The 72089-nt window shown below is 46.1% G+C and overlaps 3 protein-coding genes across 3 annotated transcripts in view; all 3 read left to right on the plus strand.

Annotated features, from left to right (window-relative positions):
- LOC133362866 (protein cordon-bleu-like) overlaps nt 1-898 on the plus strand; it is a 10908-nt gene extending 10010 nt beyond the window's left edge. The window contains exon 3 of the mRNA XM_061581809.1: nt 515-898. Within this exon, the coding sequence (XP_061437793.1) occupies nt 515-583 (69 nt within the window). The 3' untranslated portion in view covers nt 584-898. The remainder of the gene's footprint in view (nt 1-514) is intronic.
- A 13640-nt stretch (nt 899-14538) lies between these two features.
- On the plus strand, nt 14539-15328 carry LOC133362848 (uncharacterized; the record flags this gene model as incomplete). Its single annotated transcript, XM_061581790.1, has 2 exons — nt 14539-14649; nt 15284-15328. Coding segments are annotated over 2 exons (156 nt in total), but the record flags the coding sequence as incomplete, so codon positions are not given.
- Nucleotides 15329-21639: 6311 nt separating this feature from the next.
- LOC133362817 (heterogeneous nuclear ribonucleoprotein L-like) lies at nt 21640-45981 on the plus strand. Its single transcript, XM_061581768.1, has 7 exons — nt 21640-22064; nt 27704-27822; nt 37514-37751; nt 39210-39295; nt 41948-42044; nt 43466-43535; nt 45623-45981. Exons 1-7 carry the CDS (start codon nt 21978-21980, stop codon nt 45832-45834), a joined length of 909 nt encoding a protein of 302 aa, XP_061437752.1. The 5' UTR covers nt 21640-21977; the 3' UTR covers nt 45835-45981.
- Nucleotides 45982-72089: the final 26108 nt, after the last annotated feature.

The raw sequence follows: 72089 nt of genomic DNA on the forward strand, positions 1-72089 counted from the left end.
ACGCCTTCATCTTGGTTCTTTCGGTGAAGTCATCACGTAGAAGGGAAGTAATAAAATAATAAAAATAAAACATAATAGAATTATTCTCACGACGTTTCGGCCACAACGCAAGCAGCCGTCCTCAGGTGGAGAACATGTCTGTCGATAAGACAGAGTCTAAATGACACGTCTTAGGCTTGGAGTGTCTATTTAAGCTTAGAGTCGCGGCATCTCTTCAGAAAGGTGAGAGACTCGATTAGCGGAGCCTTCTTATCCCGGAGCTTGTTGAAGGATCTCAAAGTTACGTGGAAACCCTCCCCGTAGAGGCGGTTACATTTCGATTTAAAGCTTTCGTGACCGCAGGGATTCAGATGAATCAGATGAATCCCTGCGGTCACGAAAGCTTTAAATCGAAATTGCGGCGCCTTCTCTAGGAATGTAACCAGCTGTACGTCCGAGGACTGCCTGTACAATTTAATTGCGAGAAACCCCCCCTCCCACCCACCCCCCCTCCCCCCCTGCTTGATTTCTACAGGTACCAAAGTCTGTGAAGACCATCCGAGTTGATGGAAAGTCAGGGACCATCACGAGTTTATCGTCTTAGGATGGCGGTGACGCATCCGACCCTCCCGTTGAGCGCCTTTGCTGGTAGACATTAGGGGCCGTTTGCCTTTCGACTGCGGCACAAAGACGACACGAACGCCGACTGGAGACCGTATTGTTCGTGAGCACGTGTGCCGATGGTTGGTGCTTGACACGTGTACCGTTTGAATGCGTGCAAGATAATGTGTACACTTTTATTTTGTATTGACACATTTTTATTGCGTGTTATACATTTGTAAAAACAGTTTTTTTTCTCCCTGGCAGCAGCTTGTGTTTTTTGCTGGGGGGGGGGAACTCTGAAAATGCCTCTTGATGCACATAATACATGTTTTGTTCTAGAATTTACATGACATTTCTCATGTCAATTTCGATTTAAAGCTTCTTTCGTGACTGCAGCAGGGATTCATATTCTTGGTTCTTTCGGTAAAGTCGTCACGTAGAAGGGAAGTAATAAAACAATAAAAATTAAACATAATAAAATAATTCTCACGACGTTTCGGCCACAACGCAAGCAGCCGTCCTCAGGTGAAGAACAGGTCTGTCGAGTAGACAGCGTCTGAATGAAACAGCACACGAGCTTGGAGCGTGTATATAAGCTGGGCGCCTTGACAAAGGAATTTGCATATCAAGAGGAATTTAGCATATTTATGGGAAATGCAGGAATGTGATTAGTACTACTCATGCCCGTGCATTATGCAGGATTAGCAGCATCACAGGGAGGGGATATGGGAAATGCAGGTGTGTGATTAGTACTACTCATGCCCGTGCATTATGCAGGATTAGCAGCATCACAGGGAGGGGATATGGGAAATGCAGGTGTGTGATTAGTACTACTCATGCCCGTGCATTATGCAGGATTAGCAGCATCAAAGGGAGGGGATATGGGAAATGCAGGTATGTGATTAGTACTACTCATGCCCGTGCATTATGCAGGATTAGCAGCATCACAGGGAGGGGATATGGGAAATGCAGGTATGTGATTAGTACTACTCATGCCCGTGCATTATGCAGGACTAGCAGCATCACAGGGAGGGGATATGGGAAATGCAGGTGTGTGATTAGTACTACTTATGCCCGTGCATTATGCAGGATTAGCAGCATCACAGGGAGGGGATATGGGAAATGCAGGTATGTGATTAGTACTACATATGCCCGTGCATTATGCAGGATTAACATTCAGACGCTGTCTTATCGACAGACATGTTCTTCACCTGAGGACGGCTGCTTGCGTTGTGGCCGAAGCGTCGTGAGAATAATTTGATTATGTTTTATTTTTATTATTTTATTACTTCCCTTCTACGTGATGACTTTACCGAAAGAACCAAGAAGATTAATCCCTGCAGTCACGAAAGCTTTAAATCGAAATATAATGTATACACTTACATTTTGTATTGACACATTTTTGATACATATTATACCTTTGTAAAAAAAAAATTTCCCCTGCCAGCTTGTATTTTTTGCTGGGGGAACTCTGAAAATGCCTCTTGATGCACATAAAACATGTTTTGTTCTAGAATTTACATGACATTATTTCTCATATTCTTACGTGCAAGTTTGTACTGTGTCTATCAACAGTGTATAGCTGGAAAATGCAGTAATTTTGCTTGGAGCATTGTTGCAGCTAAATTGTGTTGTTGTTCTTATTATTAAAGCGTTATATACAGCACTGTACTTGCGCATGACCGTATTTTGCAGTGGCAGCAAATCGTAGATACAAAAACGTATTTGCTTCATATATTATGGGAACCTCATTTGCCAGTAAAAATATGATAATTGGTGTTTTACCCGTCTATCTGGCAACAAAACTGACACCTTTTTACAAGGAGTCATGTTTGCATAGACCGCAATACCTGCAGTCATAATACAAACAAAAGACACAACTCTGATAATGTATGCACTGTCCTTGAAGTTGATAGGCTCTAAGGAAAGCTGTCTCGGGTGTGGACCAATCAACTTCAAGGACAGTGCATACATTATCAGAGTTATGTTTTGTGTTTGCGTTACGACTGCAGGTATTGCGGTCTATGCAAACATGACTCCTCGTAAAAAGGTGTCAGTTTTGTTGCCAGATAGAAGGGTACAAAACCAATTATCATATTTTTACTGGCAAATGAGGTCCCCATAGTACGGCTCGACCGCTCGACACGTCCCTCTACAGCGCTCACTCGCCTCGGAGGAAACCGAACGCAGTTCGCACATTGCCGGCTCACCAGACGCGATGCTTAAGCATACCCAACGATTTTGATTGAAAGCTTCTTTCGTGACTGCTGCAGGGATTCATCTTCTTGGTTCTTTCGGTAAAGTCGTCACGTAGAAGGGAAGTAATAAAATAATAGAAATAAAACATAATAAAATAATTCTCACGACGTTTCGGCCACAACGCAAGCAGCCGTCCTCAGGTGAAGAATGAGACACTGCCAAGCTTGGGGCTTATATATAAGCTGGGTTCATTGCTTCTACATACTAGTAACATTCCCTCCCTTTGTTAATGCTACTCCCTGCACCCTCCCTTGGTGCTGCTGATCCTGCATAATGCACGGGCATAATATGACTTTGAAACCCCCCCGCCCACCTCCTACGCATTTCCAATGAATATGCTAAACTCCTCTTGATATGCACAGTACAGTATTGTACAGTAGTACAGTACAGTACTGTATGTGCTAAAAAGCACACCAAAAAGCAAAAAGTCACTGCAAGTGTCTTCACAGTAGTCACAGTACTTCTTTCTGCGTCTCTTCTTCTCTCCACGATCTTCCTACAGGAAGTCACGACCACGTGACAGCCTGGAAATAGCATTAAAATGGCCGCGGCTCCTGTTCGTGAACGGAGCATATTGTTATGAACTTTTCTGTTCGTGAACCGAGTTGTTCGTGAACAGAAGCGGAGTTCGTGAACGGAGCAAATTTTTATGAACTTTTCTGTTCGTGAACCGAGTTGTTCGCGAACAGAAGCGGAGTTCGTGAACGGAGCATATTTTTATGAACTTTTCTGTTCGTGAACCGAGTTGTTCGTGAACAGAAGCGGAGTTCGTGAACGGAGCAAATTTTTATGAACTTTTCTGTTCGTGAACCGAGTTGTTCGCGAACAGAAGCGGAGTTCGTGAACGGAGCATATTTTTATGAACTTTTCTGTTCGTGAACCGAGTTGTTCGTGAACAGAAGCGGAGTTCGTGAACGGAGCATATTTTATGAACTTTTCTGTTCGTGAACCGAGTTGTTCGCGAACAGAAGCGGAGTTCGTGAACGGAGCATATTTTTATGAACTTTTCTGTTCGTGAACCGAGTTGTTCGTGAACAGAAGCGGAGTTCGTGAACGGAGCAAATTTTTATGAACTTTTCTGTCCGTGAACCGAGTTGTTCGCGAACAGAAGCGGAGTTCGTGAACGGAGCATATTTTTATGAACTTTTCTGTTCGTGAACCGAGTTGTTCGTGAACAGAAGCGGAGTTCGTGAACGGAGCAAATTTTTATGAACTTTTCTGTTCGTGAACCGAGTTGTTCGCGAACAGAAGCGGAGTTCGTGAACGGAGCATATTTTTATGAACTTTTCTGTTCGTGAACCGAGTTGTTCGTGAACAGAAGCGGAGTTCGTGAACGGGAGCATATTTTTATGAACTTTTCTGTTCGTGAACCGAGTTGTTCGTGAACAGAAGCGGAGTTCGTGAACGGAGCATATTTTTATGAACTTTTCTGTTCGTGAACCGAGTTGTTCGTGAACAGAAGCGGAGTTCCTGAACGGAGCATATTTTTATGAACTTTTCTGTTCGTGAACCGAGTTGTTCGTGAACAGAAGCGGAGTTCCTGAACGGAGCATATTTTTATGAACGTTTCTGTTCGTGAACCGAGTTGTTCGTGAACAGAAGCAGAGTTCCTGAACGGAGGATATTTTTATGAACTTTTCTGTTCGTGAACCGAGTTGTTCGTGAACAGAAGCGGAGTTCGTGAACGGAGCAGATTTTTATGAACTTTTCTGTCCGTGAACCGAGTTGTTCGCGAACAGAAGCGGAGTTCGTGAACGGAGCAGATTTTTATGAACTTTTCTGTTCGTGAACCGAGTTGTTCGTGAACAGAAGTGGAGTTCGTGAACGGAGGATATTTTTATGAACTTTTCTGTTCGTGAACCGAGTTGTTCGCGAACAGAAGCGGAGTTCCTGAACGGAGCATATTTTTATGAACTTTTCTGTTCGTGAACCGAGTTGTTCGTGAACAGAAGCGGAGTTCGTGAACGGAGCATATTTTTATGAACTTTTCTGTTCGTGAACCGAGTTGTTCGCGAACAGAAGCAGAGTTCGTGAACGGAGCAAATTTTTATGAACTTTTCTGTCCGTGAACCGAGTTGTTCGTGAACAGAAGCGGAGTTCGTGAACGGAGCATATTTTTATGAACTTTTCTGTTCGTGAACCGAGTTGTTCGTGAACAGAAGCGGAGTTCCTGAACGGAGCATATTTTTATGAACGTTTCTGTTCGTGAACCGAGTTGTTCGTGAACAGAAGCAGAGTTCCTGAACGGAGGATATTTTTATGAACTTTTCTGTTCGTGAACCGAGTTGTTCGTGAACAGAAGCGGAGTTCGTGAACGGAGCAGATTTTTATGAACTTTTCTGTCCGTGAACCGAGTTGTTCGCGAACAGAAGCGGAGTTCGTGAACGGAGCAGATTTTTATGAACTTTTCTGTTCGTGAACCGAGTTGTTCGTGAACAGAAGTGGAGTTCGTGAACGGAGGATATTTTTATGAACTTTTCTGTTCGTGAACCGAGTTGTTCGCGAACAGAAGCGGAGTTCCTGAACGGAGCATATTTTTATGAACTTTTCTGTTCGTGAACCGAGTTGTTCGTGAACAGAAGCGGAGTTCGTGAACGGAGCATATTTTTATGAACTTTTCTGTTCGTGAACCGAGTTGTTCGTGAACAGAAGCGGAGTTCGTGAACGGAGCAAATTTTTATGAACTTTTCTGTTCGTGAACCGAGTTGTTCGCGAACAGAAGCGGAGTTCGTGAACGGAGCATATTTTTATGGACTTTTCTGTTCGTGAACCGAGTTGTTCGTGAACAGAAGCGCAGTTCGTGAACGGAGCATATTTTTATGAACTTTTCTGTTCGTGAACCGAGTTGTTCGTGAACAGAAGCGGAGTTCGTGAACGGAGCATATTTTTATGAACTTTTCTGTTCGTGAACCGAGTTGTTCGTGAACAGAAGCGGAGTTGGTGAACCGGAGCATATTTTTATGAACTTTTCTGTTCGTGAACCGAGTTGTTCGCGAACAGAAGCGGAGTTCGTGAACGGAGCATATTTTTATGAACTTTTCTGTTCGTGAACCGAGTTGTTCGCGAACAGAAGCGGAGTTCGTGAACGGAGCATATTTTTATGGACTTTTCTGTTCGTGAACCGAGTTGTTCGTGAACAGAAGCGCAGTTCGTGAACGGAGCATATTTTTATGAACTTTTCTGTCCGTGAACCGAGTTGTTCGTGAACAGAAGCGGAGTTCCTGAACGGAGCATATTTTTATGAACTTTTCTGTCCGTGAACCGAGTTGTTCGTGAACAGAAGCGGAGTTCGTGAACGGAGCATATTTTTATGAACTTTTCTGTTCGTGAACCGAGTTGTTCGCGAACAGAAGCAGAGTTCCTGAACGGAGGATATTTTTATGAACTTTTCTGTTCGTGAACCGAGTTGTTCGTGAACAGAAGCGGAGTTCCTGAACCGAGGTATCACTGTATTAATTTCTGGCCAATGGGGGGGGGGGGGGGGGGACATCACCTGTTGCGATTCGCGCGGGGAAACCTCTACCCACGGGTGAGCCGAGAGCCATGGGACCTGTGGCACGTGACAGCTCGTCGTGGGAGAATGTGGAAGACGAGGAAGCCTTGTGTGGGAGATTGTGTGCGGTGGGTGGACTGCATAATGTGTGTGTGTGTGTGTACGTGGGTACACACGTGTGTCTGTGTGTGTCTGCGTGCGTGTACAGAGTGGGGAGCGGTGGGTGTAGCGGTTAGCGCGCTGTGCTATGAACCCGGCGACACGGGTTCGATTCCCGCTCACGGCACAACACCAGTGACGATTATCTGAACCGGTCCTGGGCCTCCCCTAGGTCGACTCAGCCTCAAATGAGTACCTGGTGCGGTGTGTAAACATCGCCACTGGGGGAGACAAAGGCGGTCGGGCGTGGTGCTGGCCACCCACCCCCTCGTGTGCCGTGCCGGCCTTCATAGGTGCTACTCGCGACAGCACTTGCCCCAACAGTATGCTAAGACTATAAGGGGGGGGGGGGGGGCTTTGTTTTTGTGTTGAGAAGTTCCCACGGACGCGCTCGGAGACGGAGGAAGGGCTTCCGCCAGGGTTTGTTGAAGCTGTTGCAATATTACACAGCAGGGTGCACAACTCCCAGGGTTTGTTGAAGCTGTTGCAATATTACACAGCAGGGTGCACAACTCCCAGGGTTTGTTAAAGCTGTTGCAATATTACACAGCAGGGTGCACAACTCCCAGGGTTTGTTAAAGCTGTTGCAATATTACACAGCAGGGTGCACAACTCCCAGGGTTTGTTGAAGCTGTTGCAATATTACACAGCAGGGTGCACAACTCCCAGGGTTTGTTGAAGCTGTTGCAATATTACACAGCAGGGTGCACAACTCCCAGGGTTTGTTGAAGCTGTTGCAATATTACACAGCAGGGTGCACAACTCCCAGGGTTTGTAGCTGTTGCAATAGTACACAGCAGGGGTGCACACTCCCAGGGTTTGTTGAAGCTGTTGCAATATTACACAGCAGGGTGCACAACTCCCAGGGTTTGTTAAAGCTGTTGCAATATTACACAGCAGGGTGCACAACTCCCAGGGTTTGTTAAAGCTGTTGCAATATTACACAGCAGGGTGCACAACTCCCAGGGTTTTGTTAAAGCTGTTGCAATATTACACAGCAGGGTGCACAACTCCCAGGGTTTGTTAAAGCTGTTGCAATATTACACAGCAGGGTGCACAACTCCCAGGGTTTGTTGAAGCTGTTGCAATATTACACAGCAGGGTGCACAACTCCCAGGGTTTGTTGAAGCTGTTGCAATATTACACAGCAGGGTGCACAACTCCCAGGCTTTGTTAAAGCTGTTGCAATATTACACAGCAGGGTGCACAACTCCCAGGGTTTGTTAAAGCTGTTGCAATATTACACAGCAGGGTGCACAACTCCCAGGGTTTGTTAAAGCTGTTGCAATATTACACAGCAGGGTGCACAACTCCCAGGGTTTGTTGAAGCTGTTGCAATATTACACAGCAGGGTGCACAACTCCCAGGCTTTGTTAAAGCTGTTGCAATATTACACAGCAGGGTGCACAACTCCCAGGGTTTGTTAAAGCTGTTGCAATATTACACAGCAGGGTGCACAACTCCCAGGGTTTGTTAAAGCTGTTGCAATATTACACAGCAGGGTGCACAATTCCCAGGGTTTGTTGAAGCTGTTGCAATATTACACAGCAGGGTGCACAACTCCCAGGGTTTGTTAAAGCTGTTGCAATATTACACAGCAGGGTGCACAACTCCCAGGCTTTGTTAAAGCTGTTGCAATATTACACAGCAGGGTACACAACTCCCAGGAAGCTAGGCTTTTCCTACTCTGGAGTCCTGGTCACCTGACCAGCTGCGCTCCGGTCTCTCTCCTCTCCGCAGTGTCGGATCGGGGACTTGCCGACTCCACCGGCCGACACAAGCACACCACCCAGGACACTACCCAGACACACAGACCAGACCACACACACACAGACACACACACAGACCAAACCACACACACCAGACAGACACCCACACACACAGAGCACACACACAGAGACACCAGACACACACACGACACACAGACACACACAGAGACACACAACAGACACACACCCAGACACACACACAGACCCAACACCAGACACACACACAGACACACACCCAGACACACAGCACAGACACACACCCCAGACACACACACAGGCCACACACACAGACCACACACACAGACACAGGACAGACACACACAGACCACACCAGCACAACAGACACACACACAGACACACACAGCAACACAGACACACACACACAGCAACACAGACACACAGACACAGACACACACACAGACACACACACAGACACACAGCACACGACACACACACACAGCAACACAGACACACACACACAGCAACACAGACACACACACAGACACACACACACAGCAACACACACAGACACACACCAGACACACAGCAACACAGACACACACACAGACACACACAGCAACACAGACACACACACAGACACACACAGCAACACAGACACACACACAGACACACACACAGACACACACAGCAACACAGACACACACCCAGACACACACACCCAGACACACACACAGACACACACCCAGACACACACACAGACACGCACCTCTACGGCTGCTACCACCGGCTTCTCCCCAGACTCACCACTCGATCCCTCTCTCTACCCCCTGATTCCCTCTTCACACTTCATACCCTTCCCGTTCCCACAGTGACCCCGCTTTCCTCACGGGGTCTCCCTTAAGTATCCTGGGAGACGTGACGTGGACACTGACAAACTTGAATTATAGTTTTAAAAGTACCCAAAGCAGCATTGGCAGCCACATTCTGGGAATTACGCTGAGAAGTAGAACTAGGCAAACGTAAATCGGGGAACATGCACATCATAGTTGGGCTTGAGCGAGCAGGACACAATGCGATGGAGGCGATGGCCTTTGGATGCGACTGGTGACAGTGGCAGCAGCAAGAGAGAGAACTACTGCAGATGTAACGGGTTCCGGAGACACTTGTCGAGGTAGCTTCTTTATTACAACACAACACTCCAACAGTCCTGATACTCTGTTACAGCCTAGGTACACAGCCTAGATACACTACACTATACACTACTACACTACACACTACTACACTATACACTACTACACTATAGACTACACTATACACTACACTATACACTACACTATACACTATAGACTACACTATACACTACACTATACTATACACTACTACACTATACACTACACTATACACTACTACACTATAGACTACACTATACACTACACTATACACTACACTATACACTATAGACTACACTATACACTACACTATACTATACACTACTACACTATACACTACACTATACACTACTACACTATACACTACACTATACACTACTACACTATAGACTACACTATACACTACTACACTATACACTACTACACTATACACTACACTATACACTACACTACTGTAATGGGTTCCGGAGACACTTGTAGAGGTAGCTTCTTTATTGCAACACAACACTCCAACAGCCCTGATACTCTGTCACAGCCTAGGTACACAGCCTAGATACACTACTCTGGCTACGCTCTGGAACTCGCCCTCACAAGGTCGTAGAGTCGGGAGTTCCAGAGTCCCAGCGCTGGCTCTCTCAGCATCCCAGGGTCTTCAGATGGCTGGTCGTGGGTCTTGGGTCTTGAGTTACAACTGGGCCCCGATCGTCCAGGGAGCTCTCCTTTATGCCTGGTCCGACGAGGGGTGGGGCCGTGTGCGCCACCAGACATCCCACAGAGCACACACAGCCCCCCCCCCCCCCCCCCCGTTGGCGGCGCCAAAAGGCTTAAGCGCCTGGGAACCCAGCGCCTGGCACCCAGAGGCTTAAGCGTCTGGACCCCCTGGGAACTCAACGCCTGGCGCCCAGAGGCTTAAGCGTCTGGACCCCCTGGGAACCCAGCGCCTGGCGCCCAGAGGCTTAAGCGTCTGGACCCCCTGGGAACCCAGCGCCTGGCGCCCAGAGGCTTAAGCGTCTGGACCCCCTGGGAACTCAACGCCTGGCGCCCAGAGGCTTAAGCGTCTGGACCCCCTGGGAACCCAGCGCCTGGCGCCCAGAGGCTTAAGCGTCTGGACCCCCTGGGAACCCAACGCCTGGCGCCCAGAGGCTTAAGCGTCTGGACTCGCCTGGGAACCCAGCGCCTGGCGCCCAGAGGCTTAAGCGTCTGGACCCCCTGGGAACCCAGCGCCTGGCGCCCAGAGGCTTAAGCGTCTGGACTCGCCTGGGAACCCAGAGCCCCCAGCAGCCCCTCCCTTCTTATGTCACTACACAGACACAGAGCGGCGATGAGGTCCGCTCAACGCGGAGGAGTGAACTGAAGTTCTACGTCGCTACAATTGCAACAAGGAGACAAGACTCGGATACGAGCAGCATGATGATTGTGTAGAGGAGTAGAGGTGGCGTCTTGAGCGCTGTCCGGTGCGGTGGCATCACGGGACGTGGGGTCGCACGCGCTGGGCAGTGCACGTGACGTCACCCCTCCTAGGGTATTTAAGGGAGACCCCGTGACGCAAGCGGGGTCACTGGAGGAACGGGGATAGTGGAAGGGGTAAGAGGGAACCTGGGATAGTGATACGTGTTAATAAACCCTGGCGGAAGCCCCTAACTCCGTCTCCGAGTACGTCCGTCGGAACTACTCGACAATTGTATAAAAATGTCACGAAATTGCGATTATCCTTGCCCGTTTTATTTTTCATGACTTTTTTATATTCCTGAGTTATTAGGTCGTACTCAATAAATGAGCACTTGGCAAACCGTTACCAGAGTAATTGATGATGGCATGACTACTACGAAAATATCATTTTCTGAGTCCATCTAATTATTTAACGGTTTCTTGTATAAGTGATAGCTGGTGCATTATGGGAAACCGATATCGCGATGCTCTTCCTATCAAGCGCAATCACGGTGGCAACCCCAGCCAGTGCCGGAACATGGGATATTTAAAGTATGGGGGAAACCTTCACCCAGCAGCGGATAGAAAATGGTTGATAATGATGATGAAATTTTTAAATCAGAAGACTGCATAGACAGAGATGACGGTTGGGCTCAGTGTAACCAGCGGTCGGGGAGAGATCCCCTCGGTCCAGCCAGAGGACGCTGGTATGGCAGGGAGATTAGACAGCCTGCAAGGTCCGGGGGCTTGTACCTCCTTAGGGTAACGGGTGAGGGGACCATATACCCCTTTGTGTGATAGAGACTGTGTAATTACAGCGGCCGGGAACCTATAGCTTGCAAGCCATCAATGGCTCTTCCAGTGACAATTTTGAGTTGGAAAAAAATAAAAATAAAAAAAATCAGTTTGGAACTGATTTTAAAATACTTGTGATATTTGCTTAATAATATTTGTGTCATTTTAAAGTAAACAGAAATTAGTTTTGAAGATACATTCACTCACTCACTCACCCACTCACTCACCCACTCACTCACCCACTCACTCACCCACTCACTCACTCACCCACCCACTCCACTCACTCACTCACCCACCCACTCACTCAATCACCCACCCACTCACTCACCCACCAACCCACCCACCTACCCACTCACTCACCCACTCATTCACACACTCACTCACCCACTCACTCACCCACTCACCCACATTTCACGGGTCACGGGGCCTCAACGCCTGCACGAAGCTCAACCTCACCACGTCGTACGAACCAGACTACAAGGCCATCAGCAAAACCACGCAGCGCCAGAAGTCGCATTAAAAGTAAGACGTATTTAATTTATTACACGTTAAAAATTACTATATGGCTCTCAATGAAATATAGTTAGAAATATTTGGCTTTTATGGCTCTCCCAGTCAAAAAGTTTCCCGGCCCCTGGTGTATTAAGACAATGAACAGTGTGTGCCAGAAATAAGTTTATAAGTCCGTCCTTTACAACACTACACTTACAAAACGCTACAAACACAAACGACTCTTCAACTTTAACAGAGCTACTTACTGAATAGTTTCGTCGCTGAAATAGACCGGTCCCTTCGACTGATATCTTCGCGTGAAAAACACTTCCCCGGACCCATTCCAGAATAGTTTTAATTGTAAATAGTTTTAAGCAACCGCCAAATCATCTTCTTGGTTTTTAAGGTAAAGTCACGTAGAAGGGAAGTAATAAAATAATAGAAATAAAACATAATAAAATAATTCTCACGACGTTTCGGCCAAAACGCAAGCAGCCGTCTTCAGGTGAAGAATGAGACACTGCCAAGCTTGGGGCTTATATACAAGCTGGGTTCATTGCTTCTACATACTAGTAACATTCCCTCCCTTTGTTAATGCTACTCCCTGCACCCTCCCTTTGTGCTGCTGATCCTGCGTAATGCACGGGCATAATATGACTTTGAAACCTCCCCCCCACCCACCTCCTACGCATTTCCCATGAATATGCTAAACTCCTCTTGATATGCACGTTCTATTGTTAAGGCGCTCTTCTTCCACCTCCAACCCAGCTTATATATAAGCTCCAAGCTTGGCAGTGTCTCATTCTTCACCTGAGGACGGCTGCTTGCGTTGTGGCCGAAACGTCGTGAGAATTATTTTATTTTGTTTTATTTTTAAATCCTTTATATTAAGTTCACTTGCTTGCTTGCGCGCTTATGACCATGCAAATCTTTCGGTCGTTTTTTAACCCACTTCCCGTGATCCAATCGAGCTGACATTTTGCACACAGACTCGTTGTGCGTGACAATTTATTTTCGTGAAATTTTTCCCCAAAATTTTCAATATTTTTAGGAAATTTGTTTTCATATTTAATTACCAATTGCTTAATGGTGGCAGACAATCATCTGACCCATAGGTGGCAGCCATCTCAAGCCAGAGGACGAGAGGACTCTAGCCGACACGCATATAAAGGATTTATAGTGAAAAACTTTGTTTTTACGGGTTAATTTTTTATTATTTTTATTATTTTATTACTTCCCTTCTACGTGACTTTACCGAAAGAACCAAGAAGATGAATCCCTGCAGTCACGAAAACTTTAAATCGAAATTTAACCACCAAATCGTTCCCCTCTGATCCTCAACCTGAAAATCAAGTTGAGTTGCTGGAGTTTTGTCGCCTGGGTATCACGTACAACTCCAGATCGGCAATTTCGTTGTATCACTCCACACATTTTGAACCGCCGCTTCTAACGAACGCACGCACAGTGGCAATTGTTGCATTCCGTAACTTTAAGCCTAATGTCACGATAGTTAACGTCAACAAACAAACGATAAACATCGAACGAGGAAGGGCACCGGTTCAATCCCTGCTGGGGGTCGACTCAGCTCCTCATCGTGTCAACAACGCCTCCACGCCAGAGGCCCCAACACAACAAGGTGGAAACCTCTCTCTCCCCTCCACTCCCTCCACCCTCCACTCCCTCCACTCCCTCCCCTCCCCTCCCTCCCTTTCTCCTCCCTCCCTCCCTCCCTCCCTCCCTCCCTCCCTCCCTCCCTCCCTCCCTCCACTCCCTCCCCTCCCTCCCCTCCCTCCCTTTCTCCTCCCTCCCTCCCCTCCCTCCCCTCCCTCCCCTCCCTCCCCTCCCTCCACTCCCTCCCTCCCTCCACTCCCTCCCTCCTCCTCCCTCCCTCCACTCCCTCCTCCCTCCACTCCCTCCCTCCCTCCACTCCCTCCCTCCACTCCCTCCCTCCCTCCACTCCCTCCCTCCCTCCCTCCCTCCTCCCTCCCTCCACTCCCTCCCTCCCTCCACTCCCTCCCTCCTCCTCCCCTCCCTCCCTCCACTCCCTCCCTCCCTCCCCCCTCCCTCCCCATCCCTCCCTCCCTCCCTCCCTCCCTCCCTCCCTCCCTTCCATCCCCTCCCCTCCCCTCCCCTCCCTCCCTCCCTCCCCTCCCTCCCCTCCCTCCCTCCCTCCCTCCCTCCCCTCCCTCCCCCTCCCTCCCTCCCTCCCTCCTCCCCCTCTCCCCCTCCCTCCCCTCCCCTCCCTCCCTCACCTCCCTCCCTCCCCTCCTCCCCTCCCTCCCTCCCTTCCCTCCCCCTCCCTCCACTCCCTCCCTCCCTCCCTCCCTCCCTCGCCTTCCTCCCTCCCTCCCTCCCTCCCTCCTCCTCCCTCCCTCCATCCCTCCCTCCCTCCCTCCCTCCCTCCCTCACTCCCTCCCTCCCTCCCTCCCGTCCCTCCCCTCCCTCCCTCCTCCCCTCCCTCCCTCCCTCCCTCCCCTCCCTCCCCTCCCTCCCTCCCTCCCTCCCCCCTCCCTCCCTCCCTCCCTCCCTCCCTCCCTCCCTCCCTCCCTCCCTCCCCTCCCTCCCTCCCTCCCCCTCCCTCCCTCCCTCCCTCCCTCCCTCCCTCCCATCTCCTCCCTCCCCTCCCCTCCCTCCCTCCCTTCCCTCCCCTTCCCTCCCTCCCTCCCTCCCTCCTCCCTCCCTCCCTCCTACAGCCCTCCCTGCCCCCTCCCTCCACTCCCTCCTCCCTACTCCCTCCCTCCCCCTCCCCCTCCCTCCCTCCCTCCCCCTCCCTCCTACCTCCCTCCCTCCCCCTCCCTCCCGCCCTTCCTCCTCCCTCCCTCCTCCCACTCCTCCCTCCCCTCCCTCTCCCTCCCCCTCCTCCTCCCCTCCCCCTCCCTCGCCCTCCCTCCCTCCCTCCGCGTCCCCTCCCTCCCATCCCGCCTCCCTCCCTCACCCCCTTCCTGTCTCCTCCTCTCCCTCCCTCCCTCCCCCTCCCCTCCCTCCCTCGCCTCCCCTCCCTGCCCTCCCTCCCTCCCTCCCACTGCCCTCCCTTCTCCTCCCTCACCTCCCCTCCCTCCCCCCTCCCTCCCTCCCTCCTTCCCTCCCTCCCTTCCCCTCCTCCTCCCATCCCTCCCTCCCTCCCTCCACTCCCGCCCCCTCCCTCCCTCCCTCCACTCCCTCCCTCCCTCCCTTTCTCCTCCTCCCTCCCTCCCTCCCTCCCTCCCTCCCTCCCTCCCTCCCTCCCTCCCCCCTCCCCTCCCTCCACTCCCCCCTCCCTCCCTCCCTCCCTCCCTCCCTCCCTCCCTCCCTCCCTCCCTCTCCTCCCCCCCCTCTCCCTCCACTCCCTCCCTCCCTCCTCCCCTCCCTCCCCCCTCCCTCCCCCTCCACTCCCTCTCCCCCTCCCTTCCTCCCTCCCTCCCTCCCCCCCCCTCCCTCCACTCCCTCCCTCCCCTCCCTCCCTCCCCTCCCTCCTCCCTCCCTCCCTCCCCTCCCTCCACTCCTCCACTCCCCTCCCCTCTCCCCTCCCTCCACTCCCCCTCCCTCCCTCCACTCCCTCTCCTCCTCCCTCCCACCCCCCCTCTCTCCCTCCCTCACCCACGCCCGTCCCTCCTGTCCCCCCACTCCCGAACCGATGATACGGGTTCCATCTCAGCGTCATTGCCCGCACTCGCTCCATCCACTCTCGCCCCCACCGACCCCTCTCCCCCCCCCCCTCCTCCCCCCCCTCCCTCCCCCCTCGCCCCCACCCCCCCTCCCTCCGCCCCCTCTATAGCCCCCCCTCCCCAAGCTACGCTCCCCCCGCCTCTCCCCCCGCGCCCCGCCGGGCCCCCCACGTCTCTCCGCGTCTCCTCCGCCGGGTCGAAGTGGTTCGCGTTCAGCCTCCGGTCGAGCGCCCGTCGCATCTCGACGGAACTCCGGTGCAGCGCAAACTGCTCCCTCAGGAACAACTCGCGCCCCCAGGCCTCCCTCGCCTGCCTCGCCTGCTCCACCCTCGCCGGCTCCACCCTCGCCGGCTCCACCCTCGCCGGCTCCACCCTCGCCGGCTCCGCCCTCGCCTGCTCCGCCCTCGCCTGCTCCGCCCTCGCCTGCTCCACCCTCGCCGGCTCCACCCTCGCCTGCTCCACCCTCGCCTGCTCCACCCTCGCCGGCTCCACCCTCGCTCCACGTGAGTCGCTCTCCCTCTGCCTCGACTGCCTGTCGCCCCAGCCCACCCTGGGCGGCCGTGGCGGCTGCCGTTGCCGCTGCTGCCGTTGCCTGTCGGCGTCAATCAGCTGCCTCAGCCGGTTGGAGATGTCGGAGATCCTCCTGCGGTCGACTTCTCCGGCTCGACCTTGGCCCCTCTCCATGGCGGGCGGATGTCACCCGTCGGATTCGTTGCTCGGCCCTAGCTGTGACGTCACAGCAAACAAGCGTCACAGCCCGTCATCGCCTCCGACACCGTCGCCTCCGTGTGGGTCTCTGTGAGTCTCTGTGGGTCTCTGTGAGTGTGCTGGTTTCTGTGGGTCTCTGTGGGTCTCTGTGAGTGTGCTGGTTTCTGTGTGGGTCTCTGTGGTTCTCTGTGGGTCTCTATGAGTGTGCTGGTCTCTGTGAGTGTGCTGGTTTCTGTGGGTCTTTGTGGGTTTCTGTGGGTCTTTGTGGGTCTCTGTGAGTGTGCTGGTTTCTGTGGGTCTCTGTGGGTCTCTGTGGGTCTCTGTGAGTGTGCTGGTTTCTGTGGGTCTCTGTGGGTCTCTGTGAGTGTGCTGGTTTCTGTGGGTCTCTGTGGGTCTCTGTGAGTGTGCTGGTTTTTGTGGGTCTCTGTGGGTCTCTGTGAGTGTGGGTTTCTGTGGGTCTCTGTGGGTCTCTGTGGGTCTCTGTGAGTGTGGGTCTCTGTGGGTCTCTGTGAGTGTGCTGGTTTCTGTGGGTCTCTGTGAGTGTGCTGGTTTCTGTGGGTCTCTGTGGGTCTCTGTGAGTGTGCTGGTTTCTGTGGGTCTCTGTGGGTCTCTGTGGGTCTCTGTGAGTGTGCTGGTTTCTGTGGGTCTCTGTGAGTGTGCTGGTTTCTGTGGGTCTCTGTGGGTCTCTGTGAGTGTGCTGGTTTCTGTGGGTCTCTGTGAGTGTGGGTCTCTGTGAGTGTGCTGGTTTCTGTGGGTCTCTGTGGGTCTTTGTGGGTCTCTGTGAGTGTGCTGGTTTCTGTGGGTCTCTGTAGGTCTCTGTGAGTGTGCTGGTTTCTGTGGGTCTCTGTGGGTCTCTGTGAGTGTGCTGGTTTCTGTGGGTCTCTGTGAGTGTGGGTCTCTGTGAGTGTGCTGGTTTCTGTGGGTCTCTGTGGGTCTTTGTGGGTCTCTGTGAGTGTGCTGGTTTCTGTGGGTCTCTGTAGGTCTCTGTGAGTGTGCTGGTTTCTGTGGGTCTCTGTAGGTCTCTGTGAGTGTGCTGGTTTCTGTGGGTCTCTGTAGGTGTCTGTGAGTGTGGGTCTCTGTGAGTGTGCTGGTTTCTGTGGGTCTCTGTGGGTCTCTGTGAGTGTGCTGGTCTCTGTGGGTCTCTGTAGGTCTCTGTGGGTCTCTGTGAGTGTGCTGGTTTCTGTGGATCTCTGTAGGTGTCTGTGAGTGTGGGTCTCTGTGAGTGTGCTGGTTTCTGTGGGTCTCTGTGGGTCTCTGTAGGTGTCTGTGAGTGTGGGTCTCTGTGAGTGTGCTGGTTTCTGTGGGTCTCTGTGGGTCTCTGTGAGTGTGCTGGTCTCTGTGGGTCTCTGTAGGTCTCTGTGAGTGTGCTGGTTTCTGTGGGTCTCTGTGGGTCTCTGTGAGTGTGCTGGTTTCTGTGGGTCTCTGTAGGTCTCTGTGAGTGTGCTGGTTTCTGTGGGTCTCTGTAGGTGTCTGTGAGTGTGGGTCTCTGTGGGTCTCTGTGAGTGTGCTGGTTTCTGTGGGTCTCTGTAGGTGTCTGTGAGTGTGGGTCTCTGTGGGTCTCTGTGAGTGTGCTGGTTTCTGTGGGTCTCTGTGAGTGTGGGTTTCTGTGAGAATGGGTCTCTGTGGGTCTCTGTGAGTGTGGGTTTCTGTGAGAATGGGTCTCTGTGGGTCTCTGTGAGTGTGGGTCTCTGTGAGTGTGGGTCTTTGCAAGTATGGGTCTCTATGAGTGTGGGTCTCTGTGAGTGTGGGTCTCTGTGAGTGTGGGTCTCTATGAGTGTGGGTCTCTGTGTGTATGGGTCTCTGTGAGTGTGGGTCTCTGTGAGTGAGGGTCTCTATGAGTGTGGGTCTCTGTGAGTGTGGGTCTCTGTGAGTGTGGGTCTCTGTGAGTGTGGGTCTCTGTGAGTGTGGGTCTCTCTGAGTGTGGGTCTCTATGAGTGTGGGTCTCTGTGTGTATGGGTCTCTGTGAGTGTGGGTCTCTGTGAGTGAGGGTCTCTATGAGTGTGGGTCTCTGTGAGTGTGGGTCTCTGTGAGTATGGGTCTCTGTGAGTGTGGGTCTCTGTGAGTGTGGGTCTCTGTGAGTGTGGGTCTCTGTGAGTGTGGGTCTCTGTGAGTGTGGGTCTCTGTGAGTGTGGGTCTCTCTGAGTGTGGGTCTCTGTGTGTATGGGTCTCTGTGAGTGTGGGTCTCTGTGAGTGAGGGTCTCTGTGGGTGTGGGTCTCTGTGAGTGTGGGTCACGTGTGTGTATACACTGTACATCACGTGTGTGTATACACTGTACGTCACGTGTGTGTATACACTGTACGTCACGTGTGTAATACACTGTACGTCACGTGTGTAATACACTGTACATCACGTGTGTGTATACACTGTACATCACGTGTGTGTATACACTGTACATCACGTGTGTGTATACTGTACATCACGTGTGTGTATACACTGTACATCACGTGTGTGTATACACTGTACATCACGTGTGTGTATACACTGTACATCACGTGTATAAACTGGAATGAATGCAAAATAAAAAAGATCAAAGCACAGTGTTTAACCTTTGGGTCTGTGATACATTTAATGTAAAGTTATGAAATCGGCTGAAATCTAAGACTACATCAGTAGTTGCAATTCCTTTAAGTTGTAAACTACGATGCACTGCAAGCACATCAAGTGAAGAAGGCTGTAGTTCTAATCCCCGAAGATTTTGGTTAAAGTTTTATTTTGAACAGTACAAATTATAATTAATAAAAATTAAATAAAAAAATAAAAACCACTGCCCTTTGGTTCTTTCGCTAAAGACACGTAGGTAAAACATGAAAATAAAAATTAATATAAAATAAAATAACATGAAATAAAAATCACTGCCCTTTGGTTCTTTCGCTAAAGACACGTAGGTAAAAAATAAAATAAAAATTAATAAAAAATAAAATAACATAAAATAAAAATCACTGCCCTTTGGTTCTTTCGCTAAAGACACGTAGGTAAAACATGAAAATAAAAATTAATAAAAAATAAAATAACAAAATAAAAATCACTGCCCTTTGGTTCTTTCGCTAAAGTCACGTAGGAAAAAAATTAAAAATTAAAATTAATACAAAATAAAATAATATAAAATTAAAATAACTGCCCTTTGGTTCTTTCGGTAAAGTCACGTAGGTAAAACATGAAAATAAAAATTAATAAAAAATAAAAAAACAAAATAAAAATCACTGCCCTTTGGTTCTTTCGGTAAAGTCACGTAGGCAAACAATAAAAATAAAAACTAATTAAAAATAAAATAACATAAAATAAAAATCACTGCCCTTTGCTTCTTTCGCTAAAGTCACGTAGGTAAAACATGAAAATTAAAATTAATAAAAATTAAAAAATAAAATTTATAAAAATAAAAAAACACAAAATAAAAATCACTGCAACTCGAACTCACCAGGAAGAGGGAAACCGGGTCACGTGGCAACTCCACGTGTAGCCCCGCCCCCCAGCCAATCAGCGGCCGGCACGTGGGCGGGGCTTAGTGACGCACCAGCGAGTGGGCGGGGCTTGGTGACACGAGTGGGCGGGGCTTGGTGACTCACCAGCGAGTGGGCGGGGCTTGGTGACACGAGTGGTCGGGGTTTGGTGACGCGCCAGCGAGTGGGCGGGGCTTGGTGGCGCGCGTGGGCGGGGCTTGGTGACTCACCAGCGAGTGGGCGGGGCTTGGTGACGCGCGTGGGCGGGGCTTGGTGACTCACCAGCGAGTGGGCGGGGCTTGGTGGCGCGCGTGGGCGGGGCTTGGTGACTCACCAGCGAGTGGGGGGGCTTGGTGACGTGAGTGGGCGGGGCTTGGTGACGCGAGTGGGCGGGGCTTGGTGCCGCGAGTGGGCGGGGCTTAGTGACTCATCAGCGAGTGGGCGGGGCTTAGTGACGTGAGTGGGCGGGGCTTGGTGGCTCACCAGCGAGTGGGCGGGGCTTAGTGACGCGCGTGGGCGGGGCTTGGTGACTCACCAGCGAGTGGGCGGGGCTTGGTGACACGAGTGGGCGGGGCTTGGTGACTCACCAGCGAGTGGGCGGGGCTTGGTGACGCGCGTGGGCGGGACTTGGTGATTCACCAGCGAGTGGGCGGGGCTTGGTGACGCGCGTGGGCGGGGCTTGGTGCCGCGAGTGGGCGGGGCTTAGTGACTCATCAGCGAGTGGGCGGGGCTTAGTGACGTGAGTGGGCGGGGCTTGGTGGCTCACCAGCGAGTGGGCGGGGCTTGGTGCCGCGTGTGGGCGGGGCTTGGTGACTCACCAGCGAGTGGGCGGGGCTTAGTGACTCACCAAAAATAAGTAACTTTATTTTTTTAACTAAATTTAGCCATTTCTATTTTTTCTCTTTTTTTTCGTGACTGCCAAGGATCCATCATACTCTTTGGTTCTTTCGGTAAAGTCACGGAGGTGAAAAAGATTAAAAATAATAATAATTATTAAAATATAAATAACAACATTTTATTAAAAAATAAGTAAAAACATTTTGTAACTAAATTAAGTTAATTCTATTTTTTCTCTTTTTTTCCCACCTACCTACGTGACTTTCCCGAAAGAACCAAAGAGTTTGACGGATCCTTGGCAGCACTCACGAAAACTTCAAATCGAGATCAAGAAATCATCATGAGATGTGAAAAAAATAATTAAAATATAAATAACAACATTTTATTAAAAAATAAGTAAAACATTTTTTTTGTAACTAAATTAAGTTATTTCTATTTTTCTCTTTTTTTCCCACCTACCTACGTGACTTTTCCCGAAAGAACCAAAGAGTTTGACGGATCCTTGGCAGTCGTCACGAAAACTTCAAATCGAGAACAAGAAATCATCATGAGATGTGAAAAAAATAATTAAAATATAAATAACAACATTTTATTAAAAAATAAGTAAAAACATTTTTTTTGTAACTAAATTAAGTTATTTCTATTTTTTCTCTTTTTTTCCCACCTACCTACGTGACTTTACCGAAAGAACCAAAGAGTTTGACGGATCCTTGGCAGTCGTCACGAAAACTTCAAATCGAGAACAAGAAATCATCATGAGATGTGAAAAAAATAATTAAAATATAAATAACAACATTTTATTAAAAAATAAGTAAAACATTTTTATTGTAACTAAATTAAGTTATTTCTATTTTTTCTCTTTTTTTCCCACCTACCTACGTGACTTTTACCGAAAGAACCAAAGAGTTTGACGGATCCTTGGCAGCACTCACGAAAACTTCAAATCGAGATCAAGAAATCATCATCGGATGCGTCAAAATCACATCTCCCCCATGAAGATCCATCATCGGGTGACGTCACACCCCCTCATCGATCCAAGAATCGACGTCACGTTATAATCGCCTCTCCCCCCGCCCGCCCGCTAACACTCGTCGATCCAAGAATCGACATCACGTTGGAATCTCCCCGCCCGCTAACACTCGTCGATCCACCCACCGTCGATTAGCGAGAATCGATTCCTCATTAACCCTGCATTTTTTCGACGTTTCGTGTCCTGCGCCCTTTCGCGAGCGCCAATACGAAGATGTCGACAGCCGTTCACGAGGGGAACGCGTCGTCGGAGCGACTGGGAGCCGATGGCGAAGCCCACGACGTCCCGGCGGGCGAGACGGTGAGTGGCGACTTGACTGGAGGATGTTAGAACGGGAAGCCGAGGGTGGTGAGGCCTGTGGCGAGAGGCTTCACTCAGGCGAGGCGCACGTGTCACACCCAGCCAGCCAGCCACGTGTCCCCCACCCACCCACCCAGCCACGTGTCCCACCCACCCAGCCAGCCACGTGTCCCACACCCACCCAGCCACGTGTTGATTGGTGATTGATTAACGCGATTAGATTTCGATTTAAAGGTGACTGCAGGGATTCATCTTGTTGGTTCTTTCGGTGAAGTCACGTAGAAGGGAAATAATAAAATGATAAAAATAAAAATATTATAAAATAATAAAATATCAAAATAATGTTATTCTATATTTAAATAATATTATACTATAATATAATAATATAATATTTCGATTTAAAGCTTTCGTGGCTGCAGGGATTCATCTTGTTGGTTCTTTCGGTAAAGTCACGTAGAAGGGAAATAATAAAATAATAAAAATAAAACATAAAATAAAATTCTCACGACTCTTAGGTTTTTTCGGCGATAATAATAGAAATAAAAGAATATTATTTTAAAATAATATTAGTATTTTATTTTAAAATAATATTAGTATTTTAAAATTAAAATAATAGAAATAAAATAATATAATTTTAAAATAATTTTATTTTAAATAATAATATTCTTTTATTTCTATCATTATTTATATCATATTATTTATTTCCCTACGTGACTTTACCGAAAAGAACCTAAGAGTATGAATCCTTGCAGTCACGAAAGCTTCAAATCTAGAATTCTCACGACGTTTCGGCCACAACGCAAGCAGCCGTCCTCAGGTGAAGAACAGGTCTGTGGGGAAGACAGCGTCTGAATGAAACAGCACCAGGCTTGGCAGCGTATATTTAAGCTGCTGGGTTAGAGGGGGAAGGGGCGCCTTGACAAAGGAATTTACATATCAACAGGAACTTAGCACATTTATGGGAAATGCAGATATGGGATTAGTCACTACTTGTGGAATGTGTAGGTGGTTTGGGGGGGGGGTCTCAAAGTCATATTATGCTCGTGTATTATGTAGGATTAGCAGTCATAATGGGCGGTAGTAGGATTCGCATTAATAAAGGGAGGGACATTTTAATAGGAGCTGCAGCAGCCAAACCACCACGTAGAAAACTAAAATAAAAACTGCATCAATATCATCAGTATACTAAATATACTCTCCAATAAGCTGAGCTACTGACAGTAAGTCATACATTACAATTCTATGTCGCAAAAAATATAATATGCCTCCAGCCAAACTTTTCTCTTACATCACACGGGTCTACCCCGTACTATATACTGCCATAGACAAACCCAACATTACATTATACACTGCGTTACTATACACCACCCTATTATACCTTAGACCAGGGGTCGGCAACCTACGGCTCCGGAGCGGCATGCGGCTCTTTACGGGCTGCTTCTTGACGATGAGTACGTATGTACAATAATTGGTTCTTTACCCTTCCATCTGGCAACAAAACTGACACCTTTTTGCAAGGAGTCATGTTTGCATAGACCGCAATACCTGCAGTCATAAATACAAACAAAAGACATAACTCTGATAATGTGCACTGTGCCTGAAGTTGATTGGTCCACACCCGAGACAGCTTTCCTTCGAGCCTAGTCGCATATGGGTTGGACCAGATGAAAGTGCATTGTCCTTGAGTTGTGCGCCTTTTGGCGTCATCTGGTCCAACCCATATGAGACTAGGCTCGAAGGAAAGCTGTCTCGGGTGTGGACCAATCAACTTCAGGGACAGTGCATACATTATCAGAGTTATGTCTTTTGTTTGTATTTATGACTGCAGGTATTGCGGTCTATGCAAACATGACTCCTTGCAAAAAGGTGTCAGTTTTGTTGCCAGATAGAAGGGTAAAGAACCAATTATCATATTTTTACTGGCAATGAGGTCCCCGTAGTGTAGTACGTATGTACAGTAGTACTCAGATGCATTGCGGCTCTTGAAATACTGAATTTTGTACCGAATGTGAAAGAAATGGCTCTTCTTGTTATTTTGGTTGCCGACCCCTGCCTTAGACTATACATTGTAATATTACACTATTATTGTACACACCCTACTGTATACAAAACTGCTGCGTATTCACTGTACAATTACGATACTATACAGTGAGGGAAAAAAGTATTTGCTCCCCTGATGATTTTGTACGTTTGCCCGCTAACGAAGAAATGATGAGTCTATAATTTTAATGGTGGGTTTATTTGAACAGTGAGAGACAGAATAACAACAACAAAATCCAGAAAAACGCATGTCAAAAATGTTATGAATTGATTTGCATTTTAATGAGGGAAATAAGTATTTGACCCCCTCTCAATCAGAAAGATTTCTGGCTCCCAGGTGTCTTTTATACAGGCAACGAGCTGAGATTAGGAGCACACTCTTAAAAGGGAGTGCTCCTAATCTCAGCTTGTTACCTGTATAAAAGACACCTGTTCACAGAAACAGCTTGCCATCTTTTTCGACTTCCATGGTGAATCTGATGGCTGGGTGTATGGAATTGATGTGGTCGAGGAATTGGTCTAGAGCAGGCCGGCCATGTGGCCAGATGACAAGAGTGTCATCCACGTACCTCTTCCACAAGGTCGGGCGTAGAGTGGCAGTCTGGAAAGCGTCAGTCTCAAATTTCTCCATGAAGACGTTGGCTACAACCGGAGATAGGGGGGGAGGCCATTGGGGTGCCCTCAGTTTGTTTGTAGAAAGTTCCATTCCAGGTGAAGTATGTATTGGTTAAGCAGTGTCTCACCAGGGGGGGCTACCCCAGCATTCAGTTCTTGATGAACCAAGTCTTCAATGATTGCGATGCTGTCATTTCTGATTCGACCGCATTGATTGATCAGACCTCTTCCATAAAGTCGGGCGTAGAGAGGCAGTCTGGAAAGCGTCAGTCTCAAATTTCTCCGTGACAACGTTGGCTACAACCGGAGATAGGGGGGAGCCCATTGGGGTGCCCTCAGTTTGTCTGTAGAAAGTTCCATTCCAGGTGAAGCATGTATTGGTTAAGCAGTGTCTCACCAGGGGGGGCTACCCCAGCATTCAGTCCTTGATGAACCAAGTCTTCAATGATTGCGATGCTGTCATTTCTGATTCGACCGCATTGATTGATCAGACCTCTTCCATAAAGTCGGGCGTAGAGAGGCAGTCTGGAAAGCGTCAGTCTCAAATTTCTCCATGGCGACGTTGGCTACAACCGGAGATGGGGGGGGTTCATATTCATTCAAACTTCTGCCTATTTCCAGTGTATTTTAGGACGGCGTTTTCTCTTAAAATCGTGGGTGTTCTCTGTTGCACTGAACGTTAAAATACTAATCGAGTTAAAATACCGATTGTTAAATGTCACATCTAACGAGGCGTTTAGATTTAAAGTTAAACTTGCGATCGTTCTTAGCGATTACTGAAATTACGGCAAACAGATGCAGATTTAAAAGCCCTTTTAATACAAGTATCTGCCCCGATATCACTTGCCGCTGATGTTTTGCCGTGGCCCGCAAACGAACTTATATCGCTCGGTTTCGTAGTGGAACGCTCGTTAACAGCACTGCACCATATCGATTTAAAGTTTTCGTGACTGCAGCAGGGATTCATCTTCTTGGTTCTTTCGGTAAAGTCGTCACGTAGAAGGGAAATAATAAAATAATAAAAATAAAAATAATAAAATAATTCTCACGACGTTTCGGCCACAACGCAAGCAGCCGTCCTCAGGTGAAGACCAGGTCTGTCGGGAAGACAGCGTCTGAGGACGGCTGCTTGCGTTGTGGCCGAAACGTCGTGAGAATTATTTATTATGTTTTATTTTTATTATTTTATTACTTCCCTTCTACGTGACGACTTTACCGAAAGAACCAAGAAGGTGGAGCACTGCACCACTTCACCATGTCCGTCTTCTCGGTATATATGGAGGAAACAACAACAAGCTTTGCAAAATGAACGTACAGCGAGCCCTCGTTGATCGCGGTTAATGGGGACCGGAACCCCCGTCGCGATAGGTGAACATCCGCCAAGTAGGATTGGCCCCCTAGGAATGTCCGTGTGTGTGTGTGTGGGTTCCAGAATGTTTAACATATGTATATTTATACTTTATATATTTTACTTAAATCTATTTAATTATACAACCTTCATATTATACACTCACTCACTCACGTATATTTTACTTAAATCTATTTAATTATAAAACCTTCATATTATACACTCACTCACTCACATATATTTTACTTGAATCTATTTAATTATAAAACCTTCATATTATACACTCACTCACTCACATATATTTTACTTTAATCTATTTAATTATAAAACCTTCATATTATACACTCACTCACTCACATATATTTTACTTTAATCTATTTAATTATAAAACCTTCATATTATACACTCACTCACTCACGTATATTTTACTTAAATCTATTTAATTATAAAACCTTCATATTATACACTCACTCACTCACGTATATTTTACTTAAGTCTATTTAATTATAAAACCTTCATATTGTACACTCACTCACTCACGTATATTTTACTTTAATCTATTTAATTATAAAACCTTCATATTGTACACTCACTCACTCACGTATATTTTACTTAAGTCTATTTAATTATAAAACCTTCATATTATACACTCACTCACTCACGTATATTTTACTTAAATCTATTTAATTATAAAACCTTCATATTATACACTCACTCACTCACGTATATTTTACTTAAGTCTATTTAATTATAAAACCTTCATATTGTACACTCACTCACTCACGTATATTTTACTTTAATCTATTTAATTATAAAACCTTCATATTGTACACTCACTCACTCACGTATATTTTACTTAAGTCTATTTAATTATAAAACCTTCATATTATACACTCACTCACTCACGTATATTTTACTTAAATCTATTTAATTATAAAACCTTCATATTATACACTCACTCACTCACGTATATTTTACTTAAGTCTATTTAATTATAAAACCTTCATATTGTACACTCACTCACTCACGTATATTTTACTTAAGTCTATTTAATTATAAAACCTTCATATTATACACTCACTCACTCACGTATATTTTACTTAAATCTATTTAATTATAAAACCTTAATATTATACACTCACTCACTCACGTATATTTTACTTAAGTCTATTTAATTATAAAACCTTCATATTATACACTCACTCACTCACGTATATTTTACTTTAATCTATTTAATTATAAAACCTTCATATTATACACTCACTCACTCACGTATATTTTACTTAAGTCTATTTAATTATAAAACCTTCATATTATATACTCACTCTCTCTCTCATACGATACGTATTATGGTGATCTACACTCACCAATGACAGTAGTGTCTTGAGACTTGACTGCAGTAATGACGACGATGACGATGACAATGACGATGACAATGACGATGACAATGACGACGATGACAGACCTGTGCAGTTCGATGAACGTAATGAATGAATGACGATGATGATGGTGTTACTGCTGCACAGCTATAACGAGGCCTTTAAATCAGTTCGGAAAATCCGCGATGCACTGAGGCCCAAACTTGAAGTGGCGAGGGATCACCGTATTGAGTTTGCTTCCTTGTCTATGTGTACAGGACACGTTTGAGGACCCACACAAGCCCCCACCGTCGGCCGTGGTTCACGTTCGGGGATTGTCGGTCGCAGCCCTGGGGTCGGACCTCGTGCAGACCCTGCAGCCCTTTGGCGCAATCAAGTAACCAGTCTAAGACGTCGTAGGCTTTCGCGACCGATATTATTCACGATCAACGTTTTTGGGTTTAGATCGCCGCGTTATTTATAAATGTGTCGTAAAAAAAATGTTTCCCTACCCCAGGGGTCGGCAACCTACGGCTCCGGAGCCGCATGTGGCTCTTTACGGGCTGCTTCTTGACGATGAGTACGTGTGCACAGCATGTACTCAGATGCATTGCGGCTCTTGAAATACTGAATTTTGTACCGAATTGGTAAGAAATGGCTCTTCTTGTTATTTTGGTTGCCGACCCCTGGTGTAGTGTATAGTGTAGTAGTGTATAATGTATTGTATAGTGTAGTGTAGTAGTGTAGTAGTGTATAATATAGTAGTGTATAGTGTAGTGTATAGTGTAGTAGTGTATAGTGTAGTGTATAGTGTAGTAGTGTATAGTGTAGTGTATAGTGTAGTAGTGTATAGTGTAGTGTATAGTGTAGTAGTGTAGTGTTAGTGTATAGTGTAGTAGTGTATAGTGTAGTAGGTATAGTGTAGTGTATAGTGTAGTAGTGTATAATATAGTAGTGTGTAGTGTATAGTGTAGTAGTGTATAATATAGTAGTGTATAGTGTAGTGTATAATGTAGTAGTGTATAATATAGTAGTGTATAGTGTAGTGTATAGTGTAGTAGTGTATAGTAGTGTAGTGTATAGTGTAGTGTATACTGTAGTAGTGTAGTGTATAGTGTAGTAGTGTATAGTGTAGTGTATAGTGTAGTAGTGTATAGTGTAGTATATAGTGTAGTAGTGTATAATATAGTAGTGTATAGTGTAGTGTATAGTGTAGTAGTGTATAGTAGTGTAGTGTATAGTGTAGTAGTGTATAGTAGTGTAGTGTATAGTGTAGTGTATAGTGTAGTAGTGTATAGTAGTGTAGTGTATAGTGTAGTGCAGGGGTCGGCAACCTACGGCTCCGGAGCCGCATGCGGCTCTTTACGGGCTGCTTCTTGACGATGAGTACGTATGTACAGCATGTACTCAGATGCATTGCGGCTCTTGAAATACTGAATTTTGTACCGAATTGGAAAGAAATGGCTCTTCTTGTTATTTTGGTTGCCGACCCCTGCACTACACTATACACTACTACACTACACTATACACTACACTATACACTACACTATACACTACTACACACTACACTACACTATGCACTACTACACTATACACTACTACACTATACACTACACTATACACTACACTATACACTACTACACTATACACTACTACACTATACACTACTACACACTACACTACACTATACACTACTACACTATACACTACTACACTATACACTACACTATACACTACTACACTATACACTACTACACTATACACTACTACACTATACACTACACTATACACTACTACACTATACACTACTATACACTACACTATACACTACTACACTATACACTACTACACTATACACTACTATACACTACACTATACACTACTACACTATACACTACCACACTATACACTACACTATACACTACTACACTATACACTACACTATACACTACCACACTATACACTACACTATACACTACTACACTATACACTACACTATACACTACTACACTATACACTACTACACTATACACTACACTATACACTACTACACTATACACTACACTATACACTACTACACTATACACTACACTATACACTACTACACTATACACTACACTATACACTACTACACTATACACTACACGATACACACTACGACTATACACTACCGATACACTACACTAATACTACTACACTATACCTATCTACATACCTAACCTACACTATAACTACTACACTATACACTACTACACGTATACACTACACTATACACTACTACACTAGACACTACTACTATACACACTACCACTATACAACTACTACACTAATCACGACTAGCACTAATACACTACTACACTATAACACTACACTATAACACTACTACACTATACACTACACCTATACACTAACTATACACTACTAAACTATACACTACACTATACACTACTACACTATACACTACCACTATACACTACTACACTATACACTACACTATAACCACTACCTACACTAATACACTACACTATACACTACTACACTATACACTACATACACTACTACACTATAAACTATAAACACTACACTATACACTACTACACTATACACTACACTATACACTACTACACTATACACTACACTATACAATACTACACTATACACTACACTATACACTACTACACTATACACTACACTATACACTACTACACTATACACTACACTATACACTACTACACTATACACTACACTATACACTACTACACTATACACTACACTATACACTACTACCACTATACACTACACTATACACTACACTATACACTACTACACTTACACTACACTATACACCTACTACACTATACACTACACTATACCACTATACATACACTACTACAACTACACTACACTATACACTACTACACTATACACTCCTACACTATACACTACATACACTACTACACTATACACTACACTATACACTACTACACTATACACTACACTATACACTACTACAATATACACTACACTATACACTACTACACTATACACTACACTATACACTACTACACTATCACACTACACTATCACTACTACACTATACACTACACTATACACTACTACACTATACCTACACTACACTACTACACTCTACACTACCACTATACACACTACACTATAACACTACACTATACCTACACTATACACTACTACACTATACACTACACTATACACTACTACACTATACACTACACTATACACTACTACTATACACTACACTATACACTACTACACTATACACTACACTATACACTACACTATACACTACTACACTATACACTACACTATACACTACTACACTATACACTACACTATACACTACTACACTATACACTACACTATACACTACTACACTATACACTACACTATACACTACTACACTATACACTACACTATACACTACTACACTATACACTACCTATACACTACTACACTATACACTACACTATACACTACTACACTATACACTACTACACATACACTACACTATACACTACTACACTATACACTACACTATACACTACTACACTATACACTACACTTACACTACTACACTATACACTACTACACTATACACTACTACACTATACACTACACTATACACTACACTATACACTACTACACTATACACTACACTATACACTACTACACTATACACTACACTATACACTACTACACTATACACTACACTATACACTACTACACTATACACTACCTATACACTACTACACTATACACTACTACACTATACACTACACTATACACTACTACACTATACACTACACTATACACTACTACACTATACACTACACTATACACTACTACACTATACACTACACTATACACTACTACACTATACACTACACTATACACTACTACACTATACACTACTACACTATACACTACACTATACACTACTACACTATACACTACACTATACACTACTACACTATACACTACACTATACACTACTACACTATACACTACTACACTACACTACTACACTATACACTACTACACTATACACTACACTATACACTACTACACTATACACTACACTATACACTACTACACTATACACTACACTATACACTACTACACTATACACTACACTACTACACTATACACTACTACACTATACACTACACTATACACTACTACCTATACACTACACTATACACTATACACTACACTATACACTACTACACTATACACTACACTATACACTACTACACTATACCACTACACTAACACTAACTACACTATACACTACACTATACACTACACTATACACTACTACACTATACACTACACTATACACTACTACACTATACACTACACTATACACTACTACACTATACACTACACTATACACTACTACACTATACACTACACTATACACTACACTATACACTACTACACTATACAACTACACTATACACTACTACACTATACACTACTACACTATACACTACACTATACACTACTACACTATACACTACACTATACACTACTACACTATACACTACACTATACACTACTACACTATACACTACACTATCACTACTACACTACTACACTATATACTACACTATAATACTACACTACATTGTACACTACATTATACACTACACTATACACTACACTATACACTACTACACTATACACTACTACACTATACACTACACTATACACTACTACACTATACACTACACTATACACTACTACACTATACACTACACTATACAACTACTACACTATACACTACACTATACACTACTACACTATACACTACACTATACACTACTACACTATACACTACACTATACACTACACTATACACTACACTATACACTACTACACTATACACTACACTATACACTACTACACTATACACTACACTATACACTACTACACTATACACTACACTATACACTACTACACTATACACTACACTATACACTACTACACTATACACTACACTATACACTACTACACTATACACTACACTATACACTACTACACTATACACTACACTATACACTACTACACTATACACTACACTATACACTACTACACTATACACTACACTATACACTACTACACTATACACTACACTATACACTACTACACAATTATTTTTGCCTCTACCCCCTCCCTCTCTCTGCCTCTGCCCCCCTCTGTCTATTTAAGGCCTCGCCACAGAGACGATCACCTCTCTCTGTGCCTGTGTTACTCTCTCTCTGTGCATCTTGGTGATGTCTGTCTGCTTACATGTCTGTCTATAGTTTTCTATTTAAGGCCACCCCACAGAGACGATCACCCCTCTCTGTGCCTGTGTTACTCTCTCTCTGTGTATCTTGGTGATGTCTGTCTGCTTATATGTCTGTCTATAGTTTTCTATTTAAGGCCTCGCCACAGAGACGATCACCTCTCTCTGTGCCTGTGTTACTCTCTCTCTGTGTATCTTGGTGATGTCTGTCTGCTTACATGTCTGTCTATAGTTTTCTGGTTATATTCTATGTCGCTATTTCATTATAGCTGATGATGATTGCTTGTGTTGCAATCGAAACTTCGTATGCTATTATTTAATTTCTTATTTTATCTTTAGACGCGACTTTACCGAAAGAACCAAAGAATCATTCCTGCAGTCACGAAAGCTCCAAAAATTAAGATTATTTAAAGCTTCTTTTGAGTTCCCAGCCAGATCCGCCAGTGAATTAAACTCCACGCGGCCTGAAGTTGCATTGGCTAAAGATATTGGCGGACACAACTTTTATTCACAATCAACGTGTTTGGGTTTAGATCGCCGCGTTATTTATAAATGTGTCGTAACCCTCCACCACCCGACACGGCCAATCGGTAAAAAATTGTCACGTTGACAAAAGACAAAATAGTTCGCTGCTTTAGCCCCCACACCGGTGTGTGTTGAAGTGTGAAACCACAACATTTACAATTGTTGAGTAGCACTACGACGTTTCGCTGGTAATTGCATCCAGCATCATCGGGCAATTCGCCATTCGGGTGGTGGAGGGTTACGACACATTTATAAATAACGCGATCTAAACCCAAACACGTTGATTATGAAGTAAGCATCTTCTTGGTTCTTTCGGTAAAGTCGTCACGTAGAAGGGAAGTAATAAAATAATAAAAATAAAACATAATAAAATAAAATAATTCTCACGACGTTTCGGCCACAACGCAAGCAGCCGTCCTCAGGTGAAGAATGTTTTATTTGTATTATTTTATTACTTACCTTCTACGTGACTTTACCGAAAGAACCAAGAAGATGAATCCCTGCAGTCACGAAAGCTTTAAATCGAAATATGAAGTAACCAGTCAGCGGTAGTTGTCCGCATAGGGGAGGAAGCTTTGTTATTGTTGTACTTGCGTTCGCGGACGTGGAGTGAACGTAGACCTGGGCAATTCGAGTATTACCGATTTTCGTTTCGGTAACTCAAGGAATTGCTATGATGACAGCAGTGCATATTGTGGTGGTGCCTGGTATGATTACAGCAGTGCATGCTGACTGTGGTAGTACCTGCTATGATTGCAGCAGTACATACTGACTGTGTGGTACCTGGTATGATGACAGCAGTGCATATTGTGGTGGTGCCTGGTATGATTACAGCAGTGCATACTGCTGTGGTAGTACCTGCTATGATTGCAGCAGTACATGCTGTGGTTGTGGTAACTGCTATGATGACAGCAGTACATGCTGTGGTGGTGGTAACTGCTATGATGACAGCAGTACATGCTGTGGTTGTGGTACCTGCTATGATGACAGCAGTACATACTGTGGTGGTGGTAACTGCTATGATGACAGCAGTACATGCTGACTGTGGTAGTACCTGCTATGATTGCAGCAGTGCATACTGCTGTGTGGTACCTGGTATGATGACAGCAGTACATACTGTGGTGGTGGTAACTGATGTGATGACAGCAGTACATGCTGTGGTTGTGGTACCTGCTATGATTGCAGCAGTACATACTGCGGTTGTGGTGCCTGCTGTGATGACAGCAGTACATACTGTGGTTGTGGTAACTGCTATGATGACAGCAGTACATACTGTGGTGGTGGTGGTAACTGGTATGATGACAGCAGTACATACTGCGGTTGTGGTACCTGGTATGATGACAGCAGTACATACTGTGGTTGTGGTGCCTGGTATGATGACAGCAGTACATACTGTGGTTGTGGTAACTGGTATGATGACAGCAGTACATACTGCGGTTGTGGTACCTGGTATGATGACAGCAGTACATACTGTGGTTGTGGTGCCTGGTATGATGACAGCAGTACATACTGTGGTTGTGGTAACTGCTATGATGACAGCAGTACATACTGTGGTGGTGGTACCTGGTATGATGACAGCAGTACATACTGACTGTGGTATCTGCTATGATGACAGCAGTACATGCTGTGGTTGTGGTGCCTGGTATGATGACAGCAGTACATACTGACTGTGTGGTAACTGCTATGATGACAGCAGTACATACTGTGATGGTGGTAACTGCTATGATGACAGCAGTACATACTGTGGTGGTGGTAACTGCTATGATGACAGCAGTACATGCTGTGGTGGTGGTACCTGCTATGATGACAGCAGTACATGCTGTGGTGGTGGTAACTGCTATGATGACAGCAGTACATACTGTGGTTGTGGTAACTGCTATGATGACAGCAGTACATACTGTGGTTGTGGTACCTGCTATGATGACAGCAGTACATGCTGTGGTTGTGGTACCTGCTATGATGACAGCAGTACATACTGTGGTGGTGGTAACTGCTATGATGACAGCAGTACATACTGTGTGGTACCTGCTATGATTACAGCAGTACATACTGTGTGGTACCTGCTATGATGACAGCAGTACATGCTGTGGTGGTGGTACCTGCTATGATGACAGCAGTACATGCTTTGGTTGTGGTACCTGGTATGATGACAGCAGTACATACTGTGGTGGTGGTAACTGCTATGATGACAGCAGTACATACTGTGGTTGTGGTAACTGCTATGATGACAGCAGTACATGCTGTGGTTGTGGTAACTGCTATGATGACAGCAGTACATGCTGTGGTTGTGGTACCTGCTATGATGACAGCAGTACATACTGTGGTGGTGGTACCTGCTATGATGACAGCAGTACATACTGTGGTTGTGGTAACTGCTATGATGACAGCAGTACATGCTGACGCTATGTATCTTAAATTGAAAAGGGAAATTTGTGAACGTGTGTGTCTGTTGGAAATGTTAATCATACTTGGCGACATGCAACCAACGCGAATAGGCCGATTCCAAAGGAATCTACGACCTCCGATTCCTTCGCGTGATTTAAAGAATCGATTCATGGCGTGCTCAGATTTGAATTTTTAATTACTGAGTTTTATTGTCATTGGTATGTTATGATGACAGCAGTACATACCGACTCTGTCGCCTCGACGGACCTGGTTTTCACCTGAGGACGGCTGCTTGCGTTGTGGCCGAAACGTCGTGAGAATTATTTTATTTTATTACGTTTTATTTTTATTATTTTATTACTTCCCTTCTACGTGACTTTACCGAAAGAACCAAGAAGATGGTATATTATGTTTTTAAGTTTCCAGAAGTTTTAAAATATATTCTTGCCCCGGGCAACGCTGGGTATATATATATCGACTCTACAGCACAAAGTAGTCGCCTGACTGAGTGCCGTGTTGAGGCCTAGTCCCGTGCAGAGCCTGCGGCCTCGCCTAGATTGGCCAGCCGGCCGAGGCTGGGGGCTGGTCCGCTACACCGCCCCCCCCCCCCCGAAAAAAACGTCTAATTGCTATTATTTTTTTTGATTTAAAGCTTTCGTGACTGCAGGGATTCATCTTCTTGGTTCTTTCGGTAAAGTCATCACGTAGAAGGGAAGTAATAAAATAATAAAAATAAAACACAATACAATAATTCTCACGACGTTACGGCCACAACGCAAGCAGCCGTCCTCAGGTGAAGAACAGGTCTGTCGGGAAGACAGCGTCTGAATGCTAATCCTGCATAATGCACGGGCATAAGTAGTACTAATCACATACCTGCATTTCCCATAAATATGCTAAATTCCTTTTGATATGCAAATTCTTTTGTCAAGGCGCCCAGCTTATATAGACGCTCCAAGCACGTGTGCTGTTTCATTCAGACTCTGTCGCCTCGACGGACCTGTTCTTCACCTGAGGACGGCTGCTTGCGTTGTGGCCGAAACGTCGTGAGAATTATTGTATTATGTTTTATTTTTATTATTTTATTACTTCCCTTCTACGTGACGACTTTACCGAAAGAGCCAAGAAGATGATTGCTATTATTTTAGTATCTACCGACCCTATAATAGTAAGTGGACACAATTCTAGATTTGAAGCTTTCATGACTGCAAGGATTCATATTCTTAGGTTTTTTCGGTAAAGTCACCGTGTAGGTAAAACATTAAAATTAATAAAAATAAAATAAAATAAAGATCACGACGTTTCGGAGGCAACACCAGCTTCCGTCTTCAGGTGGAACCGTCACAGCCACGGCAGCCGTATCAAGTAAATGAGAGATTGCAAGAGCTACCACTCCGTTTATATAATGGTTGGAGAAGGGGGGAAGGGCCAAGTACGGCACACTTGTTAAATCCTTTATATTAAGTTCGCTTGCTTGCTTACGACCGTGCAAATCTTTCGGTCGTTTTTTAACCCACTTCCCGTGATCCAATCGAGCTGACATTTTGCACACAGACTCGTTGTGCGAGACAATTAATGTTCGTGAAATTGTTTTCCAAAATTTTACACTGTTTAGGGAAAACAAATTAAATATTTTATTACCAATTGCTTAATGGTGGCAGACAATCATCTGACCCATAGGTGGCAGCCATCTCAAGCCAGAGGACGAGAGGACTCTAGCCGCCACGCATATAAAGGATCTATAGTGAAAAACTTAGTTTTTACGGGTTATACTTATAATGTTTTACCTACGTGTGACTTTACCGAAAAGAATATAAGTGGACACATTTGAATCGCCCCTTGCGTACAGATACGTGGTGATCATGCCCAAGAAACGGCAGGCTCTGGTGGAGTTTGAAGCGCTAGAGAGCTCCCGCAGCTGCGTCAACTACTCGTCCACGCGCCCCGTCTACGTGTGCGGGCAGCCGGCCTATTGTAACTTCTCCACCAGCCAGAAGATTTTGTGGCCTCGCAGCGCCGAGGAACGCCAGAAGAGGAACCACATCCTGCTTTTCACCATCTTCAACCCCATGTACCCCATCACCACGGTGGGTGCAGTCACACTCACAGCAGCTGGACATTTCGATGTAAAGCTGCTTTCATGACTGCAGGGCAGAGGTGTGGACTCGAGTCATGTGACTTGGACTCGAGTCAGACTCGAGTCATGAATTTGATGACTTCAGACTCGACTTGGACTTGCATAACAATGACTTTGTCCCACCTCTGCTGCAGGGATTCATCTTCTTGGTTCTGTCGGTAAAGTCGTCACGTAGAAGGGAAGTAATAAAACAATAAAAAAAAGTATAACCCGTAAAAACAAAGTTTTTCACTATAAATCCTTTATATGCGTGGCGGCTAGAGTCCTCTCGTCCTCTGGCTTGAGATGGCTGCCACCTATGGGTCAGATAATTGTCTGCCAGTATTAAGCAATTGGTAATTAAATACTTAATTTGTTTTCCCTAAACAGCGTAAAATTTCGGAAAAAAATTTCACGAACATTAATAGTCACGCACAACGAGTCTGTGTGCAAAATGTCAGCTCGATTGGATCACGGGAAGTGGGTTAAAAAACGACCGAAAGATTTGCACGGTCGTAAGCAAGCAAGCAAGTGAACTTAAAATAAAGGATTTAATAAAACATTTTTACGTTTCGATTTAAAGCTTTCGTGACTGCAGGGATTCATCTTCTTGGTTCTTTCGGTAAAGTCATCACGTAGAAGGGAAGTAATAAAATAATAAAAATAAAACACATTAAAATAATTCTCACGACGTTTCGGCCACAACGCAAGCAGCCGTCCTCAGGTGAAGAACAGGTCTGTCGGGGAGACAGAGTCTGAATGCATTTCCCATAAATATGCTAAATTACTCTTGATATGCAAATTATTTTGTCGAAGCGCCCTTTCCCCCCCTTCCAACCCAGCTTATATATATACGCTCCAAGCTCGTGTGCTGTTTCATTCAGACGCTGTCTCCTCGACCGACCTGGTCTTCACCTGAGGACGGCTGCTTGCGTTGTGGCCGAAACGTCGTGAGAATTTTTTTATTGTGTTTTATTTTGTATAATTTTATTACTTCCCTTCTACGTGACGACTTTACCGAAAGAACCAAGAATACAGCTGGACATTAAAGTGAATGTTATTTGTCGGTTGTGCCACGCACATGTTTAATTTATACGAATGAAATTACATCCGATTTGGATTACATTAGTGGCTCTGCTAAGGAAATTACATTGAGCCTTTGGTTCATTTGAGGCAATTTGAAGTCATCTTTTTTTTGTTTGTGCTTTGAAGTCTACCAATGGCATCGAATAAAAAAATGCTTAAATACAATTATATCTTAGACCTAATGTTGATTTTGGAAAAGCATCGATGTCCCGCATGGCTCGATCTTAAAAATTCACTGAAAAAAATCTTTTCAAGTTTAATTGGAAAAAAATGCAAACTCAACTCGCTGTGTTTGATGGTTATCCGGTCTGTCTAAACGTGTTCTCCGCGTGGTCTTTTGCAGGATTTGCTTTACACCATTTGCCACCCATGCGGGCCTGTGCATCGCATTGTGATTTTCAGGAAGAATGGCCTGCAGGCCATGGTGGAATATCCTTTAACCAGATCCCATGAATATGCTAAACTCCTCTTGATATGCACATTCTTTTGTTAAGGTGCTCTTCTTCCACCTCCAACCCAGCTTATATATAAGCTCCAAGCTTGGCAGTGTCTCATTCTTCACCTGAGGACGGCCGCTTGCGTTGTGGCCGAAACGTCGTGAGAATTATTTGATTTTATTATGTTTTATTTTTATAATTTTATTACTTCCCTTCTACGTGGCGACTTTACCGAAAGAACCAAGAAGATGTAACAATGACTCTAGATTTGAAGCTTTCGTGACTGCAAGGATTCATACTATATAGGAACGGGAGACAGCAGAGCCCCTCACCACTCTGGCAAATTTCCCGATGATGCTGGTTGCAATTACCAGCGAAACGTCACAGCGCTACTCAAATAGTAAACGTTGTGGTTTCACGCTTCAACACACACCGGTGTGGGGGCTAAAGCAGCGAACTAAATTGTCTTTTGTCAACGTGACACTTTTTTACCGATTGGCCGTGTCGGGTGGTGGAGGGTTACGACACATTTATAAATAACGCGGCCATCTAACACCCAAACACGTTGATTGTGAATAATATTGGTCGCGAAAGCCTCTGCTACGTGTTAGACTGAGGATTCATACTCTTAGGTTTTTTCGGTAAAGTCACTGTGTAGGTAAAAAAAAATTTAATCAATAAAAGTAAAATAAAACATTAAAAAATTCACGACGTTTCGACAGCTGCACTTGATACTCTGTCGTGGCTCAGTCCTTTGTTATGCAGTCTACTCTTAGTCTTAAGCCTCACCTTACCATATTAATAAAACGTGTGCCGTACTTGCCCCTTCCACCCTCTTCAACCATTATATAAACGGAGTGGTGGCTCTTGCAATCTCTCATCTACTTGATGCGGCTGTCGTGGCTGTGACGGTCCCACCTGAAGACGGAGACTTGTGTTGCCTCCGAAACGTCGTGATTTTTTAAATTTGTTTTATTTTACTTTTATTAATTTACATTTTTTACCTACACGGTGACTTTACCGAAAAAACCTAAGAGTATGAATCCTTGCAGTCACGAAAGCTTCAAACCCTGAATTGAGACATCTATTTTAGCGGTGGCAAAATGTAGTGGTAGGTTTTTACCCTTTTAAACTGGTACAAAAACTGACACATTTATACAAGGCATCATACACCTTGAAACATGCAGTCTACTCTTAGTCTTAAGCCTCACCTTACCATATTAATAAAACGTGTGCCGTACTTGGCCCTTACCGCCTCTCCAACCATTATATAAACGGAGTGGTAGCTCTTGCAATCTCTCATTCACTTGATACGGCTGTCGTGGCTGTGACGATTCCACCTGAAGACGGAAGCTTGTGTTGCCTCCGAAACGTCGTGATTTTTATTTTATTTTACTTTATTAATTTAGATTTTTTTACCTACACGGTGACTTTACCGAAAAAACCTAAGAGTATGAATCCTTGCAGTCACGAAAGCTTCAAATCTAGAATAAATGCACTCATCCTGTTGATATTTTAGGTTTTTTCGGTAAAGTCACCGTGTAGGTAGAAAAAGTAAATTAATAAAAGTAAAATAAAATAAATTAAAAATTCACGACGTTTCGGAGGCAACACAAGCTTCCGTCTTCAGGTGGAACCGTCACAGCCACGACAGCTGTATCAAGTAACGTCGTGAAATTTTTAATTTGTTTTATTTTACTTTTATTAATTTAAAATTTTTTAGCTACGTGACTTTATCGAAAAAACCTAAGAGTATGTAACAACGACATGTCCACTCTATGGGGACCTCATAGTGTAGATGTTTGCCCCGAGCTCTCATACTCTGATGGTGCATTGTCTTTGAGTTGTGCACCTTTTGGCGTCATCTGGTCCAACACCATGTGAGACTAGGCTCTAAGGAAAGCTGTCTCGGGTGTGGACCAATCAACTTCAAGGACCATGTGAGACTAGGCTCTAAGGAAAGCTGTCTCGGGTGTGGACCAATCAACTTCAAGGACCATGTGAGACTAGGCTCTAAGGAAAGCTGTCTCGGGTGTGGACCAATCAACTTCAAGGACCATGTGAGACTAGGCTCTAAGGAAAGCTGTCTCGGGTGTGGACCAATCAACTTCAAGGACCATGTGAGACTAGGCTCTAAGGAAAGCTGTCTCGGGTGTGGACCAATCAACTTCAAGGACCATGTGAGACTAGGCTCTAAGGAAAGCTGTCTCGGGTGTGGACCAATCAACTTCAAGGACCATGTGAGACCAGGCTCTAAGGAAAGCTGTCTCGGGTGTGGACCAATCAACTTCAAGGACCATGTGAGACTAGGCTCTAAGGAAAGCTGTCTCGGGTGTGGACCAATCAACTTCAAGGACCATGTGAGACTAGGCTCTAAGGAAAGCCGTCTCGGGTGTGGACCAATCAACTTCAAGGACAGTGCATACATTATCAGAGTTGTGTTTTTGTTTGCATTATGACTGCAGGTATTGTGGTCTATGCAAACATGACTCCTTGTAAAAAGGTGTCAGTTTTGTTGCCAGATAGAAGGGTTAAAAACCAATTGACATGTCCACTATTCGTGTCTTTTACGCCTTATTTTGGGAGATGCTACATGTATTGTTTTTAACATAAAACGGTCGTGTTTTCCTAAGTTCTTGGCCACGTTTGATTCGGCTGCGAGCGCCCAGACAGCGAAGTCGTCTCTGAACGGAGTGGACATCTATCCGGGCTGCTGTACTCTTCAAGTGGAGTTTGCAAAGGCAAGTTCAAGCGACACTTTGTACGTTCACAAACGTCTCGTAAAGCTCGTTGAGGCCACTTCTGGAATCCGTCTTTGATTCAACTTGCGTTACAGCTTCCCTCCACGCTGCTGACAGGCAGCAGAAGTCACCGCGTAGGTAAAAAAATGAAATTAATAAAAATAAAATAAAACAATAACAAGTATAACCCGTAAAAACAAAGTTTTTCACTCTAAATCCTTTATATGCGTGGCATCGGCTAGAGTCCTCTCGTCCTCTGGCTTGAGATGGCTGCCACCTATGGGTCAGATGATTGTCTGCCAGCATAAAGCAATTGGTAATGAAATATTTAATTTGTTTTCCCTAAGCAGTGTACAATTTTTGAATTTTTTTTCACGAACATTAATTGTCTGGCACAACGAGTCTGTGTGGAAAATGTCAGCTCGATTGGATCACGGGAAGTGGGTTAAAAGACGACCGAAAGATTTGCACGGTCCTAAGCAAGCAAGCAAGCAAGCGAACTTAATATAAAGGATTTAAAAATCACGACGTTTCGGAGGCAACACAAGTCTCCGTCATCAGGTGGGACCGTCACAGCCAGATTTGCTGCATCAAGCGAGGCAATGATTCAAGATGTAATCCCTTAAATGCAAGTGGAGGGGGGAGGAGAGGGGGGGAGAGCTCATCAGAATGTGGTAGCCAATGAATGGAACGTATCGGGAGGGAGGAGGCAGGGCTCAAAGAATGCACGAAGTGCCACGTACAACTTTAAGGGTTGCGTTAAGTACGACAGTCTAGCTGCAAGTTGCATGCCGTAACTGCCTGAGCTAAAGATGCGCGCTCAATAATTATGCTTGTAGATTTGAATGGTTTCATAGTTCTTAAATCCTTTATATTAAGTTCGCTCGCTTGCTTGCTTGCTTGCGTGCGTGCTTGCTTGCGTGCTTGCTTGCTTGCTTACGACCGTGCAAATCTTTCGGTCGTTTTTAAACCCACTTCCCGTGATCCAATCGAGCTGACATTTTGCACACAGACTCGTTGTGCGAGACAATTAATGTTCGTGAAATTTTTTTTCCAAAATTTTACACTTTTTAGGGAAAACTAATTAAATATGTAATTGGCAATTGCTTAATACTGGCAGACAATCATCTGACCCATAGGTGGCAGCCGTCTCAAGCCAGAGGACGAGAGGACTCTAGCCGCCACGATGCCACGCATATAAAGGATTTATAGTGAAAAACGTTGTTTTTACGGGTTAATTTTTTCTTGGTTCTTTCGCTAAAGTCACGTAGAAAGAACCAAGAAGATGAATCCCTGCAGTCACGAAAGCTTTAAATCGAAATTTAGGCTTCATAGTTGTATCTTCTTTTGCCGAGCATTCATGCCCTACGTGCCGGTCATAAATAGCGTACATCTTTCCCTCTGCTGTGTCCTCTTTACAGCAGACCCGTCTGAATGTGTTTAAAAATGATTCCGAGACCTGGGACTACACCTACCCTGGCGTCGAACAAGGTAAGACCAGAGCTACTTTGAGCATATCAGAGCTGCGGTCTCTGACAGCCCCGGGGCGAACCGTCTAGGTGTGGGGTGACGTTTTGAACGCAAGGCTGGGCACGTCGTGATGAAACAAATATTGACAGACGACTATTACAGGTTATTGATAGACAGCCAGGCTTGTTTTACCATGTTTATTTTTTCACACTATTGTTACGTAGGCCAGGCTTAGTCACAAACCGTACCTCTCCATAGCAAAGGCTCAGCCTCTCAAGCCTCGCCTTACCGTATTAATAAAAAGTGTGCCGTACTTGCCCCTTCCACCCTCTCCAACCATTATATAAACGGAGTGGTGGCTCTTGCAATCTCTCATTTACTTGATGCGGCTGTCGTGGCTGTGACGGTTCCACCTGAAGACGGAAGCTTGTGTTGCCTCCGAAACGTCGTTATTTTTATTTTAATTTGATTTATTTTAATGTTTTACCTACGCGGTGACTTTACCGAAACAACCTAAGAATATGTTATTTGGTTCTTTCGGTTAAGTCACGTCTAAAGATAAAATAATAAATTAAATTAAATAATAGCATACGACGTTTCGATTGCAACACAAGCAATCATCATCAGGCGTAATGAAATAGCGACATAGAATCTAACCAGAAAACTATAGACAGACATATAAGCAGACAGACATCACCAAGATACACAGAGAGAGAGAGTAACACAGGCACAGAGAGAGGTGATCGTCTCTGTGGCGAGGCCTTAAATAGACAGAGGGGGCGGAGGCAGAGAGAGGGAGGGGGTAGGGAAAACATTTGCATGTCAATGAGTGGACGACAAAACGTGGTGCTGCAAGTGCGATGACACGGCAAGCAAGCCTGAAAATCAGGAGGACAAACTAAAATTAAATAACCTAGTAAAATATTGAAATGTAATGTAATGCAACACAGAGGGTCGGCCAACACACAATGAACGCACAGCCCGGTCGATTACGTATTTCAAAGTGTTGCTAAGTTAGAATTTAAGTGTGAAAATTCCAAAGAGAGGACACAGGCAGAGAGAAGAGAGAGATAGAAAAAAAGGATAGGCTTAAAACTAAAATTAAGACCTAAGAATATGAACAAGTATTGACTACTTGTGAACGCGGCCAGTTTTGCTGCGTTGTACTTGAAGATCCGTGCCAAGTAGGGGAAGTATGGAGCGTTCTTGAGAGGATCATGGGGATTCTGCACTTGAGATTGTGGTGCAGGACAGTGGCACACCTGCACACACTTCGTTGTGATAATTGTTTTTTTAAATCCTTTATATTAAGTTTGCTTGCTTGCTTGCGTGCTTGCCTAGGATTGTGCAAACCTTTCGCTCGTTTTTAACCCACTTCCCGTGATCCAATCGAGCTGACATTTTCCACACAGACTCGTTGTGCGAGACAATTAATGTTCGTGAAAAAAAAATCAAAAATTTTACACTGTTTAGAGAAAACAAATTAAATATTTAATTACCAATTGCTTAATACTGGCAGGCAATCATCTGACCCATAGGTGGCAGCCATCTCAAGCCAGAGGACGAGAGGACTCTAGCCGATGCCACGCATATAAAGGATTTATAGTGAAAAACTTTGTTTTTACGGGTTATACTTGTTACCGATTTAAAGCTTTCGTGACTGCAGGGATTCATCTTCTTGGTTCTTTCGGTAAAGTCGCCACGTAGAAGGGAAATAATAAAATAGCAAAAATAAAACATAATAAAATAATTCTCACGACGTTTCGGCCACAACGCAAGCAGCCGTCCTCAGGTGAAGAACAGGTCTGTCGGTAAAGTCACGTAGAATGGAAATAATAAAATAATAAAAATGAAACATAATACAATAATTCAGAGTCTACTCGACAGACCTGTTCTCCACCTGAGGACGGCTGCTTGCGTTGTGGCCGAAACGTCGTGATAATTATTTTATTATGTTTTATTTTTGCTATTTTATTATTTCCCTTCTACGTGACGACTTTACCGAAAGAACCAAGAAGATGAATCTTAGTTTGTTTAGCCCAGGCTAAGCTTGCATAGTTTACTCTGATTGATAATTAAACACCTGCTCGTGTACTTTGTTTTTCTAGCGTACCCTTCACAACAATTCGGCAATATAAGTGAATCTTGGGAACAACAGAATTCACGAGGAAAATTGCCGAGGTTTTCAAGAATTCGTTGGATTCGTCTTGTACCGGTGAAACTGGTGCCCTGTTACTGCAACTGGTCCCCTCCACCCACCACCCCGACCCAGCGCATGCTGCAGACATTGCCATTAAGTGGGTGGCATTTTAGAGTTTGATGAGCTTTGAAGATTTTTGCCGACGTAAACGCTTCGAAGGGTACATCACGAGACCTCCTTTGCCAGTAACCAAAATATACCAGTAGGGTTCTAGATTTGATGAAGCTTTCGTGACTGCAATGATTCATATTCTTAGGTTTTTTCGGTAAAGTCACCAGGTAGGTAAAAAACATTAAAAAGTAAAATAAAATAAAAATCACGACGTTTCGGAGGCAACACCAGCTTCCGTCTTCAGGTGGAACCGTCACAGCCACGACAGCCGTATCAAGCAAATAAGAGATTGCAAGAGCTACCACTCCGTTCTTATAATCTCTCATTCACTTGATACGGGTGTCGTGGCTGTGACGGTTCCACCTGAAGACGGAAGCTTGTGTTGCCTCCGAAACGTCGTGATTTTTATTTTATTTTACTTTTTAATGTTTGTTACCTACCTGGTGACTTTACCGAAAAAACCTAAGAATATATACCAATAGGGTTTTCCCCTTTTTTCTGGCGAAAACACTGACACCTTTTGCAAGCGATCATGTCTACATTAACCGCAATACACGCAGTCGAATGCAAACAAAAACACAAACATGATGCCTTGTGTAAAGGTGTCAGTTTTTGTACCGTTTAAAAGGGTAAAAACCTATCACTAACATACAAGCAGCCAGCAGCAACAGCATCAACATTGATAATTGGTTTTTTACCCTTCTATCTGGCAACAAAACTGACACCTTTTTATAAAGAGTCATGTTTGCATAGACCACAATACCTGCAGTCATAATGCAAACAAAAAAACACAACTCTGATAATGTATGCACTGTCCTTGAAGTTGATTGGTCCACACCCGAGACAGCTTTCCTTAGAGCCTAGTCCCACATGGTCCTTGAAGTTGATTGGTCCACACCCGAGACAGCTTTCCTTAGAGCCTAGTCTCACATGGTCCTTGAAGTTGATTGGTCCACACCCGAGACAGCTTTCCTTAGAGCCTAGTCTCACATGGGTTGGACCAGATGACACCAAAAGGCGACTAGGCTCTTAAGGAAAGCTGTCTCGGGTGTGGACCAATCAACTTCAAGGACCATGTGAGACTAGGCTCTAAGGAAAGCTGTCTCGGGTGTGGACCAATCAACTTCAATGACAGTGCATACATTATCAGAGTTGTGTGTTTTGTTTGCATTATGACTGCAGGTATTGCGGTCTATGCAAACATGACTCCTTGTAAAAAAGGTGTCAGTTTTGTTGCCAGATAGAAGGGTACAAAACCAATTATTTTTACTGGCAAATGAGGTTCCCATAGAGCATCAACATGAACAACAACAACAACAACGGCGACATCGGCAACAACCTCGTCACCACTTGGAGGCACACGCACCAAGCCAGCAACACGCTACTGTCACGCATGTCACGTAACACGCGGTGCTGGACACTGCACCACGGCCGCCTGGCAGAGGCCATTGGATACTTCAAGATTTGAAAAAACCTAAGAATATGAAGCCATTGGATACCTCCAGCCAGCCGCAAGCGCCGGGGGACACACGGCGCTACAGACTCGGCAAACCACCGGCGCTGCCGTGAAGACGTCAGGGACAACTTTAAGAAAAATGGACAACAACACCGTTCTTTTTTCGATTTAAAGCTTCTTTCGTGACTGCAGCAGGGATTCATCTTCTTGGTTCTTTCGGTAAAGTCGTCACATAGAAGGGAAGTAATAAAATAATAAAAATAAAACATAATAAAATAATTCTCACGACGTTTCGGCCACAACGCAAGCAGCCGTCTTCAGGTGAAGACCAGGTCTGTCAAGGCGACAAGAGTCTGAATGAAACAGCGCACGAGCTTGGAGCGTGTATATAAGCTGGGCGCCTTGACAAAGAAATTTGCATATCAAGAGGAATTTAGCATATTTATGGGAAATGCAGGTATGTGAATAGTACTAATTATGCCCGTGCATTATGCAGGATTAGCAGCATCATAGGGAGGGGATATGGGAAATGCAGGTATGTGATTAGTGCTACTTATGCCCGTGCATTATGCAGGACTAGCAGCATCAAAGGGAGGGGATATGGGAAATGCAGGTGTGTGATTAGTACTACTTATGCCCGTGCATTATGCAGGACTAGCAGCATCAAAGGGAGGGGATATGGGAAATGCAGGTGTGTGATTAGTACTACTCATGCCCGTGCATTATGCAGGATTAGCAGCATCACAGGGAGGGGATATGGGAAATGCAGGTATGTGATTAGTACTACTTATGCCCGTGCATTATGCAGGATTAGCAGCATCCAAGGGAGGGGATATGGGAAATGCAGGTATGTGATTAGTACTACTCATGCCCGTGCATTATGCAGGATTAGCAGCATCATAGGGAGGGGATATGGGAAATGCAGGTGTGTGATTAGTACTACTCATGCCCGTGCATTATGCAGGATTAGCAGCATCATAGGGAGGGGATATGGGAAATGCAGGTATGTGATTAGTACTACATATGCCCGTGCATTATGCAGGATTAGCAGCATCATAGGGAGGGGATATGGGAAATGCAGGTATGTGATTAGTACTACTCATGCCCGTGCATTATGTAGGATTATCAGCATCACAGGGAGGGGATATGGGAAATGCAGGTATGTGATTAGTACTACTTATGCCCGTGCATTATGCAGGATTAGCATTCAGACGCTGTCTCCCCGACAGACCTGTTCTTCACCTGAGGACGGCTGCTTGCGTTGTGGCCGAAACGTCGTGAGAATTATTTTATTATGTTTTATTTTTTATTACTTCCTTTCTACGTGACGACTTTACCGAAAGAACCAAGAAGAGGAACACCGTTCATGGCATTCACCACGAACGGACTTGGAAACGAGCGAAACGGAATGTGTGCCGAGGCATTCGTGGGGTTTTAAAATTGCTTCGTTGGAGAATTTACCTTAATGCTCGTACATTTAAACTTTTGGGAGGTGTTGCTAAAGTTGTGTTTGCAAGAAGGCTTTTGCATTGCAGATGCCAGAGACGATGCATTTTTACATTGGTTTATAAGTGGTGATCTTTTGAAATCCTTTATATTAAGTTCGCTTGCTTGCGCGCTTACGACCGTGCAAATCTTTCAGTCGTTTTTTAACCCACTTCCCGTGATCCAATCGAGCTGACATTTTGCACACAGACTCGTTGTGCGTGACAATTTATTTTGGTGAAACTTTTTTTCCAAAATTTTACACTTTCTAGAAAAAAAAAATATTATATTTAATTTCCAATTGCTTAATGGTGGCAGGCAATCATCTGACCCACAGGTGGCAGCCATCTCAAGCCAGAGGACGAGAGGACTCTAGCCGATGCCACGCATATAAAGGATTTATAGTGAAAAACTTTGTGTTTTTACGGGCTAATTTTTTCATCATAAAGGTTTATAAGCGCGCTGTTGACCGCTCGTGTCCAATGTTGAGCCCCGGGAACCGAACGGGTCTCCGGACAGAGTGAGGTTTGGTGGCACGGACAACTTGGGTGCGTTCGTAACGAGCGTGGCTTCTGTGACGCGGCAAAGAAGGCGACACCAGCCTCTCCGTTGCATCCTCTCGCGTTGGGTTACAAGCTGCCGCCCACTCTAGAGCATCTTTGTGTTCCTGTCTAAGCGTAGACTGGGCGAGAGCAGGCAGGAGCATTGCAGGTGGCAACCACGAAGACTACTCAGCGTGTCCATGCCGTGTTGAACATCGGTGTCAACATCATTGTGACTTTGTGTAATTTGTGAATGTCCATCACTCCTTTTTTTTATTTAAAGCTTTCGTGACTGCAGGGATTCATCTTCTTGGTTCTTTCGGTAAAGTCATCACGTAGAAGGGAAGTAATAAAATAATGAAAATAAAACATCATAAATATTTTGTTATATTATTTTATTCTTTTTCGGTAAAGTCGCGTAGAAGGGAAATAATAAAATAATAAAAATATACCGTTATAAAATATATTGTTATATTATTTTTTTTCGGTAAAGTCGCGTAGAAGGGAAATAATAAAATAATGAAAATAAAACATTTTTATGTTTCGATTTAAAGCTTCTTTCGTGACTGCAGCAGGGATTCATCGTCTTGGTTCTTTCGGTAAAGTCACCACGTAGAAGGGAAATAATAAAATAATAAAAAATAAAACATAACAAAATAATTCTCACGACGTTTCATCCTGAGGACGGCTGCTTGCGTTGTGGCCGAAACGTCGTGAGAATTATTTTGTTATGTTTTATTTTTATTATTTTATTACTTCCCTTCTACGTGACGACTTTACCGAAAGAACCAAGAAGATCCGTCGCTCCTGTTGAAAGTTAACCGTGATGGGTTGAAAGTTGCAATTTGAACGCGTTTACATTTTAGTTGTAAATTTTTTTGGAGGATTAATGTAGATTTTTTACGCTGACTGCAGCAGCAGCAGCAGCGAAAGGTTTAAAAGGTTTGCAGTAAAACATGCGTCGGCTGTCTGGAAATGAAGATTGTTGAAATAAAAAAAGTTTTAAGAAATTACGATTTGCATTGCTATTTTGTCCATGAGCTCAGACCTGATTTCTCTTGGCACTCCTTGGGTCCTGTCACTTTAGCGGCTCCAATTCATTTTCAATTTGGGGGTTTACTAATAGGGGTTTTCCCCTTATTCTGGCAACAAAACTGCAAGGAATCATGTCTACGTTAACCACAATACTTGCAGTCAAATGTAAACAAAAAACAATACTCTGTTAATTTATGCGTCGTCTTTGAAACTGATTGGTCCACACCAGAGGCAGCTTTCTTTAGAGCCTAGTCTCATATGGCGTTCGACCAGATGACGCCAAAAGGCGCTACACAGTTCAAGACAACGCACCATCAGAGTAATGAGAGCTCGGGGTAGAGCAGCTACATCATGGGACCTCCTTTGCCAGTACCAACATATACTCATAGGGTTTTTCCCCTTTTTATGGCAACAAAACTGACACCATGGGAACCTCATTTACTGGCAAATGAGGTTCCCATAGTGTAGATGCTTGCCCCGAGCTCTCATACTCTGATGGTGCATTGTCCTTGAGTTGTGCGCCTTTTGGCGTCATCTGGTCCAACCCATATGAGACTAGGCTCTAAGGAAAGCTGTCTCGGGTGTGGACCAATCAACTTCAAGGACCATGTGAGACTAGGCTCTAAGGAAAGCTGTCTCGGGTGTGGACCAATCAACTTCAAGGACCATGTGAGACTAGGCTCGAAGGAAAGCTGTCTCGGGTGTGGACCAATCAACTTCAAGCACAGTGCACATTATCAGAGTTATGTTCTTTTGTTAGTATTATGACTGCAGGTATTGCGGTCTATGCAAACATGACTCCTTGTAAAAAGGTGTCAGTTTTGTTGCCAGATAGAAGGGTAAAGAACCAATTATCAAAACTGACACCTTTTGCAAGACAATGCATAAATTACCAGAGTATTGTTTTTTGTTTACATTTGACTGCAAGTATTGTGGTTAATGTAAACATGATTCCTTACAAAAGGTGTCAGTTTTGTTGCCAGAAAAAAGCGGAAAACCCCTATGAGTATATGTTGGTACTGGCAAAGGAGGTCCCATAATGTACATTTGTGGGTTGTCAACTTGCTCGTAGCCAGAGTTTTGCTCCCACGAGTGAGATAATCCTCTCTGCTGTAGCCCGTGCGCTAATATTGGCCCATTTAATTTCACAACGGGGAGCTTCTGAAATAAATGCCCAAAGACCTTTTTTGGGCTCGTTTAAAATCCCATCGAAAACATTGTGTAGAGTGCCCGCCTTTAGCAGGTGATACACTTGCAAACATAAACCCCGAGAGAAAATAGAAACGGCGTTGGAAAATAAGTATTAACCCGTAAAAACAAAGTTTTTCACTATAAATCCTTTGTATGCGTCGCATCGGCTAGAGTCCTCTCGTCCTCTGGCTTGAGATGGCTGCCACCTATGGGTCAGATGATTGCATTGCACCATTAAGCAATTGGTAATTAAATATAATATTTTTGTCCTAAAAAGTGTAACATTTCGGAAAATGATTTTCACGAACATCAATTGTCACGCACAACGAGTCTGTGTAGCAAAATGTCAGCTCGATTGGATCACGGCAAGTGGGTTTAAAAACGACCGAAAGATTTGCACGGTCCTAAGCAAGCAAGCAAGTGAACTTAATATAAAGGATTTTAAAACAGCAAAAGCATGGAGAGATGCGTGTTTGAAATCGAACTGCAATCCATTGAACCATAAGCTTGGAGACATTAGGGAAGTGGGCATAGGCTGGACACCACGATGGCCAAATGTTTGAAACAGCAGCCAAAAGCAGAGAGGCCTCCGTGAATGTTGACCAAAAGATCCGGGGATGGTTCGTGTGTGTTCGCAAGATGGATTGCGGGATACGGTGATGATATCCTGGGGAAATCTCAAAACATTTGCTTAAAATTCTAGATTTGAAGCTTTCGTGACTGCAACGATTCATATTGTTAGGTTTTTCGGTAAAGTCACTTAGGTCAAAAAATCTAAATTAATCAAAGTAAAATAAAACATTTAAATAATGCACGACGTTTCGGAAGCAACACAAGCTTGCGTCTTCAGGTGGAGCCGTCACAGGCACGACAGCCGCATGAATCCTTGCGGTCACGAAAGCTTGAAATCTAGAATCCTGGGGAAATCTCAAAAGATTTGCTTAAAAATGCATTAAACGGGTTTTTGGGGCAAGATTTCGGCAGGGCGACTAATTCTCAATTTCATTCTGATTGTGTTATTTGTGCCAATCGATTCAGAACTCGCAAAACGACATTGCACTGCCAACAGGTTCACGGCCGGACAAGCGGCACATTTTGAAATATTCTTAGGTTTTTTTCGGTAAAGTCACAATGTAGGTAAAACATTAAAATTAATAAAAATAAAACATTAAACATTCACGACGTTTCGGAGGCAACACAAGTCTCCATCTTCAGGTGGAACCGTCACAGCCACGACAGCCGTATCAAGTAAAAGAGAAATTACAGGAGCTACCACTCCGTTTATATAATGGTTGGACAGGGAAATGGCCAAGATTTCGGCAGGGTGACTAATTCTCAATTTCATTCTGATTGTGTTCTCCGTCATGAGCCAATCGATTCAGAACTCGCACAACGACATTGCACTGCCGACAGGTTCACGGCAGGACAAGAGACACATTTGAAATGCCAGTGACCTCTTAGACACACACAAGGGGTCAGTGTTGAACCATCTGCTCTGCTGCGGATACACACAATTCACTCGTGATGCGTTCATCTCAAAGCTGAAATGTCATTGAATGCCAAACCCAACTTGATGTGGAGGTAGACACAGACAAAGCTCTCCCAGGTAGCCTCTAACAGGCTGTCGGGGCAAGTGCTGTCAGTAGCGAGTAGCAGCAGCTATGAACACACAGGCAAAGCTCCCCCAGGTAGCCTCTAACAGACTGTAGGGGCAAGTGCTGTCAGTAGCGAGTAGCAGCAGCTATGAACACACAGGCAAAGGTCCCCCAGGTAGCCTCTAACAGGCTGCAGGGGCAAGTGCTGTCAGTAGCAGCAGCTATGAACACACAGACAAAGGTCCCCCAGGTAGCCTCTAACAGGCTGCAGGGGCAAGTGCTGTCAGTAGCGAGTAGCAGCAGCTATGAACACACAGACAAAGGTCCCCCAGGTAGCCTCTAACAGGCTGTAGGGGCAAGTGCTGTCAGTAGCGAGTAGCAGCAGCAGCTGTGGAGGTAGACACAGACAAAGAGAGACACACAGACACACACACAGACACACAGAGACACACAGACACACACACAGACACACAGAGACACACAGAGACACACACACAGACACATACACACACACAGACAAAGACACACAGAGACACACAGAGACACACACACAGACACACACAAAGACACACAGAGACACACAGAGACACACACAGACACACAGAGACACACAGAGACACACACACAGACACATACACACACACAGACACACACAAAGACACACAGAGACACACAGAGACACACACACAGACACACACAAAGACACACAGAGACACACAGAGACACACACAGACACACAGAGACACACAGAGACACACACACAGACACACAGAGACACACAGACACACACACAGACACACAGAGACACACAGAGACACACACACAGACACATACACACACAGACACACACAAAGACACACAGAGACACACAGAGACACACACACAGACACACACAAAGACACACAGAGACACACAGAGACACACACAGACACACAGAGACACACAGAGACACACACACAGACACATACACACACACAGACACACACAAAGACACACAGAGACACACACACAGACACACACAAAGACACACAGAGACACACAGAGACACACACAGACACACAGAGACACACAGAGACACACACACAGACACATACACACACACAGACACACACAAAGACACACAGAGACACACAGAGACACACACACAGACACACACAAAGACACACAGAGACATACACAGAGACACACACAGACACACACAGACACACAGAGACACACACAGACACACACACAGACACATACACACACAGACACACACAAAGACACACAGAGACACACAGAGACACACACACAGACACACACAAAGACACACAGAGACACACAGAGACACACACAGACACACAGAGACACACACAGACACACACACAGACACATACACACACACAGACACACACAAAGACACACAGAGACACACAGAGACACACACACAGACACACACAAAGACACACAGAGACACACAGACACACACACAGACACACACACAGACACACAGAGACACACAGACACACACACAGACACACACACAGACACACACACAGACATATACACACACACAGACACACACAAAGACACACAGAGACACACACAGACACACACACAGACACATACACACACACAGACACACACAAAGACACACAGAGACACACAGAGACACACACACAGACACACACAAAGACACACAGAGACACACAGACACACACACAGACACACACACAGACACACAGAGACACACAGACACACACACAGACACACACACAGACACACACACAGACACATACACACACACAGACACACACAAAGACACATAGAGACACACACAGACACACACACAGACACATACACACACACAGACACACACAAAGACACACAGAGACACACAGAGACACACACACAGACACACACAAAGACACACAGAGACACACAGACACACACACAGACACACACACAGACACACAGAGACACACAGACACACACACAGACACACACACAGACACACACACAGACACATACACACACACAGACACACACAAAGACACACAGAGACACACACAGACACACACACAGACACATACACACACACAGACACACACAAAGACACACAGAGACACACAGAGACACACACACAGACACACACAAGACACACAGAGACACACAGACACACACACAGACACACACACAGACACACAGAGACACACAGACACACACACAGACACACACAGACACACAGACACATACACACACAGACACACACAAAGACACATAGAGACACACACAGACACACACACAGACACATACACACACACAGACACACACAAAGACACACAGAGACACACAGAGACACACACACAGACACACACAAAGACACACAGAGACACACAGACACACACACAGACACACACACAGACACACAGAGACAACACAGACACACACACAGACACACACACAGACACATACACACACACAGACACACACAAAGACACACAGAGACACACACAGACACACACACAGACACATACACACACACAGACACACACAAAGACACACAGAGACACACAGAGACACACACACAGACACACACAAAGACACACAGAGACACACAGACACACACACAGACACACACACAGACACACAGAGACACACAGACACACACACAGACACACACACAGACACACACACAGACACATACACACACACAGACACACACAAAGACACACAGAGACACACACAGACACACACACAGACACATACACACACACAGACACACACAAAGACACACAGAGACACGCAGAGACACACACACAGACACACACAAAGACACACAGAGACACACACAGACACACACACAGACACACACATACACACACACACAGACACACACACATACACACACACAGACACACACACACAGACACACACACAGACACACACACACACATACCACACACACACATACACACACACAGACACACACACACAGACACACACACAGACACACACACAGACACACACACACAGACACACACACAGACACACACACAGACACACACACAGACACACACACATACACACACACACAGACACACACACATACACACACACAGACACAGACACACACACATACACACACACAGACACACACACACAGACACACACACAGACACACACACACACATACACACACACACATACACACACAGACACACACACAGACACACACAGACACACACACACATACACACCACAGACACACACACATACACACACACAGACACACACACATACACACACACACACAGACACACACACACAGACACACACACAGACACACACACATACACACACACACAGACACACACACACAGACACACACACAGACACACACACAGACACACAGAGACACACAGACACACACACAGACACACACACAGACACACAGACACACACACACACATACACACACACACAGACACACACACAGACACACACACACAGACACACACACAGACACACACACAGACACACACACACATACACACACACAGACACACACACATACACACACAGACACACACACAGACACAGACACACACACACATATACACACACAGACACACACACATACAACAACAACAACCGCCATTCGCCACTAAGTGGCGGTGACGTCACCACGATGCTTGTGCCAGGCCAAGTGCACCTTGAGGCCACGTGAAGTGTCGAACGCCCGCTGGCAGGAGGTCACGGGGCAGACCCAGGTGCCACGGGTCGACTGACCGAGATGACCGAGATGACTGGCTGATGCACCACCTGTGCCCCCTACTGTGCCAACTTGCTGTGCTTTAGCCACCCGGCGCTCCGCTCGTTGTTGTGAGCGTCGCTCCTCCGCCCTCCGTTGTTGTTGGAGGGCGACTGCCTCCAACTGCCCAGTAGCGTCCTTCACGAGCCTCCTCCACTGAGGCCGATCTTGACACCGCTGGTACCAGTCATCGGCAAGTCCACTCAGCTCCACGTCCTCCTGTACCACATCACTCCATCTCTTCTCTAGCCCGTGCCGCGCCCGTTTAGCCCCTCGATCCGGCCGAACAAAAGCTGTTTAGGCATGCGGTGGCTGGGCATGCGGGCTACATGACCCAGCCAACGCAGCCTTGCCTGCCGGAGGAGCTCACCGATGGGACTTTGCCCAGATCTTTCAAGGATTTGTGAGCTCCTCACACAATCCAGCCTGGTTAAACCCAGGATGGATCGTAGGCAGGCCAGCCTAAATGTTTCCAACCGGCGAAGATGCTCCATTAGGGGGGTCCACGTTTCGCAAGCGTAGAGAAGGGAGGGAATGACCGTGGCCGAGAAGACCTGAAGCTTCGTGCGGAGCGACAGACCAGGTAGCTTCCACACAGCGTTACGCAACCGATGAAAAGATATTGCCGCTCGACTGATTCGGAGTGAGACCTCTGCTGTAAAACTGGAGCCGGTCATGAGCACACTGCCCAGGTATGGGAAACTCTCCACTCTCTCCACAACTGCCCCATCACCGATTGGGAGTTGTGGGGGTGGAGTGTCCGATGGTACAAAATACCCAGGCAGGTGCTTAGTTTTGGTGGGGCTGATGGTAAGGCCCCACCTCTTAGTGGCACGCTCCAGTCTCAGCAGCAGCGTCTCCAACTCCTCTTCTGAATGAGCAGCTATTACCAAATCATCGGCATACATAACGTGGTTGACCAATAGGGAGCCATCCCTTGATCGCACCCGGGCATCGATCAGCCTCCCATTGTATCTGTACCAGATGGAAATTCCCCCGGTACAGCTATTGAAGGCTTCACGAACTAGGTGGTCTAAATAGATGTTAAATAATGTGGGAGCCAGAGTGAACAGGGAATGGCTCCGACTCCCAGCCACGTAGTTTTACCCGGGCCCGCTCACCATCATGAAGGTCCTTAATGATCGTGAGCAGAGGGTCAGGGACTCCGAAAGCACGAAGAACTACCCAGAGCCCAGGCCTACTGAAGGTATCATAGGCCTTGACCAGGTCAATAAAGCAGAGATGTAGGTCTTGTTGGAATTCCCTACACCTCTGCTGTAGCAGACGGACAGAAAATATGGCATCTGTGCAGGACCGCCCTTTCATGAAACCGCATTGGGGCTCCGCAAGCCTCTCCTCAGCGTGCCTAGCAAGGTGACGTTGAATAATCCTTGCCAGGACCTTTCCCGGCACACTGAGGAGTGAGATGCCCCTGTAGTTGTTACAGTCTGTGCGGTCCCCCTTCTTAAAGAGGGGGACCACCAGGGCATCCTTCCAGTCCTGCGGAACCCGTCCAGTGGTCCAGACTGTTGTTATGATGTCAGGCGGTACCGGTCCAGCTCCCGACAGAGGAGTGGCAGCCTCTCCTCCGCAGCGAGCGTTCGAACATTCCACGTGGCCACACGAAGTGGCTTTTTTGTTGTTTCTGGAGGAGCCCCGAGGGTGAAGATTCAATCTCCTGGCTCCGCCAGATGGGGTTTGGCCAGGAGACGTCATAGACGCCTGTCCCCCCGGGGCCTCCGGCACAAGCTTAGCTGGTGGTGATGATGCTGGTGGCGATGATGTCAATGACGATGATTGCGACGTTGGTGATGATGCTGGTGGCGATGATGTCAATGACGATGATTGCGACGTTGATGATTCTGGTGGCGATGATGTCAATGACGATGATTGCGACGTTGGTGATGATTCTGGTGGCGATGATGTCAATGACGATGATTGCGACGATGGTGATGATGCTGGTGGCGATGATGTCAATGACGATGATTGCGGCGATGGTGATGATTCTGGTGGCGATGATGTCAATGACGATGATTGCGACGTTGGTGATGATTCTGGTGGCGATGATGTCAATGACGATGATTGCGACGTTGGTGATGATTCTGGTGGCGATGATGTCAATGACGATGATTGCGGCGATGGTGATGATGCTGGTGGCGATGATGTCAATGACGATGATTGCGGCGATGGTGATGATGCTGGTGGCGATGATGTCAATGACGATGATTGCGGCGATGGTGATGATGCTGGTGGCGATGATGTCAATGATGATGATTGCGGCGTTGGTGATGATTCTGGTGGCGATGATGTCAATGACGATGATTGCGACGATGGTGATGATTCTGGTGGCGATGATGTCAATGACGATGATTGCGACGTTGGTGATGATGCTGGTGGCGATGATGTCAATGATGATGATTGCGACGTTGGTGATGATTCTGGTGGCGATGATGTCAATGATGATGATTGCAATGTTGGTGATGATTCTGGTGGCGATGATGTCAATGATGATGATTACGACGTTGGTGATGATTCTGGTGGTGTGTCTGTGTGTCTGTGTGGTTGTGTGTCTGTGTGTCTGTGTGTCTGTGTGCTTGTGTGTGTGTCTGTGTGTCTGTGTGTCTGTGTGTGTGTCTGTGTGTCTGTGTGTCTGTGTGTCTGTGTGCCTGTGTGTCTGTGTGCCTGTGTGCCTGTGTGTCTGTGTTTGTCTGTGTGTGTGTCTGTGTGTATGTGTGTCTGTGTGTCTGTGTGTCTGTGTGTGTGTGTGTGTGTCTGTGTGCCTGTGTGTCTGTGTGCCTGTGTGTTTGTGTGTCTGTGTGTCTGTGTGTGTGTCTGTGTGTGTGTGTGTCTGTGTGTCTGTGTGTGTGTCTATGTGTCTGTGTGTCTGTGTGTGTGTCTGTGTGTCTGTGTGTATGTGTGTCTGTGTGTGTGTGTGTCTGTGTGTCTGTGTGTCTCAGGAGAGCGGTGTGTGTCGTGTGCGCCGTGACCTCGTCGTCTTGTTAGACCGAGGAGGAGGAGGAGGAAGATGATGAAAAGGAGGAGTCTGTAGCTCCTACAAGCCCCTCAAGTCTGGCTCAGTGCGAGCAGCAGCTGAACCCTGTGGGGAGGGGGGCGGGGCGGGTGGTTTTAACTTTTCTAGCAGTTTTCAAAGTTACGATTTTTTAAAAAATAATGTTAACGAGCTTTGCTTCCCCGCCTTGACACACGCGAATTTGTTAATGACAACGACGATGATTGAGCGCTTAGAGAGTTTTTGCAGTTTTAGGCCTCGCTTTGTTGGCAAAGTTTTATGGGAATTTTTAAAAATTCTTTACACTGTACACTACATTATACACTACACTATACACTACACTATACACTGTACACTACATTATACACTACACTATACACTACACTATACACTGTACACTACATTATACACTACACTATACACTACACTATACACTGTACACTACATTATACACTACACTATACACTACACTATACACTGTACACTACATTATACACTACACTATACACTACACTATACACTACACTATACACTACATTATACACTACTATATACTACACTATACACTACTATATACACTACTATATACACTACACTATACACTACACTATACACTACATTATACACTACACTACTATACACTACACTATACACTACACTATACACTACATTATACACTACACTATACACTACATTATACACTACATTATACACTACACTATACACTACATTATACACTACACTATACACTACTATACACTACACTATACACTACACTATACACTACACTATACACTACTATATACTACTATACACTACACTATACACTACTACACTACACTATACACTACACTATACACTACTATACACTACTACGATATACACTACACTATACACTACTATACACTACACTATACACTACTATACACTACACTATACACTACACTATACACTACACTATACTATACACTACTATACACTATACTATACACTACTACACTATACACTACACTACACACTACACTATACACTACACTATACACTACACTATATACATTACACTATTATACACTACACTATACACTACACTATACACTACACTATATACATTACACTATTATACACTACACTATACACTACACTATACACTACACTATACACTACACTATATACATTACACTATTATACACTACACTATACACTACACTATACACTACACTACACACTACACTATACACTACACTATACACTACACTACACACTACACTATACACTACACTATATACACTACACTACTATACACTACACTATACACTACACTATACACTACACTATACACTACACTATACACTACTACACTATACACTACTATACACTACACTATACACTACACTACACACTACACTATACACTACTATACACTACACTATACACTACACTATACACTACTATACACTACACTACTATACACTACACTACATTATACACTACACTATACACTACACTATACACTACACTATACACTACACTACACACTACATTATACACTACACTATACACTACACTATACACTACACTATACACTACTATACACTACACTACTATACACTACACACTACATTATACACTACACTACTATACACTACACTACACACTACATTATACACTACACTATACACTACACTACACACTACACTATACACTACACTATACACTACACTATACACTACACTACACACTACACTATACACTACACTATACACTACACTATACACTACACTATACACTACACTATATACACTACACTATACACTACACTATACACTACACTATATACACTACACTATACACTACACTATATACACTACACTATACACTACACTATACACTACACTATACACTACACTATACACTACACTGCGTGGGTGCGGGATTTGTTGCGTTGATACAAAAATTTATAAAAACGCGTGGCGTGTACACTGTGTGTTGTGTCATTGAGTAGTGTATAGTGTAGTGTATAGTGTAGTGTATAGTGTATAGTAGTGTAGTGTATAGTAGTGTAGTCTCTGTGGGTCTCTGTGGGTCTCTATGCGTCTTTATGAGTCTCTGTGGGTCTCTATGGGTCTTTATGGGTCTATGTGGGTCTCTGTGGGTCTCTATGGGTCTTTATGGGTATCTATGGGTCTCTGTGGGTCTCTATGGGTCTTTATGGGTCTCTATGGGTCTCTATGGGTCTCTATGGGTCTGTGTGGGTCTCTGTGGGTCTCTATGGGTCTTTATGGGTATCTATGGGTCTCTGTGGGTCTCTATGGGTCTTTATGGGTCTCTATGGGTCTCTATGGGTCTCTATGGGTCTGTGTGGGTCTCTGTGGGTCTCTATGGGTCTCTGTGGGTCTCTGTGGATCTCTATGGGTCTATGTGGGTCTCTGTAGGTCTCTATGGGTCTCTACGGGTCTCTGTGGGTCTCTACGGGTCTTTATGGGTCTCTATGGGTCTCTATGGGTCTATGTGGGTCTCTATGGGTCTCTGTGGGTCTCTGTGGATCTCTATGGGTCTCTGTGGGTCTCTGTGGGTCTGTGTGTGTCTCTATGGGTCTCTGTGGGTCTCTGTGGGTCACTGTGGGTCTCTATGGGTCTCTGTGGGTCTCTGTGGGTCTCTATGAATCTCTATGGGTCTCTGTGGGTCTCTATGGGTCTCTATGGGTCTCTATGGGTCTCTGTGGTTCTCTATGGGTCTCTGTGGGTCTCTGTGGGTCTGTGTGTGTCTCTATGGGTTTCTGTGGGTTTCTGTGGGTCTTTGTGGGTCTCTATGGGTCTCTGTGGGTCTGTGTGTGTCTCTATGGGTCTCTATGGATCTCTGTGGGTCTCTATGGGTCTCTGTGGGTCTCTGTGGGTCTGTGTGTGTCTCTATGGGCCTCTATGGATCTCTGTGGGTCTGTGTGTGTCTCTATGGGTCTCTATGGATCTCTGTGGATCTCTGTGGGTCTGTGTGTGTCTCTATGGGTCTCTATGGGTCTCTATGGATCTCTGTGGGTCTCTATGGGTCTCCGTGGGTCTCTGTGGGTCTGTGTGTGTCTCTATGGGTCTCTATGGATCTCTATGGGTTTGTGTGTGTCTCTATGGGTCTCTATGGATCTCTGTGGGTTTGTGTGTGTCTCTATGGGTCTCTGTGGGTCTTTATGGGTCTCTGTGGGTCTCTGTGGGTCTGTGTGTGTCTCTATGGGTCTCTATGGATCTCTGTGGGTCTGTGTGTGTCTCTATGGGTCTCTATGGATCTCTGTGGGTCTGTGTGTGTCTCTATGGGTCTCTATGGGTCTCTATGGATCTCTGTGGTTCTGTGTGTGTCTCTATGGGTCTCTATGGGTCTCTATGGATATCTGTGGGTCTGTGTGTGTCTCTATGGGTCTCTATGGGTCTCTCTGGGTCTCTGTGGGTCTCTATGGGTCTCTATGGATCTCTGTGGGTCTGTGTGTGTCTCTATGGGTCTCTATGGGTCTCTATGGATCTCTGTGGGTCTGTGTGTGTCTCTATGGGTCTCTATGGGTCTCTCTGGGTCTCTGTGGGTCTCTATGGGTCTCTATGGATCTCTGTGGGTCTGTGTGTGTCTCTATGGGTCTCTGTGGGTCTGTGTGTGTCTCTATGGGTCTCTATGGATCTCTGTGGGTCTGTGTGTGTCTCTATGGGTCTCTATGGATCTCTGTGGGTTTGTCTGTGTCTCTATGGGTCTCTATGGATCTCTGTGGGTCTGTGTGTGTCTCTATGGGTCTCTATGGATCTCTGTGGGTCTGTGTGTGTCTCTATGGGTCTCTATGGATCTCTGTGGGTCTGTGTCTGTCTCAATGGGTCTCTATGGGTCTCTATGGATCTCTGTGGGTCTGTGTGTGTCTCTATGGGTCTCTATGGATCTCTGTGGGTCTGTGTGTGTCTCTATGGGTCTCTATGGATCTTTGTGGGTCTGTGTGTGTCTCTATGGGTCTCTATGGGTCTCTATGGATCTATGTGGGTCTGTGTGTGTCTCTATGGGTCTCTATGGATCTCTGTGGGTCTGTGTGTGTCTCTATGGGTCTCTCTGGGTCTCTGTGGGTCTCTATGGGTCTCTATGGATCTCTGTGGGTCTATGTGTGTCTCAATGGGTCTCTATGGGTCTCTATGGATCTCTGTGGGTCTGTGTGTGTCTATATGGGTCTCTATGGATCTCTGTGGGTCTGTGTGGGTCTCTATGGGTCTCTATGGGTCTCTATGGGTCTCTCTGGGTCTGTGTGTGTCTCTGTGGGTCTCTATGGGTCTCTATGGATCTCTGTGGGTCTGTGTGTGTCTCTATGGGTCTCTATGGGTCTCTATGGATCTCTGTGGGTCTCTATGGGTCTCTGTGGGTCTCTGTGGGTCTCTGTGGGTCTCTATGGGTCTCTGTGTGTCTCTATGGGTCTGTGTGTGTCTATATGGGTCTCTGTGTGTCTCTATAGGTCTCTATGGGTCTGTGTGTGTCTCTGTGGGTCTCTATGGGTCTATATGGGTCTCTCTGGGTCTGTGTGTGTGTCTCTGTGGGTCTCTATGGGTCTCTATGGGTCTCTGTGGGTCTCTGTGGGTCTCTATGGGTCTCTGTGGGTCTCTGTGGGTCTGTGTGTGTCTCTATGGGTCTCCTTGGGTCTCTGTGGGTCTCTGTGGGTCTCTATGGGTCTCTGTGGGTCTCTGTGGGTCTGTGTGTGTCTCTATGGGTCTCTGTGGGTCTCTGTGGGTCTCTGTGGGTCTCTATGGGTCTTTATGGGTCTCTTTGGGTCTCTATGGGTCTCTATGGGTCTATGTGGGTCTCTGTGGGTCTCTATGGGTCTCTGTGGGTCTCTGTGGATCTCCATGGGTCTATGTGGGTCTCTGTAGGTCTCTGTGGGTCTCTACGGGTCTCTGTGGGTCTCTACGGGTCTTTATGGGTCTCTATGGGTCTCTATGGGTCTATGTGGGTCTCTGTGGGTCTCTGTGGGTCTCTGTGGATCTCTGTGGGTCTCTGTGGGTCTCTGTGGGTCTGTGTGTGTCTCTATGGGTCTCTGTGGGTCTCTGTGGGTCACTGTGGGTCTCTATGGGTCTCTGTGGGTCTCTGTGGGTCTCTATGAATCTCTATGGGTCTCTGTGGGTCTCTATGGGTCTCTATGGGTCTCTGTGGTTCTCTATGGGTCTCTGTGGGTCTCTGTGGGTCTGTGTGTGTCTCTATGGGTCTCTGTGGGTCTCTATGGGTCTCTATGGATCTATGTGGGTCTGTGTGTGTCTCTATGGGTCTCTATGGGTCTCTATGGATCTCTGTGGGTCTGTGTGTGTCTCTATGGGTCTCTCTGGGTCTCTGTGGGTCTCTATGGGTCTCTATGGATCTCTGTGGGTCTATGTGTGTCTCAATGGGTCTCTATGGGTCTCTATGGATCTCTGTGGGTCTGTGTGTGTCTATATGGGTCTCTATGGATCTCTGTGGGTCTGTGTGGGTCTCTATGGGTCTCTATGGGTCTCTCTGGGTCTGTGTGTGTCTCTGTGGGTCTCTATGGGTCTCTATGGATCTCTGTGGGTCTGTGTGTGTCTCTATGGGTCTCTATGGGTCTCTATGGATCTCTGTGCGTCTCTATGGGTCTCTGTGGTCTCTGTGGGTCTCTGTGGGTCTCTGTGGGTCTCTGTGTGTCTCTATGGGTCTGTGTGTGTCTATATGGGTCTCTGTGTGTCTCTATAGGTCTCTATGGGTCTGTGTGTGTCTCTGTGGGTCTCTATGGGTCTATATGGGTCTCTCTGGGTCTGTGTGTGTGTCTCTGTGGGTCTCTATGGGTCTCTATGGGTCTCTATGGGTCTATGTGGGTCTCTGTGGGTCTCTGTGGATCTCCATGGGTCTATGTGGGTCTCTGTAGGTCTCTGTGGGTCTCTACGGGTCTCTGTGGGTCTCTACGGGTCTTTATGGGTCTCTATGGGTCTCTATGGGTCTATGTGGGTCTCTGTGGGTCTCTGTGGGTCTCTGTGGATCTCTGTGGGTCTCTGTGGGTCTCTGTGGGTCTCTATGGGTCTCTGTGGGTCTCTGTGGGTCACTGTGGGTCTCTATGGGCCTCTGTGGGTCTCTGTGGGTCTCTATGAATCTCTATGGGTCTCTGTGGGTCTCTATGGGTCTCTATGGGTCTCTGTGGTTCTCTATGGGTCTCTGTGGGTCTGTGTGTGTCTCTATGGGTCTCTGTGGGTCTCTGTGGGTCTCTATGGGTCTCTGTGGGTCTCTGTGGGTCTGTGTGGGTCTCTGTGGGTCTCTGTGGGTCTCTATGGGTCTCTATGGATCTCTGTGGGTCTATGTGTGTCTCAATGGGTCTCTATGGGTCTCTATGGATCTCTGTGGGTCTGTGTGTGTCTATATGGGTCTCTATGGATCTCTGTGGGTCTCTATGGGTCTCTATGGGTCTCTATGGGTCTCTCTGGGTCTGTGTGTGTCTCTGTGGGTCTCTATGGGTCTCTATGGATCTCTGTGGGTCTGTGTGTGTCTCTATGGGTCTCTATGGGTCTCTATGGATCTCTGTGGGTCTCTATGGGTCTCTGTGGGTCTCTGTGGGTCTCTGTGGGTCTCTGTGGGTCTCTATGGGTCTCTGTGTGTCTCTATGGGTCTGTGTGTGTCTATATGGGTCTCTGTGTGTCTCTATAGGTCTCTATGGGTCTGTGTGTGTCTCTGTGGGTCTCTATGGGTCTATATGGGTCTCTCTGGGTCTGTGTGTGTGTCTCTGTGGGTCTCTATGGGTCTCTGTGGGTCTATGTGGGTCTCTATGGGTCTCTGTGGGTCTCTGTGGGTCTGTGTGTGTCTCTATGGGTCTCCTTGGGTCTCTGTGGGTCTCTGTGGGTCTCTATGGGTCTCTGTGGGTCTCTGTGGGTCTGTGTGTGTCTCTATGGGTCTCTGTGGGTCTCTGTGGGTCTCTGTGGGTCTCTATGGGTCTTTATGGGTCTCTTTGGGTCTCTATGGGTCTCTATGGGTCTATGTGGGTCTCTGTGGGTCTCTGTGGGTCTCTGTGGATCTCCATGGGTCTATGTGGGTCTCTGTAGGTCTCTGTGGGTCTCTACGGGTCTCTGTGGGTCTCTACGGGTCTTTATGGGTCTCTATGGGTCTCTATGGGTCTATGTGGGTCTCTGTGGGTCTCTGTGGGTCTCTGTGGATGTCTGTGGGTCTCTGTGGGTCTCTGTGGGTCTGTGTGTGTCTCTATGGGTCTCTGTGGGTCTCTGTGGGTCACTGTGGGTCTCTATGGGTCTCTGTGGGTCTCTGTGGGTCTCTATGAATCTCTATGGGTCTCTGTGGGTCTCTATGGGTCTCTATGGGTCTCTGTGGTTCTCTATAGGTCTCTGTGGGTCTCTGTGGGTCTGTGTGTGTCTCTATGGGTCTCTGTGGGTCTCTATGGGTCTCTATGGATCTATGTGGGTCTGTGTGTGTCTCTATGGGTCTCTATGGGTCTCTGGATCTCTGTGGGTCTGTGTGTGTCTCTATGGGTCTCTGTGGGTCTCTATGGGTCTCTATGGATCTCTGTGGGTCTATGTGTGTCTCAATGGGTCTCTATGGGTCTCTATGGATCTCTGTGGGTCTGTGTGTGTCTATATGGGTCTCTATGGATCTCTGTGGGTCTGTGTGGGTCTCTATGGGTCTCTATGGGTCTCTCTGGGTCTGTGTGTGTCTCTGTGGGTCTCTATGGGTCTCTATGGATCTCTGTGGGTCTGTGTGTGTCTCTATGGGTCTATGTGGGTCTCTGTAGGTCTCTATGGGTCTCTACGGGTCTCTGTGGGTCTCTACGGGTCTTTATGGGTCTCTATGGGTCTCTATGGGTCTATGTGGGTCTCTATGGGTCTCTGTGGGTCTCTGTGGGTCTCTGTGGATCTCTATGGGTCTCTGTGGGTCTCTGTGGGTGTGTGTGTGTCTCTATGGGTCTCTGTGGGTCTCTGTGGGTCACTGTGGGTCTCTATGGGTCTCTGTGGGTCTCTGTGGGTCTCTATGAATCTCTATGGGTCTCTGTGGGTCTCTATGGGTCTCTATGGGTCTCTATGGGTCTCTGTGGTTCTCTATGGGTCTCTGTGGGTCTCTGTGGGTCTGTGTGTGTCTCTATGGGTCTCTGTGGGTTTCTGTGGGTCTTTGTGGGTCTCTATGGGTCTCTGTGGGTCTGTGTGTGTCTCTATGGGTCTCTATGGATCTCTGTGGGTCTCTGTGGGTCTCTGTGGGTCTGTGTGTGTCTCTATGGGCCTCTATGGATCTCTGTGGGTCTGTGTGTGTCTCTATGGGTCTCTATGGATCTCTGTGGATCTCTGTGGGTCTGTGTGTGTCTCTATGGGTCTCTATGGGTCTCTATGGATCTCTGTGGGTCTGTGTGTGTCTCTATGGATCTCTGTGGGTCTGTGTGTGTCTCTATGGGTCTCTATGGATCTCTGTGGGTCTCTATGGGTCTCTGTGGGTCTCTGTGGGTCTGTGTGTGTCTCTATGGGTCTCTATGGATCTCTATGGGTTTGTGTGTGTCTCTATGGGTCTCTATGGATCTCTGTGGGTTTGTGTGTGTCTCTATGGGTCTCTGTGGGTCTTTATGGGTCTCTGTGGGTCTCTGTGGGTCTGTGTGTGTCTCTATGGGTCTCTATGGATCTCTGTGGGTCTGTGTGTGTCTCTATGGGTCTCTATGGGTCTCTGTGGGTCTGTGTGTGTCTCTATGGGTCTCTATGGGTCTCTATGGATCTCTGTGGGTCTGTGTGTGTCTCTATGGGTCTCTATGGGTCTCTATGGGTCTCTATGGATCTCTGTGGGTCTGTGTGTGTCTCTATGGGTCTCTATGGATCTCTCTGGGTCTCTGTGGGTCTCTATGGGTCTCTATGGATCTCTGTGGGTCTGTGTGTGTCTCTATGGGTCTCTATGGATCTCTGTGGGTCTGTGTGTGTCTCTATGGGTCTCTATGGGTCTCTATGGATCTCTGTGGGTCTGTGTGTGTCTCTATGGGTCTCTATGGGTCTCTCTGGGTCTCTGTGGGTCTCTATGGGTCTCTATGGATCTCTGTGGGTCTGTGTGTGTCTCTATGGGTCTCTGTGGGTCTGTGTGTGTCTCTATGGGTCTCTATGGATCTCTGTGGGTCTGTGTGTGTCTCTATGGGTCTCTATGGATCTCTGTGGGTTTGTCTGTGTCTCTATGGGTCTCTATGGATCTCTGTGGGTCTGTGTGTGTCTCTATGGGTCTCTATGGATCTCTGTGGGTCTGTGTGTGTCTCTTTGGGTCTCTATGGATCTCTGTGGGTCTGTGTCTGTCTCTATGGGTCTCTATGGGTCTCTATGGATCTCTGTGGGTCTGTGTGTGTCTCTATGGGTCTCTATGGATCTCTGTGGGTCTGTGTGTGTCTCTATGGGTCTCTATGGATCTTTGTGGGTCTGTGTGTGTCTCTATGGGTCTCTATGGGTCTCTATGGATCTATGTGGGTCTGTGTGTGTCTCTATGGGTCTCTATGGATCTCTGTGGGTCTGTGTGTGTCTCTATGGGTCTCTCTGGGTCTCTGTGGGTCTGTGTGGGTCTCTATGGGTCTCTATGGATCTCTGTGGGTCTGTGTGTGTCTATATGGGTCTCTATGGATCTCTGTGGGTCTGTGTGGGTCTCTATGGGTCTCTATGGGTCTCTCTGGGTCTGTGTGTGTCTCTGTGGGTCTCTATGGGTCTCTATGGATCTCTGTGGGTCTGTGTGTGTCTCTATGGGTCTATGTGGGTCTCTGTAGGTCTCTATGGTCTCTACGGGTCTCTGTGGGTCTCTACGGGTCTTTATGGGTCTCTATGGGTCTATGTGGGTCTCTATGGGTCTCTGTGGGTCTCTGTGGGTCTCTGTGGATCTCTATGGGTCTCTGTGGGTCTCTGTGGGTCTGTGTGTGTCTCTGTGGGTCTCTGTGGGTCTCTGTGGGTCTCTATGGGTCTCTGTGGGTCTGTGTGTGTCTCTATGGGTCTCTGTGGGTTTCTGTGGGTCTTTGTGGGTCTCTATGGGTCTCTGTGGGTCTGTGTGTGTCTCTATGGGTCTCTATGGATCTCTGTGGGTCTCTGTGGGTCTCTGTGGGTCTGTGTGTGTCTCTATGGGCCTCTATGGATCTCTGTGGGTCTGTGTGTGTCTCTATGGGTCTCTATGGATCTCTGTGGATCTCTGTGGGTCTGTGTGTGTCTCTATGGGTCTCTATGGGTCTCTATGGATCTCTGTGGGTCTGTGTGTGTCTCTATGGATCTCTGTGGGTCTGTGTGTGTCTCTATGGGTCTCTATGGATCTCTGTGGGTCTCTATGGGTCTCCGTGGGTCTCTGTGGGTCTGTGTGTGTCTCTATGGGTCTCTATGGATCTCTATGGGTTTGTGTGTGTCTCTATGGGTCTCTATGGATCTCTGTGGGTTTGTGTGTGTCTCTATGGGTCTCTGTGGGTCTTTATGGGTCTCTGTGGGTCTCTGTGGGTCTGTGTGTGTCTCTATGGGTCTCTATGGATCTCTGTGGGTCTGTGTGTGTCTCTATGGGTCTCTATGGGTCTCTATGGATCTCTGTGGGTCTGTGTGTGTCTCTATGGGTCTCTATGGGTCTCTATGGATCTCTGTGGGTCTGTGTGTGTCTCTATGGGTCTCTATGGGTCTCTATGGGTCTCTATGGATCTCTGTGGGTCTGTGTGTGTCTCTATGGGTCTCTATGGATCTCTCTGGGTCTCTGTGGGTCTCTATGGGTCTCTATGGATCTCTGTGGGTCTGTGTGTGTCTCTATGGGTCTCTATGGATCTCTGTGGGTCTGTGTGTGTCTCTATGGGTCTCTATGGGTCTCTATGGATCTCTGTGGGTCTGTGTGTGTCTCTATGGGTCTCTATGGGTCTCTCTGGGTCTCTGTGGGTCTCTATGGGTCTCTATGGATCTCTGTGGGTCTGTGTGTGTCTCTATGGGTCTCTGTGGGTCTGTGTGTGTCTCTATGGGTCTCTATGGATCTCTGTGGGTCTGTGTGTGTCTCTATGGGTCTCTATGGATCTCTGTGGGTTTGTCTGTGTCTCTATGGGTCTCTATGGATCTCTGTGGGTCTGTGTGTGTCTCTATGGGTCTCTATGGATCTCTGTGGGTCTGTGTGTGTCTCTTTGGGTCTCTATGGATCTCTGTGGGTCTGTGTCTGTCTCAATGGGTCTCTATGGGTCTCTATGGATCTCTGTGGGTCTGTGTGTGTCTCTATGGGTCTCTATGGATCTCTGTGGGTCTGTGTGCGTCTCTATGGGTCTCTATGGATCTTTGTGGGTCTGTGTGTGTCTCTATGGGTCTCTATGGGTCTCTATGGATCTATGTGGGTCTGTGTGTGTCTCTATGGGTCTCTATGGATCTCTGTGGGTCTGTGTGTGTCTCTATGGGTCTCTCTGGGTCTCTGTGGGTCTGTGTGGGTCTCTATGGGTCTCTATGGATCTCTGTGGGTCTGTGTGTGTCTATATGGGTCTCTATGGATCTCTGTGGGTCTGTGTGGGTCTCTATGGGTCTCTATGGGTCTCTCTGGGTCTGTGTGTGTCTCTGTGGGTCTCTATGGGTCTCTATGGATCTCTGTGGGTCTGTGTGTGTCTCTATGGGTCTATGTGGGTCTCTGTAGGTCTCTATGGGTCTCTACGGGTCTCTGTGGGTCTCTACGGGTCTTTATGGGTCTCTATGGGTCTATGTGGGTCTCTATGGGTCTCTGTGGGTCTCTGTGGGTCTCTGTGGATCTCTATGGGTCTCTGTGGGTCTCTGTGGGTCTGTGTGTGTCTCTGTGGGTCTCTGTGGGTCACTGTGGGTCTCTATGGGTCTCTGTGGGTCTCTGTGGGTCTCTATGAATCTCTATGGGTCTCTGTGGGTCTCTATGGGTCTCTATGGGTCTCTATGGGTCTCTGTGGTTCTCTATGGGTCTCTGTGGGTCTCTGTGGGTCTGTGTGTGTCTCTATGGGTCTCTGTGGGTTTTTGTGGGTCTTTGTGGGTCTCTATGGGTCTCTGTGGGTCTGTGTGTGTCTCTATGGGTCTCTATGGATCTCTGTGGGTCTCTATGGGTCTCTGTGGGTCTCTGTGGGTCTGTGTGTGTCTCTATGGGCCTCTATGGATCTCTGTGGGTCTGTGTGTGTCTCTATGGGTCTCTATGGATCTCTGTGGATCTCTGTGGGTCTGTGTGTGTCTCTATGGGTCTCTATGGGTCTCTATGGATC

Source organism: Lethenteron reissneri, unplaced genomic scaffold (genome assembly GCF_015708825.2).
Source record: "Lethenteron reissneri isolate LAM-NWPU_2019-01 unplaced genomic scaffold, ASM1570882v1 scaffold_1630, whole genome shotgun sequence".
NCBI classification, from domain to species: domain Eukaryota; kingdom Metazoa; phylum Chordata; class Hyperoartia; order Petromyzontiformes; family Petromyzontidae; genus Lethenteron; species Lethenteron reissneri.

Excerpts from the sequence above, each read along its gene's own strand:
- LOC133362817 (XM_061581768.1), top strand. The coding sequence starts at position 21,978 with ATGTCGACAGCCGTTCACGAGGGGAACGCGTCGTCGGAGCGACTGGGA. Across the intron at positions 27,823-37,513 it reads CAGCCCTTTGGCGCAATCAA|ATACGTGGTGATCATGCCCA; the intron begins GTAACCAGTCTA and ends CCTTGCGTACAG. Across the intron at positions 37,752-39,209 it reads CCATGTACCCCATCACCACG|GATTTGCTTTACACCATTTG; the intron begins GTGGGTGCAGTC and ends GGTCTTTTGCAG.